This window comes from Triticum urartu, chromosome 5A (genome assembly GCF_056163025.1).
Source record: "Triticum urartu cultivar PI428250 chromosome 5A, HENAU_Tu73, whole genome shotgun sequence".
Taxonomy (NCBI): domain Eukaryota; kingdom Viridiplantae; phylum Streptophyta; class Magnoliopsida; order Poales; family Poaceae; genus Triticum; species Triticum urartu.
Genome location: NC_141877.1, coordinates 675,012,548 through 675,084,325, shown reverse-complemented (window position 1 = coordinate 675,084,325; position 71,778 = coordinate 675,012,548). Strand labels below are relative to the sequence as shown.

The window sequence follows — 71,778 nt, the reverse complement described above, 5'->3', positions numbered from 1 at the left end:
AACGCGCGCGAGCAACGCGCCCTATCGCACCTCTTGCAAGTCCGAGGCGAGGCGCACGATGCCGGTGCCGGCGTTTAGCGTGTACCACAGATGGCGACCGGCATCGTCTAGTTAGCTAAGAGTAAGTTAGTACTTGTACGCTACTAGACTATTAGTGGGAGTAGATAGTTAACTTGGCTATGATGGTTGTCAACATGGAAATTCAGTACTCTATATGTGTATCAGACCTGTTACTTTGCTCTGAATGTTGAACTTTCCGTTTGAATGTATGGAATGGGCTGTTATTTTTTTAAATGGGTTGTATTTGTCCTCCACGGGTTTAGAGGCTGACTTGTGGGCCTAGCAAGTTGACGCGTACACAATCAGGAGATGATTGTACGTGGAGAGGATGACAGCAGGGACCCGCCAAGGTCATGGCAGTATGCCAGCAAGTGCCTCCTTATTTCAAGCAAATAAAAAATGGCTCCTCCTAGAGGATTTAAAAAAATGGCTCCTCCTAGAGGATTTTTGACATCTGGGTCCCATGCCATTGTCAACGTAGTCAATAAACGAGAGAATTGCACAACGAGCGGCTGACACCAGGGACCCAGCAGCTCGCCCAGTTATTTTTGTTTTGGGTTAATTTGATAAATGCCACTCCAAATCTGGTGTATCCGAGAAATGCCACTGCAATTTCCAAACTTTGAAAAATGTCATTTCATGCCATTTCTAGTGGCATTTTTTCAAGTCTGGAGTGGCGTTTTTCAAAGTTTGCAGTGGCATTTTTCAAAGTTTGGAAATTGCAGTGGCATTTTTATGAATCGTCATAATTGCAGTGGCATTTATCTAATTTGTTTTTGAGACGGAAGCAGGGTGTCAACTGGGCTGTGCGGGACACTCTGGCCTATCTAGACAACCTTTTCTTTTATGTTTACCACAGACCAGCCCAGTAGTTTTTTTTCTTTCTGAAAATGGCTAGCCCAGTTCTTTTGTGATTTGTCAAGTAAGTCGCTTTATCAGGTCTGTTGGGCTGCAAATCTTTCAAGACGAGGAGAGCTTCATTCGGCTGGCCGAGAAAATGGCCTATCAGTAATGAGAAATGGGCTGCACATTTTTAAAACACATCAAACCGGCAATTAGTTTCAAATATCTTTTTTTCATTTCGAGATTTTAAATTGCATTGATTTTTATGCGTGGATAATTTATTGGATTTTATATTGATATACATTTATTTTTAAAATCAATCTGAATGTGACTCAAAATTTTGGGATTAAAAACAGTTCAGACCGCACCGACATATGCAAAATTTCGTATAATTTTTTAACTATGGCCACAATATGGGCTGTAATGCTAACAAAAAGAATATGGGCTCCAAAAAACCCGTAAGAATTAGCAAATGGGCTGTAAATTATTTGAAATAATGGCAGATGAGCTGTATGCTGTTTTCCACAGATTTGAGGCTTTCCACAGATGGCCTGTATACTTTCGCATGTCCATCCAACGGCCGTCATGCTTCTTCAGTCTCTGCTCTTCCTGCTCCAGCCGGTCAAACAAGCGCCGGCGGGACTGCCTGCTCCCTCCTCCCCGCGGCCGGCTGTCCTGCCGCGCAGGCCTCATCGCCCCACCGTACTCCCATCACTGGCCTAGCCATCCTCTACTCACCCACACCTGCGTTATTCTCCGGCGATGGCATACGAACCAGTAAACCCTCGTACAGTCGTACTCCCCTTCGCATGGGAAACAAAAACAACTGCTGAGTCTTCCTACCTCCATGTCGTTCCCTTCCTAGGCCTCGCCGTCGTCCACCGCCCTGGTGCTCTCGGCGTGGCCTGGTCAACGTGGTCAATGACCGACATGCATCTGAAGTGGACTGTACGTGGAGAGGCTGACAGCTGGGTCCATGGTCGCACGCAAGAAAATGCCTCCTTATTATGCGCAAAATAATGATTCCTCCACCTGACATCTGGGACCCATCGAAAGGGCCTCTGTATTTCACGAAAAAACGTTACCGCCGCTGACAGCTCAAACCCACCAGCTATATCTTCGCACGCAAGGAAGTGCCTCCTTATTACGCACAAAAAAATGAATACTCCCCCTGCTAGCTGGGACCCAGTATAGTGGGCCTACTAAGTTGACGGGGACGAAGGGCTTTGTCAACTTAGTCAATATGCACGATTCTAGCTCGACTGACCGTACGATGTCCATCCAACGGCCGTAGTGCTTTTTTAACCTCTGGTCTTCTTGATCCAGCCGCCCAAAGCAGCGCCGGTCGTGTCGCCTGCTCCTGCCTCCCGTGGTCGGCTGTGCTGCCACGGAGGCCTCACCGCCCCATACTACTCCCACCGCTGGCCGGGTCATCCCTCCACTCCACTCACCCACACCCTCTGTTATTCTGCGGCGGCGGCAGCGCAGCCGAACCAGTGAACCCTCGTACTCCTCTCCGCGTGGGCATCCACTGCCGCGTCTTCCCCGGCTCCGCGTCGTCCCCTTCCTAGGCCTCGTCGTCGTCCATCGCCGTGCTGCTCTCGGCGCGGCGTGGTCAATGTGGTCAACGACCGAATTCCATCAGAAGAATACTATACGTGGAGAGGCTGACAGCTGGGTCCATGGCAGCCGCAAGGAAGTGCCTCCTTATTACGCGGAAAATAATTATTCCTCCACCTGACAGCAGGGACCCACTGGACGCCCACCAGTATTTCGCAAAAAAAACGTTTGCCCCTGACTACTGGGACCCACCCGAGGGCCATCGTATTTCGTGAAAAAAACGTTCCCCCTGCTGTCAGCTCGGACCCACCGGAAGTGCCTCCTTATTACGCACAAAAAAATGAATACCCCCCTGCTAGCTGGGACCCACCTTGGTGGGAGGCTGACTTGTGGGCCTACTAAGTTGACGGGGACGGAGGGCTTTGTCAACTTAGTCAATATAAACAATTCTAGCTCCAGTGACCGTACGATGTCCATCCAACGGCCGTAGTGCTTCTTCAACCTCTGGTCTTCTTGCTCCAGCCGCCCAAAGCAGCGCCGGTCGTGCCGCATGCTCCTGTCTCCCATGGCCGGTTGTGCTGCCGTGGAGGCCTCACCGCCCCCTACTATTCCCACCGTTGGCCAGGCCCTGCGGCGACGGCAGCCTCACACCGCAGCCGAACCAATGAACCCTCGTACTCCTCTCCACGCGGGCTTCCACTGTCGTGTCTTCCCGGCTCCCCGTCGTCCCCTTCCTAGGCCTCGCCGTCATCCACCGCCCTGGTGCTCTCGGCGCGGCGTGGTCAAGGAACGACTTCCATCGGACGTGGACTGTACGTGGAGAGGCTGACAGATGGGTCCACGACCGCAGCAAGGAAGTTCCTCCTTATTACGCGGAAAATAATGATTCCTCCACCTGACAGCTGGGACCCACCGGACGGGCCACTGTATTTCGTGAAAAAAACATTTACCCCTGACTACTGGGACCCACCAGCTACATCTTCGCACGCAAGGAAGTGCGTTCGGGCAAAAAAATGATTGGCCCCCCTGACTGCTGGGACCCACCAGCTATATCTTCGCAGGCAAGGAAGTGCCTGACAGTCGGGACCCACCTGGTCGAAGCGTGCGTAGCGTTGTCATTCTGGTCGCGAACGTGTACGTACATATATACTGGTGGATGTAGAGGCACGCACGTGTCGTAGTAAAGGCGCGCATGTGTCGTAGTAGAGGCGCGCACGTAGCATGTACACGTACGTACAGCGGCCAGGGTGCAAGAAAGAAAATACAGCCACGTATGTGTACATACGGGCGGGGTCTCGAACGCCTACTCGCGCATACGTACGGCCAGAGCTCGTGTACATGGCTGGGTCGGAACGGAGAAACAATATCGTCGTCATGTTCATGGGGAGGCAACGGAATGCGTCGTGTTCATCGGGAGGCAACGGAACGCATGGGAGCCAACTGGCTGGGTCGGAACGGTATGCGTGGCCGTGTTCATCGGAAGGGCTTGGACGGAACATGCGATGGAAACGAGGCCTGGCGTACTGCACAACGGAGGAAACGGACCTCCTACATTCGGAATAGGGTCCTGTTGATCGGGAGGGGTCTGGCGTACCGCAAAACGGAGGAAACGGACCTCCTACGGTCGAAACGGGGGTCCTGTTGATCAGGAGGGGTCTGGCGTACCGCAAAACGGATGAAACAGACTTGTGTTGGAGCTCTACGGTCGAAACGGGGGTCCTGTTCATCGGGAGGGGTGCGGCGTAACGCAAAACGGGACTCCATGGGATACTGTTCATCTCCACCATCGACTTCCTCCAGCCTCCACGGGCTTCTGTTCATCCAGCCTCCACCGTGCGCTACTCCACCGGTTACTATTCAAGCACCCCTCCACGGGCACCCCTCCACCGTCTACTGTTCATCCAGCCCTCCACACCATGGGGTCCTGTTCAACCACCCCTCCACCGTCTACTGTTCATCCAGCCCTCCACCACACCACGGGGTCCTGTTCATCCAGAGGCAACGCCACCGCTCACTGTTCATCCAAACCCCCCGCAACGCTCAATGTTTATCCCACACTAGTGCAGAACCGGGCAATAGCACCGGTTCGTAAGGCCCTTTAGTGCCGGTTCCATAACCGGCACTAAAGTGTGGTCAGTAAAAGCCTCCCCCTTTAGTACCGGTTCAGCACGAACCGGTGCTAAAGGGCAACCACGTGGCACGAGCCAGCTCCGGGGGCCGGGATCCCTTTAGTACCGGTTGGTAACACCACCCGGTACTAAAATGTTTGGGGGGGTTTTGGTTTTATGATTTCTTTTTCATTTAATTTTGTGTTTTCCATTTTAATTCTTTTTCGTTTGCTGGTATTTTACGATACTACACATTGTACATGTTATGCATATATATATAAATAGAATTTCTAGTAGAACCAATCATATATATATCATCAATGTCTCACAAACCACCATATTAATTCACACATACACACATGTATAGCTATATACAATTTTTCCTACATATGCATGTTGCCTTCGGAGCCAGTGGCATTAGCCTAATTGGTGCCTTCGGAGCACGATGACAATTGGAAGTGGTTCATGACCTGGTCGATGGGGGCGGTAGGGGGTAATAGTATTCTCCCTTCGGATTTATGACCTGGTCGAGCAAAAATCTCGCTATTTCCTCTTGAAGTGCTTCTACGCGCTTCGTTTCTAGGAGCTTGTCTCGCACCTCTTTGAACTGTTAAGAAGGAGATCAATATGCATATGTATTAGTTGTGTGACTAGATATCGATAATGGTGTAAAAATTGTGAATAGTGTTCTGACAAGCGTACCCATTCCTGTCTTTGAGATCTGCTCCTTTCGGATGCCATCATGCGAATGTTCTCGCAAACGCAGAATGCACACAGATCAGTCCCCTGCGCCTGCTTCAGGGCCTTTATTACGAGAATGGAATTTAATTTGATCAGATAATAATTAATCAAGCATGATAATTAAAAAGATGGCAGCTAGCTAGCTAGCTAGTACTACTTAATTACTTACCTTGGGTCGAAACCATTTCAGCTATCGTTTCCATTCGCCTTCCGTGACGCTGATGAACCTTGCCCAAGCCCTGCCCGCCGACAAAGAAAATGAATAAAGGGGTTATTAAATAGTTCATATCATGAAATGACGAACTAAATAGGCCGAGATATATAGTTAATAATGATTGAAATTACCTGTTGACTATCCCAAACAAGATGTTATAGTCACTATTTGCTTTGAGTAGTGAGTCCAGTATTTGAACTGTTCTGGCGTCAACTTTAATGATACACAAGATCCAGTGAAATCTGCATGCACACACGTTTGCATGTCTTAATTAAGCGGGCATATGTAAGCAAAAACATGTAGCTAGCTAGTAGGCAAAAATAGAGAATTTGTAGTACAAGAAAGTGTGACTCACTAGAAGTTGTAAGGAAGTAGTATATCTTCATTGTATTTGAGGCGCTTCAAGAACTCTAGCATGCTGTCCTCTACCTGCTTTTCATGATGCTTGTTTATTTTCCATGTGTATTCATTAACGGGGTTTGGGTCAATGAACCCAATGCCATAGCGTCCACCTTTTCTCATTTCATACATCTTCATCCTGCATAATACCACAGAAAAGAATATAGTGAGGATAATTACAGGTAATGATTGATCAAAAGGATCATTACAGCTAGCTTGAGACTTAAATTATAGAAAGAAATCACTTACAGACAATAGCAACTGACGATAGATTTGTCGAGTGCGTCTTGATTGTATAACTGAAACAGTTCAGAATACTCAACGGTCACAGGTTTCTCATGGTAGTAATGATCCTTCTTGACTTGCACCATGAGGGACTCTCGATCGGATCTCTTGGTAATGTCCATGTACCATTGATGCAATTCATACATTCTCGTTGGGAGCTTCTTGACCTCTTCTGGCTTGACCAAAGGTTGGCCCCGGGCATATTTCCGTTTTATTTCCTCCTCTGTAAGCACAGGCATGTCCTCGATCTCGAGGAGTTGTCCAACAATGATGTTGAGAGTTTCAGCCTGCATTATATGCTCCTGGGTTATTACCACATCGCCCACCTCGGGAACGTAAACTGTTTGCCCACAATAATATTGGGCGTGCGTACTGTCACGTGTTGTTGGCGGCACAACAAGCGGGGGGTCGATTGCGCCGCCTGTTCTCCCAGCTGGGCAATGGTTTTCCCGCATTTTTTGACAGCTGCTTGTTGTTTGCTCAAGCTCGCCTCCTTCTGTAGACGTTGTCGATGTAACTTCCTGATGTGGCGCTCATAGTCTGTGTCAATAGGCTTAGGAGCTGGTGGTTGAGCCATACGAATGAAGTGGTCAACTACTTCCACAGGCACTTTCTCCCTTGGCGGCGGTGGCGGTTTCGGTCCAAAATGGGCATCGACTTCTGCCCGCACTATGGCATTGGTTTGCTCCTCGGTCCTGTCGTAAGCCCTCTCAGGAAGAGGAGTAGTGAGGTTTGGACCATATTTATATCGCTTGCCTCCGCCTGTACTTCCTGTACTATGACCTCGACTCGTACCGCTATGCACCATAGCTGCGGGGTGTCTCTTCTGCGATTGCTGAGGTGGCGGAGACGGCTGACGGGGCTGAGTTGGACGAGGAGGAGTGGCCTGAAGCTGTGCCGGACTTGCAGTGGCCTGAGGTTGTGCCGGACTTGGAGGAGGAGTGGACGTCTGACGCTGTGTCAGACTTGGAGGAGGAGTGGCCTGACACTTTGCCAGACTTGGAGGAGGAGGAGTGGCCTCACGCGTTGGTGGACTTGGAGGAGCGGGAGTCTACTGACTCGGTGGCGGACTTCGACGAGGAGTCGGGTGACGCGGTGTCGGTGGCCTTCGAAAGATGATGCAATCCTTTCTCCATAGGATGATATGATGTTTGGCATCTCTGAGTGTGTGTTCCTCGTCACCTCCAGGAATGTCAAGCTCTAGCCCCGAATATTGGTCCACCACCTCATCAACCATGACATGAGCATAGCCTGCTGGAATCGGGTTGCAATGGAAGGTTGCATCAGGGGAATTTGTATAAGCAACGCCGTCCGCCACCTTCAAGGATATGTTCTTAATTTTGAAGTGTAGCTCGCAATTAGTGTTCTCCGCGATGTCATCCACGGGGTATCTATCCAGCATTGCGTCAAACGGGGCGGAACCCATGCTGCTTCTCGGCATGGATGGGGCGGTGGTATCCAATGCTGGATCATCCGCTAGCTGCTGCAGCTGCTGAGACCCCCTTTGCTGGCTAAGTGAGTTGATCTGCTCCTGCTGCCGCTGGAATTTGATTGCCAAGTCCGCGTGCGCTGATTCTAGGCCTTGAAGGCGTTCATAGTCGAGCTTCCTCTGCTCCTCCTCCATCTTCCTCTTCTTCTCCTCCGCAATCTTCTTTCTCGCACGGGTTCTGTAGTCGGCGTTCCAGTCCGAAAACCCCTCATACCACGGAATAGCGCCCATGCCTCGTGTTCTTCCCGGGTGTTCAGGATTTCCCAGGGCACGCGTAAGCTCGTCGTTCTCTCTGTTGGGCTCGAACAACCCGGATCGAGCCTCTTCTATTGCAACAAGTAGCTTATCTTCGGCTCCGTCCAGACATGCCTTCTTGGAAACTTTGCCTGTCTTCGGGTCCAACTCCCCCCCATGCGCATAGAACCAAGTCCTGCACCTGGGGGGCCAGCTCAATGTTTCTGGAGTGACACTTGCATCCAGCATCTCTTTCTCAGACTTATCCCACTTAGGCATTCCCACCGCATAGCCACCTAGCCCCAGCTTATGGAACTTATCCTTTTTTGCGGCATTGGCCTTGTTTATTCTTGACCGTTCCTTAGATAATTCTGAATCCTTGAATTTCATGAAATCGTCCCAATGAGCACTTTGATTCTCTAGTGTTCCCTCGAATACTGGAGCCTTCCTTCCTCCCTTGACGTACTTGTCCCATTCACGATTCTTGTGGTTCTTGAATGCAACCGCCATCTTCCTAAGAGCAGCGTCCTTGACTTTCTGCACATCTGCTTCTGTGAAATGATCTGGTAGGGTGAAATGTTCCATGAGAGTATCCCAAAGCAGACTTTTTTGTCTGTCGTCGACAAAAGTAAGATCTGGACGTGGCTTTGCTGGCTCTGTCCATTCTTGAAGGGAGATCGGGAGTTGGTCCTTCACAAGAACTCCGCACTGACGAACGAACTTGTCCGCAATCTTCTTAGGCGCTAATGGTTCTCCATTAGGTTTGATTGCCTCGATATTATACTTTAGGCCCTCCTTCAACTTTTTGTTCGGGCCTCATTTCATCCTGTTGCCTGAAGATTTGCTCGATCCGGATGGCTGAAAGAAGAAAGATCGATTCGTTAATATATCTTCAACTCATTTAAAACATGTGATGATCACCAGATGCCTGCTTAACATTTTTTTAATGATTGGATTTTGATAACTAAAATTTCTAACATTTCTATATAACACTAATTATGCTATCATTGCATATGTCAAAATTTTATATGCTATTTCATACTAATTAAGCATCTAACACTAAAAACAGAAAACACAACTTTTATACATCCATTAAAAAACTGAAAAACAACATTATATAAAAAAATTCCATAATAATTAAACACTAATTATATCCATCTAACATGCATTCATACATATATACTAGTGAAAAAATAATAATCTAAAAAATCTAAACTAATTAAACATACAAAATACGTATATACTAATATATACATGCATTAATTCATACATATGTACATGTGTGTGTGTGTTCATCATGCTTGTGTGTGTGTGTATGGGCTCGGGGAGGGGTGGCGCCCATGGTGGCCACCGGGGGCGAGGGAGAGGGGTTAGAGGGGGGAGCTCACAGCGGGGCGACGGCGACGGTGAGGCGACGGCTGGGGGCGATGACGGGCCGGGGCGTGACGCGGGGGCTGCGACGCGGGGACGGCGCGACGGGGACGGGCCCGGGGCGGCGACGGAGACGAGGGCGGCGACGGGGACGGGGGCGGCGCGTCGATCGATCGGGGCACGCGAGCGGTGCTTCAATGGGGAAACAGAGGAAGAAACAGAGGGAGAATGAAATTTTCGTAAGTGTTGTATATATAGAAGGCACCTTTAGTACCGGTTGGAGCCACCAACCGGTACTAAAGGCCTGTTTTGGCCAGGCCAAGCGGCGGGAACCGCACCCCCTTTAGTACCGGTTGGTGGCTCCAACCGGTACTAAAGGCCCCCCTTTAGTACCGGTTGGTGCCACGAACCGGTACTAAAGGGGGTGCGCTGGCGCAGGTGCGGTGCACAAGTTTAGTCCCACCACGCTAGCCGACGGGCGACCGCACTGGTTTATAAACCCCCGTGCGGTAGCTCTCTCGAGCTCCTCTTCAAAGCAGGCCTACTGGGCCTACATGTTCTGTGCTGCCCTGTTGGCCTACTGAGCCTTTGCGGGCCTGCATCCTGGCCCAACAACAGGTTGGGTTTCTAGTCGTATGCAGGCCGCTCTGGCCTAGTAGGCGGGCTTTTTTATTTTTTTTGCTTTATTTATTTTTGAGTTGTTTTTTTGTGTATTTAGAGTTTCTTTGTGAATATTTTTGCTTTAGGTACAAAAAATTACAAACTTTCTGTTAGTGTCCTTAGTTTTCAAATTTGAATAGTTTAAATTTTGAATTATTTGAAATTAGTGTGAATCACTAGTTTGTGAATAACTTAACTTTAAAAATCAGTAAAGGCATGAAAGAATTTGTTTGCACATAAAATTCCTTCGCGTTTCAAATGCCAAAACACATAATTAACTACCCTAACTATTACAGAGATTCCCTTCTCGGTGTGAAACACAGAAGAAAGTGATGATAGTGAAGCCGATCACATCCCAGATCTTTGGGTGTGAAACTTTTTCTTCGCGTGTGTCCCTTTGCGCCGTAACCATGGAAAATCTTCATCATTTAACGGGATGCTCGGGTCAATATTCACTGTGAATGGAGCAATTTCATCAAACTTTTCATAATCTTCTGACTTGTCTGTCTTGTCATCCACTCCCACGATGTTTCTCTTCCCAGAAAGAACTATGTGCCGCTTTGGCTCATCGTACGATGCATTCGCTTCCTTATCTTTTCTTTTTCTTGGCTTGGTAGACATGTCCTTCACATAGAAAACCTGTGCCACATCATTGGCTAGGACGAATGGTTCGTCTGCATACGCAAGATTGTTGAGATCCACTGTTGTCATTCCGTACTGCGGGTCTTCCGTTACCCCGCCTCGTGTCATATTGACCCATTTGCACCGAAACAAAGGGACCTTCAAACCACGTCGATAGTCAAGTTCCCATATGTCTTGTATATAACCATAATATGTTTCCTTTCTCGTCTTGGTTTCTGCATCAAAGCGGACACCACTGTTTTGGTTGGTGCTCTTCTTATCTTGGGCGATCGTGTAAAATGTATTACCATTTATCTCGTACCCTTTGAAAGTCATTATATTCGAAGATGGTAACTGGGACAGCAAGTACAGGTCATCTTCAATAGAGGTGTCATGCATGGTACATGTCTGCAACCAGCTGGCGAAACTCCTGGTTTGTTCACGTGTAATCCAGTCATCAGACCGCTCCGGGTGTTTGGAGCGTAGCAAATTCTTGTGTTCATCCATATACGGAGCCACCAAGGCGGAATTCTGTAGAACTGTGTAGTGTGCTTCAGTGAGAGAATGTCCGTCCATACATATTATTTGTTCCCCTCCTAGCGTGCCTTTTCCATCCAGTCTGCCCTTATGCCGCGATTCAGGAACACCAATCGGCTTAAGGTCAGGAATAAAGTCAATACAAAACTCAATGACCTCCTCATTTTGACGGCCCTTGGAGATGCTTCCTTCTGTCCTAGCACGGTTATGAACATATTTCTTTAAGACTCCCATGAACCTCTCAAAGGGGAACATATTGTGTAGAAATACAGGACCCAAAACGTTAATCTCTTCGCATAGGTGAACTAGGACATGCGTCATGATGTTGAAGAAGGATGGTGGGAACACCAACTCGAAACTGACAAGACATTGCACCAAATCATTCTCTAACCTTGGTATGATTTCTGGATCGATTACCTTCTGAGAGATTGCATTGAGAAATGCACATAGCTTCACAATGGCTAATTGAACGTTTTCCGGTAGAAGCCCCCTCAATGCAACCGGAAGCAGTTGCGTCATAATCACCTGGCAGTCATGAGACTTTAGGTTCTGGAACTTTTTCTCTGCCATGTTTATTATTCCCTTTATATTCGACGAGAAGCCAGACGGTACCTTAATACTGAGCAGGCATTCAAAGAAGATTCCCTTCTCTTCTTTGGTAAGAGCGTAGCTTGCATGACCCTGATGTATGCCATCTTTTCCGTGCATATGTTGCTGGTCCTCTCGTGCCTCAGGTGTATCTTTTGTCTTCCCATACACGCCCAAGAAGCCAAGCAGGGTCACACAAAGATTCTTCGTCACGTGCATCACGTCGATTGCGGAGTGGACCTCTAGGTCTTTCCAATAGGGCAGGTCCCAAAATATAGATTTCTTCTTCCACATGGGTGCGCGTCCGTCAGTGTCATTCGGAACAGGTTGTCCACCAGGACCCTTTCCAAAGACCACCTTCAAATCCTTGACCATATCATGTGCATCAGCACCAGTACGGTGGCGAGGCTTCGTCCGGTGATCCGCCTCACCTTTGAAATGCTTGCCTTTCTTTCTTACGGGATGCCTGCTCGGAAGAAATCGATGATGTCCCAGGTACACATTCTTCTTACAATTAGCCAAATATATACTGTCGGTATCGTCCAAACAGTGCATGCATGCGCGGTATCCCTTGTTTGTCTGTCCTGAAAGGTTACTGAGAGCAGGCCAATCACTGATGGTCACGAACAGCAACACCTTTAGGTCAAATTCTTCCCCCATGTGCTCATCCCATGCACGTATGCCTGTTCCATTCCACAGTTGTAAGAGTTCTTCAACTAATGGCCTTAGGTACACATCAATGTCATTGTCGGGTTGCTTAGGGCCTTGGATGAGCACTGGCATCATAATGAACTTCCGCTTCATGCACAACCAAGGAGGAAGGTTATACAAACATAGAGTCACAGGCCAGGTGCTATGGTTGCTGCTCTGCTCCCCAAAAGGATTAATGCCATCTGCGCTTAGACCAAACCATACGCTCCTTGCGTCATCTGCAAACTCCTTTCCGTACTTTCTTTCAATTTTTCTCCACTGCGACCCATCAGCGGGTACTCTCAACTTTCCGTCTTTCTTACGGTCTTCTCTGTGCCATCGCATCGCCTTGGCATGCTCTTTGTTTTGGAACAAACATTTCAACCGTGGTATTATAGGAGCATACCACATCACCTTGGCAGGAATCTTCTTCCTGGGGCGCTCGCCCTCGACATCACCAGGGTCATCGCGGCTGATCTTATAGCGCAATGCACCACATACCGGGCAAGCGTTCAAATCCTCGTACTCACCGCGGTAGAGGATGCAATCATTAGGGCATGCATGTATCTTCTGCACCTCTAACCCTAGAGGGCAGACAACCTTCTTTGCTTCGTACGTACTCTCGGGCAATTCGTTGTCCTTTGGAAGCATATCCTTTATCATTACCAGCAACTTTCCAAATCCCTTGTCAGATACACCATTCTCTGCCTTCCATTGCAGCAATTCCAGTGTGGTGCCCAGCTTTTTCTTGTCACCTACGCAATTCGGGTACAACAATTTTTTGTGATCCTCTAACATGCGCTGCAACTTCTTCTTCTCCAAATCACTTGCACAGTTTCTCTTTGCATCGGTAATGGCCCGACCTAGATCATCAATGGGCTCATCTGATGCCTCTTCTTCAGCTTCTTCCCGCATTGCCGGCTCAGCTTCTTCCCGCATTACCGGCTCAGCTTCTTCCCCCATTGTTGTATCATCGTATTCAGGGAACCCATGGCCAGGATAGCTGTCGTCGTCCTCTTCTTCTTCATTGTCTTCCATCATAACCCCTCTTTCTCCGTGCTTGGTCCAAACATTATAGTGGGGCATGAAACCGGACTTAAACAGGTGGACGTGAATGGTTCTTGACGTAGAGTAATTGTGACCATTCTTACAGCGAGCACATGGACAAGGCATAAAACCATCCGCCCGCTTGTTTGCCTCAGCCGCAAGCAGAAAAGTATGCACGCCCTCAACGAACTGGGGAGAGCATCGGTCATCGTACATCCATTGCCGGCTCATCTTCATTACACAACACCGAATAGACCAAATTAATACAAGTTCATACAACACTTAAATGCAACAAACAAATAACTCTCTAGCTAAAGCATTTAAATGCAACAACAAATACGATCAAGATCGCAACTAAGGTAACAATGGATCCAACAGCATAATGATACCAAGCCTCACTATCGATGGCATATTTTCTAATCTTTCTAATCTTCAAGCGCATTTTCTCCATCTTGATCTTGTGATCATCGACGACATCGGCAACATGCAACTCCAATTCCATCTTCTCTCCCTCAATTCTTTTCAATTTTTCTTTCAAGTACTCGTTTTCTCTTTCAACTAAATTTAACCTCTCGACGATAGGGTCGGTTGGAATTTCCGGTTCACATACCTCCTAGAAAAAATTTCTATGTCAACTTGATGGGCATAATTTGTCATAAACACGAAATGCAACTAGTTTTAAAAGAGAATATATATACCACATCCGAATCATAACAAGGACGAGGGCCGACGGGGACGGATATCAAAACCATGGCACTATATGTATAACAAACAACGTACGGGTAAGATAATTATACGAGTAACTATATATCCAAATCACACAAACATCAATTTTTATATAAAATTTCATGAACAAGAGGCTCACCACAAGGTGGTGCCGGCGACGGGACGGTGCGGGCGATCGACGGTGGTTACGACGGAGATTTAGAAGGCACTAAGTAAACCACACCTACATATGCAAACTAAGTGTTATTTTTGACCTCAAATTGCATATAAATCAAATACTAGCACATATATATCCTCCCAAATTACTAAACTCACAAATTAATCACTATATAAAGCATTGCAAGAGCTAATCTAGCAATGAGAGATGAAAGGACAAAGTTGCTAACCTTTGTGATCATTTGAATGGATGGGGGCCTTCAAATCTTGACAAATTTTGGGCAAAATGTGTGATGAGCTCGAGAGGAAGAGGGGAAGAACAGAGAGGAGAGGGGAAAGGGGAAGAACAGAGCGAGCTCGAGTGGACGAAGGGTTTATGTAGGACGACCTTTAGTACCGGTTCGTGCCAAGAACCGGTACTAAAGGGGCTGGAGGGGCCCCAGTCTGACAACATCCTGCCACCACTCTCATTAGTACCGGTTCGTGGCACGAACCGGTGCTAAAGGTTCGCCACGAACCTGTACTAATGAAAGCGGCCTGGCTAGCCGTTGGAACCGGCACTAATGTATACATTAGTGCCGGCTCAAATACAATCCGGCACTAATGTGCTTCACGTTTGACCCTTTTTCTACTAGTGCCAGAGGCAGCATTGATCGGCTTCAGTTAGCAGCAGTAGCGAAGGAATCGCTCGATCGGGTTCAGTTAACAGCCATCGATCGATCGCTCGGGTTCAGTAACGTGTAGCCTGCAGTGCAATCGCCCGGTTTCAGTTAGAGCCCAACGCCTCGCTCGGGTTCAGTTAGAGCCAACGCCTCGCCCACACGCGCGTACGTGTATGAGAGAAACGCGCATCGCTCGGCCCCCCGACCTCCCACCGTAACCGGGAACTCCCCAAAATTTTCCTCCCCCTCGCTTCTACCATGGTTTTTTCCGTCATGGACGGCCCAAAGAATGTCATGCAGCTGCGTCTCCGGCCCGCCCAGGACGAAAAGCCCATTTTCTGTCATGATTTTTTGTCATAGAAGTAGGAGCCCACCACATCTATGATGATACCGGGTTTTGTCACAATTATCGTCATAGAAGTGTCATATGTATGACAGAAAAAAAATTCGTTCGGCCCAAAATGTCACGGATGTGTCTTTTTTGTAGTGAAGGCTCTTGTCGGTTGCCGATAACTTTTACAAAACATGATCATCTCATACAATAACGTATATCACATCATGTCTTGACCATATCACATCACAACATGCCCTGCAAAAACAAGTTAGACATCCTCTACTTTGTTGTTGCAAGTTTTACGTGGCTGCTACGGGCTTCTAGCAAGAACCGTTCTTACCTACGCACAAAACCACAACGGTGTTTCGTCAAGTTTGCTGTTTTAACCTTCTTCAAGGACCGGCAGCAGTCAAATTTGATTCAACTAAAGTAGGAGAAACAAACACCCGTCAGCCACCTTTATGCAAAACTAATTGCATATCAATCGGTGAAACCGGTCTCATGTATGTGGACATGTAAGGTTGGTCTGGGCCACTTCATCCCACAATACCGTCGAATCAAAATAAGACGTTGGTGGTAAGTAGTATGACTATCACCGCCCACAACTCTTTGTGTTCTACTCGTGTATAACATCTACGCATAGACCTGGCTCATGATGCCACTGATGGGAATCATTGCATGGAAAAACAAAAAATTCTACGCACACGCAATGATCTATCCATGGAGATGCATAGCAACGAGGGGGAGAGTATGTCTACGTACCCTCGTAGACTGTAAGCGGAAGCGTTTCACAACGTGGTTGATGTAGTCAAACTTTCTTCGCGCTCCAACCGATCTAGTACCGAACGCACGACACCTCCGTGTTCTGCACACGTTCAGCTTGGTGACGTCCTCGCCTTCTTGATCCAGTAAGACAGATGATGTAGTAGATGAGTTTCGTCAGCAGGACGACATGGTGACGGTAATGGTGAAGTGATCCTCGTAGGCTTCTCCTAAGCACTACAAAGATATGACCGAGGGTGTAAACGGTGGAGGGGGCACAGCACACGGCTAGGCAATTGTTTGGTGTGTGCTAGGCGCCCCCTGCCCACATATATGTAGGTGGGAGGGGGAGGGAGAGGCCAGGAGGCGCCCCAAGTAGGACCGAATCCTACTTAGCCTCCTCCCAAGCCGCGTGCCCCCCTGCATATTTATCGGAGGGGGAAGGAAAGAGAGGGGGGAGAGAAGGAAGTGGGAATCCTATTCCCTTTCTTTCCTTTCCTCCTCCTCATTTCCTTCTCCACCTTGGGGCGGCCGATATGGGAGGGGGGCGGGGGCGCACCAGCCCCTTGTGGCTGATGCGTTTCCCCTCTTGGCCCATAAGGCCCTTATCTTTTGCCAGGGGTGCCGGAACCCCTTCCGGTGATCCGATATGTACCCGGTACCCTCCAGAACACTTTAGGTGTCGGAATACCATCGTCCTATATATCAATCTTTACCTCTTGACCATTTCGAGACTCCTCGTCATGTCCGTGATCTCATCTGGGACTCCGAACAACATTCGGTCACCAAATCACATAACTCATATAATACTATATCGTCATGGAATGTTAAGCGTGCGGACCCTATGGGTTCAAGAACTATGTAGACATGACCGAGAAATTTCTCCGGTCAATAACCAATAACAGAACCTGGATGCCCATGTTGGCTCTTACATATTCTACGAAGATCTTTATTGGTCGAACCGTTATGACAACATACGTAATTCTCTTTGTCCATTGGTATGTTACTTGCCCAAGATTCGATCATCGGTATCTTTATACCTAGTTCCATCTCATTGCCGGCAAGTCTTTTTACTCGTTCCATAATACATCACCTCATGACTAACTCCTTAGTCGTTTGCTTGCAAGCTTATGATGTGTATTACCGAGAGGGCCAAGAGATACATTTCTAATACTCGGAATGACAAACCCTAATATCGATCTATGCCAACTCAACAAACACCTTCGGAGATACCTGTAGAGCATCTTTATGATCACCCAGTTACGTTGTGATATTTGATAGCACACAAGGTATTCCTTCGGTATCCGGGAGTTGCATAATCTCGTAGTCGAAGGAATATGTATTTGACATGAAGAAAGCAATAGCAATAAACTGAACGATTATTATGCTAAGCTAACGGATGGGTCTTGTCCATCACATCATTCTCCTAATGGTGTGATCCCATTATTAAATGACAACACATGTCTATGGTTATGAAACCTTAACCATCTTTGATCAACGAGCTAGTCTAGTAGAGGCTTACTAGGGATACGGTATTTGTTTATGTATTCACATATGTATTTAGGTTTCCGATCAATACAATTATAGCATGAAAAATAAACCTTTATCATGAATAGGGAAATATAAAATAACAACTTTATTATTGCCTCTAGAGCATATTTCTGTCAAGCCCCCTACTCAGCGAGAATGGATGTAGCTCGTCGGGGTGTGTTGCGCAAGTTTGTGACCTTCGGTTCGTGCTACTGGCGGAAGAGAGAGACAGAGAGAGAGAGAGAGAGAGAGAGAGAGAGAGAGAGATTACAGAGGAGAATGATGAAGGTCGGCGACCCGAGCGACGACCAGCGACCAGAGCGATTGATGTTGAATGATGGAGACGGAGGATAAGGAAGCGAGGAATGGCGGAGGTGAGTGAAACAGAGGACGTTCGTACGAGGTCGTTGTCGGAGGGAACGGCTCCACAAGCTGACATGGCGAGCACCCTGCACCGTGATCAGTGCAGCAACATCGGATAGGAAAATAGCCTTCGGGCTCAAAATTCTGACGTTCGGTCGTTATCTTTTTCGTTTTTGTTTTCATTTTTTTTAAACACAGTACAGACGCAAGCGCTTATATATACACGCATATGCTCACCCCTATGAACGCACACACACTCACAGCCTATCCTTATGAGCACCTCCAAGAGACTGAGCCGGCATGTCGTCTTGAGATTTCACGAAGCCACCGTAGACGCCTCGTAGTCGACGGAAACGTCTCCTCCCGCTAAATGCATATCGTCGGAAATTCTGAAATAAATTCAGGATAAATACGTGCACCAGGTTTTAGAACTCTGGATTTTGTGTGTCCACCTTGGGATTTTGGTCGCATTTCACTACTTTAGAGAATATTATACAGATAGAGATTTTTATATTCGTATAGGCGTGTGTCTGTGAAACCCCCCAAACCCAAAGCCAAAGCCAAAGACGCAAAGAGGAAGCGCGTCGTGTCCCCTCCCCGGTCAGGTCAGATCTGGCTGCCTCTCTTCGACTACTCTAGCAGTGTCCGCCGGGTCGCCGCCGCCGGCAAGCAATGGCGGAGGAGGGCCACCCGTCCCGCTACGTCAAGCTCACCAAGGACCAGGACGCCCCCGGCGAGGACATCCTCCCCGGCGAGCTCAACCAGCCCGTCCACGTCCCCCAGGTGCGCCTCTTCCCCCTCTCCTTCTCGTCCCGCGCTCCTGTCGTCTCACCCCGTTGCCCGATCCGATCTGCTGCAGCTCGAGGGCCGGAGGTGCGGCGAGTGCGGCCAGGTCCTCCCGGAGAGCTACGAGCCGCCCGCCGACGAGCCGTGGTCCACCGGGATCTTCGGGTGCACCGACGACCCCGAGAGCTGTACGTCTTCTCGCCACCCCCCTTTCCTTCCCCCTCCGCCCGTCCCATCCTTCACGGTTACTCTAGCGAGTCAACGACGCTGCTTTGATTCCTTGCGGCGCCGCGCCTCCCGTGCCAGATTCGTGGCCTCGCATGTTTAATTGGGTGCCAACATTTCGGTCAATAGTCTCGAGTTCTTATGATGGAATGGATCATGCTTGCCTGAGATCTCCTACAGTATGACTTCACTGAGACACCATATCCTCTATGGTATGAGTTCATTGATTTTGGCGCCCCGTGTTGGTTCCTTCCCCGTCCTTCGATTCATGCTGTTCAAGGCGACGGCGCGCATAATTCAGACAAGCTGTTAATAGAGAAAAAAACAGGGATCGGTGGATCTAATCGCTACGTTGTTAGTCTGGATAAATTTTTAGGGCTGAATTGGGGTTATGCCTGATTTTGTGCTGCGGTTAATGGTGCTGGAATTTATTACAGTAGGTCTTATACTCCTTGGGATCACGGAACTGTATCTGCATGTACCTGCTGCTTATGTGCATGCATGCAAGGGACAGGTTGACTGTTTAGCGATATAAAAGAGTCAAGTGATGCCAATTGTCGGTATCAGATATGCCAAAAATGGTTCACAGGTTCATGTGGACTTGCTGGTTGAATGTGGTGATTTCAGAGCAATACATTTGTATCTCAGTATATTTGGGATCAAAACATTGTCATAGCCATTGGGATACTTTTGTTGTGTTTGATATTGCCATTGGACTTTTACAGTCCTACTTCATGCTTTCCTTGTGTGGTGATAATGAATTGGAGTAAAAATACTGCTAGTTTCTGATAAACCACGGAACAAATTTTGGATTCCAGTATTCTCTTTTCTGAGTGGAATTATTTCTCACCAATACTGCAAGTCTGCAAGCAGTATATGGTTTTGCTTTTTTGTGAAGAGCTGTCCACCTACCTCTTCACCGATAGACCAAGTTACTCTGGTTTCAACTTTGTGCTATGATACGAGTTCCAGGTTAAACTCATGTCTAATGTTGAATAGTGTACTTTTGCTTAAATTCTTGCTACTTTTATGTTATGTCGCTTCGTTATTACTTGTTGTACTCTTGCTCTTGTATGCATATTCACAGCCCATCTTGAACATAAGAGAAGACTGCGAAGATTTCTCATACCTTTAGTGTCCTTTTTTATCATTTACTTCATTATTAACTGAGTTTATCCTCTTGCTGTCTAATATACTTTGCCATGATAGTAGTTCTCACTTTTCAGCAGTTTCATGTGCATCTTTCTTATTGGAACATTCAAAGCTGAACATATTGAGTAGTTAAACATAAGCTTAATATTTGTTGCTCTGCACTTCATTCTTGACTGTGTCCATTGACGATGGCCATATCTAGAATATTCTGTTCTGATAAAGCCTGCTGATAAAATAATATCTAACTGTTAGATTTTGCCTTCTCATCATGCCAGGTCGCACTGGATTGTTCTGTCCTTGCGTGCTGTTTGGGCGCAACGTTGAGGCCCTCAGAGAGGATATCCCTTGGACAACGCCTTGTGTTTGCCATGCTATCTTTGTGGAAGGAGGGATTACACTTGCAATCCTGACAGCAATATTTCATGGTGTTGACCCAAGATCATCGTTTCTTATTGGAGAAGGTCTGGTGTTTAGTTGGTGGCTGTGTGGTACCTATACTGGCATTTTCCGTCAAGAACTCCAGAAGAGATATCATCTCAAGGTTAGAATATTAAATCCCTACGCTGCTACCTTTGCTGTGTCACATACTCTTGCATCAATATGCATATCGAAGTACCATTCTTAAATAGTGATTACTGGACTGTGTAGGCAATTTGTGGCATCCTGAATTTATGTGCCCATATTTGGGGGCCCTCTGCGAGTCCTTAAAAAAAATGCTTGTAGATGCTGACTAGCTTTTAAGTTACATCATTGATATGGTCCCCAAAAGCTGGCTGTGTAGTTGATCTGATTTTTCTCTGTGATCTTTGTGGTGTAGTGTCGCACGTCAACCTTGCAACAATCGTTGGATAGAACTCTGTATGCAGTTTGCTCGATGTATAGATGTTATCTGTTGCCATTCTTGTCACCAGTCACCAGCATGCTAGCTCTGGGTACCTGTCCATGTAAACTGCATTCTGTCTGATCTTCTCATGCTAGTCTTTGAGTTCTCCACTTTGATCTGTAGCTGTATGCACCTCCTGTGATTTGTCCTTAATATAATCAGTGATGTAACGACCAGTGTGTTTCTTCCACCAGAACTCCCCATGCGACCCATGCATGGCCCACTGCTGCCTGCACTGGTGCGCCAACTGCCAGGAGCACCGCGAGAGGAGAGGCCGCCTGGCCGACCACCGCGCCATGCCCATGACCGTCGTCAACCCGCCCCCCGTGCAAGAGATGAGCATGTCAGAGAACCACGCCGCCCCCGCCCCTGCCCCTGCCAACCCGGAGACCAATGGAGCATCGAATAGGGCTGAGCTGGAAGCGCGCAAGAGCGACCACGACGACGTCGAGGTCATCCCTCTATAGACCAACCAAAGAAAGAAAAATAAAGCCAATGGAATTTTGATATACCGAAGAATGTTAGGATAGCAGATCGATGGAGTGAGCGAGGCATGAGAAAGGAAAGATTGACCCTCCGTGAATTTGTTAGTGGAATTGCTGATTGATGTTCTCGTCTCCAATCTTGAACCATTACTGTAACTCAACGATGTTGTTAGTTCGCATTATCTGCTGAAGGTGGTTTTTATGTGTACTTAAAAGAGGTATTTTGAGCAACTTTGCGTCGCTAATCGGAGAAGATCGTCGGAGCTAATTATGTTATTTTCATTCATGTGACCTGTCTGCTGAATCAACTACCTAAGATTCATTCACAAGTGCATGAATTTTACATGATGTTTTCATGCGATTTTTCTGAGTTTTTTTAATGATGTGATGTTTTCTGAGTAAATCATGTTTTTTAGAACATAATGATGTTTTTTACTAGTAAAATCTAAGGCCCGCTACATGCTAATGGGCTGGGCAGCTAAATATGCAAGGCCCAGGCCCAGGCCCGCCAGTCCAACAGAGCAGAGCTGCACTCTGATCTAAAAAAAACAGAGCAGAGCAGAGCTACACTCGACTCGACCAGGTCGGTCGTCTTCCATCCCCAAATCCGTCGCACCCAACGCCGGCCGTCCGCGCCGCCGCGTCCATCCCCAAGAAGCGAGGTCTCGCCGGATCTCCGCGCCGCCGGCAGGATGCCGCCGTCTCTCTCGGAGACGGCGGCGGGGGAGGAGGAGGAGGAGGAGGCCGACCGCCGGCGGCAGGAGGCGGAGGGGAGGATGATGGAGCTCGCGCGGGCGTGCGGCGAGCTGGGGACGCCCCCGTCCCCCCAGCGCCGTTCGAGCGCGCGCCTGCGGCCGCGGGAGCCGCCGGCGCCGGCGCCGGCCACCCAGGTACGCCATACCGCTACTCAGTCCGAACCTCTTCAGTCCAACATCCCTAGCTTGGTTGGAACCTTCGCGGATTCCTAATGGTGGACCGTCTCAACCTGGATCATGTGACAAGATACCATTTTTTCTCATCCAAAACAGATTTGGGGTTTTCATCTTCTGAACTTCCACATGTACAGGCCCTGAACTTCCTCTTCTGACCGCTTCAATGTTTTTGCAGTACGAGTTCGTCAAGAGATCCACCAAGAGGAAGAGACCTCGTAGCACCGCGTATGAAAACGAAGCCGATATGGAGCTCGATCGCCAGCGCCAGGAGGCGGAGGGGAGGATGATGGAGCTCGCACGCGCGTGCAGCAAGCTGGGGACGCCCCCGTCCTCGCAGCGCCGTGTGAGCATGCGCTTGCGGCGGCCGGAGGCCACCCCGGTATGCTATGCTGCTACTCTGAACCTCTTCAGTCCCTCATGGCTAGTTCAGTTGCAATCTTCGCGGATTCCTGACGGCGGACCGTCTCAACCTGGAGCATGTGTTTATGAAAGCACACTGATAAGAAGATACATTTCTCGTCAAAAATGATTGGGGCTAGAATGGTTGCATTGGTTTTTCCTCTTCTGAACTTCCACATGTTCAGGCCCTGAACTTCCCGTTCTGCTCTAATGTTTTTGCAGTACGAGTTCGTGAAGAGATCCGCCAAGAGGAAGAGAGCTCGTGGCACCACGTATGAAAATGAAACCGATGTTAAGCTTAAGCGGGGGTTCAACAAGGCCATCAGGTGCTCGCTCAAGGAGTTCTTCGAGTGCGCGGAGCTGCTCAAGGACCGCCACCTGGCGAGGGTCCGCAAAGCGGGGTTCGGCGCCATGTTGGACGGCAAGGTAAGGGGGCTCATTAGCCGGCCTCTAATCGGCTTCCTCATGGGCAAGATAGACCCAGCAACCATGACAATAAAGCTCGGGGAATCAAAGGTCATCGCTATCACCAGCGACGCCATTCACCATCTTTTCGGCCTGCCTCAAGGAGGGCACCCTGCCCCGAGACCTTCGGAAAACGGCCACGATAAGGCAGTGATGAAGCTGAAGCAAGAGCTCGGGTTTAAAAGGTCTGATAACATCATGACGAGGGATCTGCGGGGTCTGCTTAAGCGGCTGGTGGAGGACCAAGAGAAAGATGAGTTGGCCCTCAAGGTATTTTTCTTGGTTGTTTTCATGAAGGTGATCTGCCCGGGGGCCTCCGCGCGCGTCTCTAGGGAGGCGGCAATGCTGGAAGATCTGGATTTTGATAAGATGGTGGACATGGATTTCTGCCAGCTGCTTGTCGATGAGCTGCAGAAAGCTGTGGTGAGGTATCAAAGCGGCAAGGCTTTGTCGCAGGGTATCACGGGCTGCGCCATTGCGCCCCTCTTGATCTACCTTGATTGCTGCAACTTGAGGAAAGTTTCTGAGTTGGATACGCGGACCCCTCGAACCCATTTCATGACTGTTGATAACCTTAAGAAGATAGCCAGCGCTGACTTGATTCAGAAGGGGGTTCCTGATCCCCAGACCTGGCTTTACGGCAAATTACCGGTGAGTTTACTTGATATGCTTTTGGACTTCTATCATTAGCAGTCTTGTACTTCCCTTTTTGTTTTGTTTGGTTCTAAGTAACATTATGCTTTTTTTTTGCAGTGGAAGGCTCACAAGGACATAGTGTATTATGAATTAATTGTCGAACCAATTTGTTTGGTGCCACCAATTGCAAGAGGTGCTCAGCTCCGGCGTTCATCGTTGAAGAAGACCATTGGCCCCCAAGGGGCAGTGGCTGATGACGCTCCTGCTCCAGCCATGGCGGGCAGCAGTAATGGCATCGCTCCTGAGTCCGAGAAGAGCAATGATAATGTTGGAGCTACAGCCCTGAATCAGATCGACGTGCTGCTGGCAAGGGCATGCGATCTATCGCGCCAAGTGCCTACTTCAAGTGCCCGACTCAGCCACAGCGAGGGCATTCTTCCACCCGGGCACGGTTTTGATGCTGAAACCACGAAGGAGGGCCTCTCGAAGGAAGCCGCACTTCTCTACCCAGGCACCGAGGCCTTTCCGGATCCCCGCGCCGCCGAGAGCATGCCGTCTCTGGGCTCAGAGACGGCGGGGGAGGAGGGGGAGGTCGACCTTCGGCGACCGGAGGCGGAGGAGACGATGATGGAGCTCTCGCGCGCATGCGGCGAGCTGGGGACGCCCCCGTACCCCCAGCGCCGTTCGAGTGCGCGCCTGCGGCCGCAGCAGGCGCCGACGGCCACACAGGTATGCTACTACTCGAACGGTCATACCTCTCTACTCCCACATTGCTAGTTTAGTTGCAAATCTTCGCAGATTCCTGACGGTTGACCGTCTCTACCTGTAGCGTGTTTTCATGTTCAAAGCACATCACTAAGATACATTTCTCATAAAAACGTGATTTTCCTCTACTGTGTTGCATTGGTTTTCCTCTTGTGTACTTCCACATGTACAGGTCCTGAACTTCCTCTTCTGACCGCTCTAATGTTTTTGCAGTACGAGTTCGTGAAGAGATCCACCAAGAGGAAGCGAGCTCGTGGCACCGTGTATGAAAACGAAGCCAATATGAAGCTTAAGCGGGGATTCAACAAGACCATCAGGTGCTCGCTCAAGGAGTTCTTCGAGTGCGCGGAGCTGCTCAAGGACCGGCACCTGGCGAGGGTCCGCAAGGCAGGCTTCGGCGCCATGCTGGACGGCAAGGTCAGGGGGCTAATCAGCCGGCCTCTCATCGGCTTCCTCATGGGCAAGATAGACCCAGCAAGCATGATAATGAAGCTCGGGGAATCAAAGGTCGTTGCTATCACTAGCGATGCCATTCACCACCTTTTCGGCCTGCCTCAAGGAGGGCACACGGCCCCGAGGCCCGCAGAAAGCGGCTACGACAAGGCAGTGATGAAGCTGAAGCAAGAGCTCGGGTTTAAAAGGTCTGATATCATCATGACGAGGGATCTGCGGGGTCTGCTTAAGCGGCTGGTGGAGGACAAGGAGAAAGATGAGTTGGCGCTCAAGGTTTTTTTCTTGGTTGTTTTCATGAAGGTGATCTGCCCGGGGGCCTCCGCACGTGTCTCTAGGGAGGCGGCAATGCTGGAATATCTCGATTTTGATAAGATGGCGGACATGGATTTCTGCCAGCTGCTTGTCGATGAGCTGCAGAGAGCGGTGGTGAGGTATCAAAGCGGCAAGGCTTTGTGGCAGGCTATCACAGGCTGCGCCATCGCGCCTCTCTTGATCTACCTTGATTGCTGCAACTTGAGGAAAGTTTCTGAGTTTGATACACGGACCCCTCGAACCCATTTCATGACCGATGATAACCTTAAGAAGATATCCATCGCTGACTTGATTGAAAAGGGGGGTCCTGACCCCCAGACCTGGCTTTACGGCAAATTACCGGTGAGTTTACTTGATATGCTTTTGGACTTCTCTCATTAGCAGTCTCGTACTTCCCTTTTTGTTTTGTTTGGTCCTAAGTAACATTATTATTTATTTATTTATTTGCAGTGGAAGGCTCACAAGGACATAGTGTACTATGAATTAATTGTCAAACCAATTTGTTTGGTGCCGCCAATTGCAAGAGGTGCCCAGCTCCGACGTTCATCGTCGAAGAAGACCATTGACCCCCAAGGGGCAGTGGCTGATGACGCTCCAGCTCCAGCCGTCGAGGGCAGCAGTAATAGCGTCACTCCTGAGTCCGAGAAGAGCAATGATAATGTTTCAGCTACAGCGCTGAATCAGATCAACGTGCTGCTGGCAAGGGCATGCGATGTATCGCGCCAAGTGCCTACTTCAAGTGCCCGACTCGGCCACACCGAGGGAATTCTTCCACCCGGGCACGGTTTTGATGCTGAAGCCGCGAATGAGGGCCTCTCGAAGGAAGCCACACTTCTCTACCCAGGCACCGAGGCCTTCCCGGATCCCCGCGCCTCCGAGAGGGTGCCGTCCCTCGGCTCGGAGACGGCGGCGGAGGAGGAGGAAGTTGACCTCCAGCGACCAGAGGCGGAGGAGAGGATGGTGGAGCTCGCACGCGCATGCGGCGAGCTGGGAACGCCTCCGTACCCCCAGCGCCGTTCGAGTGCACGCCTGCGGCCGCCGGAGGCGCCGGCGGCCACACAGGTATGCTACTACTCGAACGGTCAAACCTTTCTACTCCCACATCGCTAGTTTAGTTGCAAATCTTCGCGGATTATTGACGGTGGACCGTATCCACCTGGAGCATGTTTTCATGTTCAAACCACATCGATAAGATACATTTCTCGTAAAAACATGATTGGGGCTGGCTACAGTGTTGCATTGGTTTTCCTCTTGTGTACTTCCACATGTTCAGGTCCTGAACTTCCTCTTCTGACCGCTCTAATGTTTTTGCAGTACGAGTTTGTGAAGAGATCCACCAAGAGGAAGCGAGCTCGTGGCACCGCGTATGAAAACGAAGCCAATATGAAGCTTAAGCGGGGATTCAACAAGACCATCAGGTGCTCGCTCAAGGAGTTATTCGAGTGCGCGGAGCTGCTCAAGGACCGGCACCTGTCGAGGGTCCGCAAGGCGGGGTTCGGCGCCATGTTGGACGGCAAGGTCAGGGGGCTCATCAGCCGGCCTCTCATCGGCTTCCTCATGGGCAGGATAGACCCAGCAACCATGACAATGAAGCTCGGGGAATCAAAGGTCATCGCTATCACCAGCGACGCCATTCACCACCTTTTCGGCCTGCCTCAAGGAGGGCACACGGCCCCAAGGCCCGCGGAAAGCGGCTACGACAAGGCAGTGATGAAGCTGAAGCAAGAGCTCGGGTTTAAAAGGTCTGATATCATCATGACGAGGGATCTCCGGGGTCTGCTTAAGCGGCTGGTGGAGGACGAGGAGAAAGATGAGTTGGCGCTCAAGGTTTTTTTCCTGGTTGTTTTCATGAAGGTGATCTGCCCGGGGGCCTCCACGCGCGTCTCTAGGGAGGCGGCAATGCTGGAAGATCTGGATTTTGATAAGATGGCGGACATGGATTTCTGCCAGCTGCTTGTCGATGAGCTGCAGAGAGCGGTGGTGAGGTATCAAAGCGGCAAGGCTCTGTGGCAGGCTATCACGGGCTGCGCCATCGCGCCCCTCTTGATCTACCTTGATTGCTGCAACTTGAGGAAAGTTTCTGAGTTGGATACGCGGACCCCGCGAACCCATTTCATGACCGATGATAACCTTAAGAAGATAGCCAGCGCTGACTTGATTCAAAAGGGGGGTCCTGACCCCCAGACCTGGCTTTACGGCAAATTACCCGTGAGTTTACCTACTTGATATGCTTTTGGACTTCTTCTCGTATTAGCAGTCTGTACTTCCCTTGTTCATCATCATCCTTTTGTTTTGTTTGCTTCTAAGTAACCTTATGTTGTTGTTGTTTGTTTTTTCAGTGGAAGGCTCATAAGGACATAGTGTACTATGAATTAATTGTCGAACCAATCTGTTCTGTCCCGCCAATTGCAAGAAGCTCCCGGCTCCGGCGTTCAACGCCAAAGAAGACCATGGACCCCCAAGGGGCAGTGACCGATGGTGATCCAGCCCCAGCCATGGCGGGCAGCAGCAACGGTGTCGCCCCCGAGTCTAAGAGGAGCAACGATAATGTTGCAACTGCAGCCTTGAGTCAGATCGACGTGCTGCTGGCAAGGGCATGCGACTTATCGCGCCAAGTGCCCACCACAAGCGCCCGGCTCAGCCACACCGAGGGTATCCTTCCACCAGGGCATGGTTTTGACGCTGAAGCCGCGAAGGAGGGCCTCGCGAAGGAAGCCGCGCTTCTTGACCATCTGCAGAAGGCCACGTTCCACCTCCGCTCTTCGTTCGCCCTTTTTAAGAGTGTGCAGGACGACCGGTGCAGGCCTTACGAAGACAAGGCGAAATCAGCCTCCAGGCAGATGGCAGAGGAAGAGGCTGCTGCTCAAGGAAGTGAAAGAGAAACAGAGGCGCCTTCCGATGAGGTCAGTTTGGTGGTGTATTATATATGAACGTTATCACTGCTCTTTCTTTCCTTGTATACGAAATGTGTCTAGTTCCTGATGCCTGGGTTTATGAATTTTGCTTGTTGCATTGGTTGTTTCTTCCTTTGTGCGCAGCAGTTTGAGGAGAATGCTGATCACTTCATGTCCTGCGACGAGGAGGACGCGGAGGAGGAGGAGGAGGAGGAGGAGGAGGAGGAGGAGGCCGCGTCCGCGGTGTCTAGTCCTCCGCAGGACGTGACGGATGATGACGATGAGGATCCCGACTATGCGGGGTAGGCCCCTGCGACGAGGCTTCTTCTGGTGGAGCATAGGAAGGGGAGAAAGCCGAGAATGCGCCCGCGGATCTTGCTCCGACCGACTGACGGAACCAGTGCAGATAACTGTAGGATCGAGTTGGTAAATCCGCTGTGTGTTCTGCGGCTGCAATGTACTGCTAGGCGTTAGTGTCACTGAATCGTGTGGTGGTCGCCGTTAACAGTCCGCCGAGCCGAGCCGAGCAGTGTGCCCAAAAGGCTTGCTGGCTGGCTGGCTGGCATCCTTCCTGTGCAAAGTTGCCGCTATGAGCATTTTCTGCGGGTGCTGTTTGTTGGCAAGCATCTTGGGCTGTCCATGGCCAGGTATACCTTGACCAATCCCCCGACGGGCGCTACCGCACACAGCATTGCCACCCCACCCTCCCCTCAACCTCTTTTTCCACCGCCGTTGCTGGCCACCACCCCGGTCATCCCTCTAAGCCCGGACCTACCAGAGAAAACCTCTCATGATTCGATGCAAGATGGATAATGGGGTTGTGACTCTCCCCTAGCGAGGTCATGGCTTCCCCCTAAGGGCATCTACAATGGTGAGCGCTTATGCAGGCACTTAGTCAGGAAAAGCCACCAAGCGATATCTGTTTCAACGCTAGCACTCAGCAGCGGCGCAATATCGTTGAAAATAGTGTTGTGTATCAAAGAAAAAAAGGCCAGCGCTCAGTGCCTTCTTTCGCGTCGCCGCGGTACCCGACGCAAGGAATTAAGGTTGCAACTGCCGATCGACTTGAAATTTTTTCCTAGCGCCTCCCATGGGAGTTGCCCTAAGGTAGATGGTGGGGCTATGGTTTTCTTCGGCGAGTTTAGGATGAACTAGAATAGGTGGCTGATGCGAATAAAATTTTCAGGCACCTGAGATATAGCAAAACCAAAGTTATTGTTATTTTTATTTTTCATGTGACCTGCCATGGATTTTTTTTATGTTTTATTACAAAGGGAAAAAATGGACGGATTTTTCAGTGGCCCGGCCCAGGGGATGAAAATGGATTTTTGTTTCACACCTGCGGACCTCCCCCTTTCTTCTTCTTCCTCTGCACGAAAGAAGAATCCACAGCAAGAAACGAGAGGGGAGGGAGGGAGGAGGAGCTCCTCCACGCAGGATGCGGAGGCTTAGGGTTCAGCTCCCATGCCCATGGCGGCTCCCTGACCCCCACCGCCTCTCCCGCCGCCTCCACGCCTCCGCCGGCTCCGGCGCCGGCGCCGCCCAAGGTATCCATCCGTCCATCCATCTGTCACTCCCCACCCACAACTTCTCGTACCCGCCGCGGATTCTGCACGGCCTCCGCCGCGGATTCTGCACGGCCTCCGCCGCCGACTGCGTTCCCCGTCGGGGCATCCGCGAATGCTACGCTGCTAGGTGTTCGGGCGGGCGGGCCCTGTAGTGAGCGACCATCGCAGAGTCTGCTCCACTGGACCGGGCCGGACGACTCCCGCGGACTCTGCGCTGCCGCTGCCGACCGCGGTTCCTGCTCCATCAGTCCTGCCCATTTTTAGCCTCTGCTTTTCCCTTTTGGGCTTCGATTTGAGCAGCAAGTTCCGTGATACAACTGAACCACACATGTTGCTTAATTAGTCACTCTACTACATCTCTGAAGCCTGTCAATTTTTTCGTCTGTTTTGTGTTTCCCGTCCATCATCTCAGGGTGTGTCACTGCTGACATTGTTTGTGCTTGCCCCTGTCGGTTTTCAGGCAAGTTCCTTCTGCCCGGCGCCTCGGCAGCAGTCCTTCTCATGCTTGGCGTTCTACACGCCAAGCGAATGTACGATGGCAAACAGGTAGGTAATCTGTGCAAGCTTTAACAATGTGTATGCAAAGCTTCAACATGGACATCTTGTTCAATGTGCGTGACACTTTCTTTCATGAGTTACTATAGCTTGTCGAAAGGAAGGAGCAAGGAATCGAGCCGGAATTCTCGCCAGACCTTAAGGTACTCTAGTTACTGCTGGAACCATTTGCTTTTGTCTGGAATTCATCACCGTGGCTGTGCAATGACGCCGTTTTCAATTACAGGCTTCGTTTCTGAGGCTTCTACCACTGCGTTCGATGTCGCGTGTCTGGGGATACTTGATGGAAGTGGTGTGTATTCTCTGTATTTACAGAAACTGTATGTATTCTTCCGCTGCTCGATTCATGATTTGATTTAATTTCTTGCAGGAGGTTCCGGTGTTCATGCGTCCTGCTATCTACAAAGCATGGGCCAGAGCATTCCACTCCAGTATGTATTCTTGTGTCATGATGAAATTCTTAATCTACAGGCTGTTAGGAAAATTTAGTTCTCCAGTCTCTGGTTGACTTGCCTTCCAAATCATATAATTCTTGCAATATGTCATCTAATATTAGTCTGTTCTCACCCGCAAAAATAAAATAATATATTAGTCTGTTCAAGTTTATAATGTACAAGAAGCCTGATGATATGTAGCAATACCAACAAAACAAGTTCTTCAGAAAATTTCAAGCAAGTACTAGTGCTTAGTGGCATATATCTGCTTTTCTTCTCTCGTCTGTACTGTGTTTGAACTCTTGATATTTATTATGCCTATATTTGGGAAACTTCATTTTTCATCTTTCAAACGAGATATTGACTGTTCCATACTGTAGATTTGCAAGAACCTGCTCTGCCCCTGGAAGAATATCCTTCTTTGCAGGCATTCTTCATCCGCAGTCTCAAAGAAGGGTCAAGGCCTATCGATCCAGATCCAAATTGCCTGGTAACTGGTAACTATATATTATTCCACTATATGTCTAATGTGGTGATGGTTATAGAGTCAAGACTTGTCTGATCTGTGTGTGGAATTCTATAATTAGGTGAGTCCTGTCGATGGGAAAGTTCTGCGGCTTGGACAGCTCAGGGGTCCAGGAACCATGATTGAGCAAGTCAAAGGCTTTTCTTATCCTGTTTCTTCTCTTCTTGGTGCTAGTTCATCGCTTCATGATGCCACAGAAAAAGATATTTCTGGAGAGCAAACAGAACAAAATGTGCCTGAGAGCTCGAATGCAAAATCATGGTGGCGAGTATCTGTGGCTTCACCTAAACTTCGGGATCGAACACTGCTGAGGTATTCATAATTAGATTTAGAAGTGACATATCTGAGATAATTGTATAAGCTGGTTTAGGAAAGACAAGCATCATAGAAACCCTTCGGTTTGTAGGGATGTTTTGGCCTTCTGAGTGTTGCAACTACCATGCCTGTAGAAGCCCTTTCACAAGTGCACTTTATATTTGAGATGTATATGCTGTCCTGTTAATTGATGCTTCCAAGTACATATATGCAGTCATGTTGATTTACTGTCATGTACTTATGTTCCAGTATACCCTTTTCACTTGAAATTTGCTTTAGTACATGCATTTGCCCATGACATCTGTGTTTTTTAACAGAAATCTGGCTGCATGTAATGCAATATACTGCTCTAAGCTGCAAGCCTAGTAGTAGCATTATTCTTCTCCAGATTCTCACTAACAAAAACTTTTTCTGTCATTGTTCAGAATTTTTTTACAAAACTTATTTTTCTTTTGTGTACTCTTTGTCTCTTCAAGTTGATGTATTACTTGTACTGTTAAATGCTTCTCAGCACATGTTACTGAAGGCGCTCATTTCAACTAATAGTGGATATTAACTTAAACTCCTGCTTGTCAGCCCAAAGAGAGGAATCTTTTATTGTGTCCTGTACTTGCACCCTGGTGATTATCATCGAGTTCACTCTCCTGTTGATTGGAATATTTTCAAACGTCGACATTTCTCAGGTTTGCGTTTATTCTGTTCTGCAGTATACCTGTGAAACTTTGAGGGAACTTGAGTATTACAAACATGTTGTGTTTTTAGGTAATCTTTTCCCAACAAATGAACGTGCTGTGCAGACCATCAGAAATCTATATATCGAGAATGAAAGGGTAATTTCACTATCTTACCTATTCTAGCATTCTGTGATAAACATTGATGAACTATAGCTGAGCTATTTATCGTCAATCTTTCATTGACACTGCCGTTCTTACTGAATCTGTCACTGTTAACGACAGGTAGTACTTGAGGGTCAATGGAAAGAAGGGTTTGTTGCAATTGCAGCTGTTGGTGCTACTAATGTTGGCTCCATCAAAGTATCTCTTCTGCACAAGACCGAATTATGCGCCAGATAGATTTCTACATATGTTACTGATGTTGTACTCTTTTCAGCTGCTCATTGAACCGGAGCTGAGGACAAACAGTCCAGGGTCCATGACACTTCACTCCCAACCTTACGATGAGCGTGTTTATGAACCCGAAGGCACCGGCATGATGGTTAAAAAGGGGCAAGAGGTAAACTCAGCCCCAGTTTTCATTTCACTGATAGCAGGATTTCCAGGTAGCAGAGTTCTGATGCCCGTCCCGCCATTTCCAGGTAGCAGGATTCCACATGGGGTCGACCGTGGTCGTCGTATTTGAAGCGCCCCTGTCCAAGGCGAGGGAGGACGGGACGGTCTCTTCGGATTTCGGCTTCTGCGTCAAGGCTGGCGATAGGATTAGGGTAGGAGAAGCCATTGGTCGATGGAGCCAATCCTAGCGCTGGTTTGGTTCCCCACCGTAGGAGTAGGCCCATTTTCCAGTTTGGAGTTTCATGAGAGCTGGAGAAAGATGTCATGATCTGAATTTTGAGAAACATTTTTACCGGTGACAGAATTTCTGTGAAACATGGAAGATTTGAATGCAAACTTTGTCTGAAACATCCAGGAATCATATTTTCTTATCAGTATATACCCACAAAAAAAAGGGTCTGCACCATAAGAGAACTTACAGTACCAAATTACTACTCTACATATTTGTGTCATGGGATCATACACTGTCATGAGTGGGCCTTATTAATTAATCTGACGCATAGTATTACCTCTGCACCTGGTAGGGAGGGAGGGAGTATTTTGTATTAGGGTGTGTCTATGGCACATCTAGATCTAAATGTGACATAATGACTTCAGCACATATCATCAAAAAACAAGCCCACCCAGACTTGTTGATTGTTTGTTCATTTGATTTTCGTTTTCTGTTACGACCATGCGTTCTATGTTGGCCTGCATCTCCAGCCCAGTTTTTGTCTTGTCTGGGCGCTGCACATTACACACACAACATAAGCCAATGCATCTCTACGAAACAGGGATTGTTTTCTTGTTTGGTAAAGCAGAATTAAAACAAATCAGGAAAAGAAAATTAAACAGCAGGCATACATGGGGTGTGCCTTTCCTTCACTCCTCTTGCCTCTCAGTTCACGCATTGTCATGGTTCGATCTACAAAATTAGTTTTGAATCTATAGTTTAGGAGTTACAACTTACAAATTTGGTTTTGAATGTATAGTTTAGGAGCTACAATTTTGTGTATTTTTTTTGCAGGACACTTTTTTTTTGGCGGGAGCACGGAATTTGTGCATTTAAATAAAGAATATGTGACGAACATTTTATAAACAATTTAAGATGATCATTGGGCGTTAAAAACAATTTAAAAAGGGAAAACTTTGTTTTTGCCACTTTAGTTTTTGCCCACTTTGCTTATGCCATTCTAGAATTTGACATCTCACTTTTGCCACTCCTACCTTTTGACAATACATCACAAATGCAATTGGATGGCAAAAGCAATAATTTTTTATATCACTTTTGCCACTCTTAGATTTTGAAATGTATCACAATTGCCACTCTGAAAATTTTATTTTTGCCATGGAATGGAAATTGTGATAATTGTCAAAAGCTAAGGGTGGCAAAAGTGATATGTCAAATTCTAGAATGGCATAAGCAAAGTGGGCAAAAACTAGAGTGGCAAAAACAAGGTTTTCCCATTTAAAAAATGTTCATGAATTTGAGAAAATACATTTTCCAGATACGATAGAAAGAAAAATCTAAGACCTGACGAAAATTTTGAAAATACATGATTATTTTTATGACATGTGGCAAACATTTTATAATTCGCACGGTGGAGAAAAAAACAAACAAATGATGGAGCAAAGCCATGGAGCCGTCCCCACATTGCGTGCATCTTCTTCCTCCCCTGCGGTCGTCGTGCATGGCCGCTCGATCCTCCACCACCGAGGCGTCCCCGTCTCTGTTGAGCCCTTCTCGTTGCACCCGGTGTAAGCTGCCACCCCTTCCCCCTTTCCTTCTCCTGATTCCGTCGCCATAGCCATCCAGATCCGGCAAGGCCGTCATGGCCGTGCCCCACGCCCACGTCCCACACGTCTTGCTGTTGGAAAACGTAGCATGCAATTTTAAAAAAATTCCTACGCTCACGCAAGATCGATCTAGGAGATGCATAGCAACAAGGGGAGAGTGTGTCTACGTACCCTCGTAGACCGAAAGCAGAAGCGTTTGACAACGCGGTTGATGTAGTCGAACTTCTTCTAGCTCCGACCGATCAAGCACCGAACGTACGACACCTCCGAGTTCTGCGCACGTTCAGCTCGGTGATGTCCCTCGCCTTCTTGATCCAGCAAGGTGTCGAGGTAGTAGATGAGTTCCGCCAGCATAACAGCGTGGTGACGGTGATGGTGAAGTGATTCTCGCAGGGTTTCGTCTAAGCACCGCAAAACTATGACCGGAGGTGTAAACTGTGGAGGGGGACGGCGCACACGGCTAACAATTGATGTTGAATGTTCTAGGCACCCCCTCCTCATATATATAGGTGGGAGAGGGGAGAGGCTAAGGGGCGCCCCAAGTGAGGCCGGATCCCACTTGGGCTCCTGCCCTGGTTCGCCCCCTTTCCTTATATAGGCGCCAGGGGAAGGAAGGGGGAGGTGGCGCCCCCCCCTTTCCTTTTCTCCCTTGAGGAGGGGAAGGAAGGAGGGACTTGCCCTCCCCCTTTCCTTTCCCTAGGGCTGTCCGGCTTGGTGGGAGGGAGCACCAGCCCCTTCTGGGCTGGTCTGTCCCTTCCTTGGCCCATTAAACCCATATCTTTGCCGGGGGTGCCCGGAACCCCTTCCAGTGACCCTATATGTACCCGATACCCTTTGGAACACTTTCGGTGTCCCAATACCATCATCCTATATATCAATCTTTACCTATCGCCCATTTCGAGACTCCTCGTCATGTCCGTGATCTCATCCGGGACTCCAAACAACATTCGGTCACCAAATCACATAACTCATACAATACTATATCGTCATGGAACGTTAAGTGTGCGGACCCTACGGGTTCGAGAACTATGTAGACATAACCGAGACACTTCTCCGGTCAATAACCAATAGCGGAACTTGGATGCTCATATTGGCTCCTACATATTCTACGAAGATATTTATCGGTAGAACCGTAATGACAACATACACAATTCCCTTTGTCCATCAGTATGTTACTAGCCCGAGATTCAATCGTTGGTATCTTCATACCTAGTTCAATCTTGTTACCGGCAAGTCTCTTTACTCGTTCCATAATACATCATCCTACAACTAAGTCATTAGTCACTTTGCTTGCAAGGCTTCTTATGATGTGTATTACCGAGAGGCCCAGAGATACCTCTCCGACACTCGGAGTGACAAATCCTAATCTCGATCTATGCCAACCCAACAAACACATTCGGAGATACCTCTAGAGCATCTTTATAATCACCCAGTTACGTTGTGACGTTTTATAGCACACAAGGTATTCCTCTGGTGTCCGGGAGTTGCATAATCTCATAGTTGAAGGAATATGTATTTGACATGAAGAAAGCAATAGCAATAAAACTGAACGATCATTATGATAAGATAACAGATGAGTCTTGTCCATCACATCATTCTTCTAATGATGTGATCCCGTTATCAAATGACAACTCATGTCCATGGTTAGGAAACCTTAACCATCTTTGATCAACGAGCTAGTCAAGTAGAGGCTCACTAGGGACACAGTGTTTGTCTATGTATTCACACATGTATTTGGGTTTCTGATCAATACAATTCTAGTATAAATAACAAACATTTATCATGAATAAGGAAATATAAAATAACAACTTTATTATTGCCTCTAGGGCATATTTCCTTCACATGCCACGCCCACCGTGGACTTCTGGCCGCGAATGGATATGCCCGCCCATGCCTTGCAGCGGCCCTCGCGCCCACCTTTGCTCACCCCTGCTGCCGCTGCCTACTGCCGCGCCGACGCCATCCCTTGCTGCTGCTGGCTGCTCCGATTGCGGCCGCCGCTGCTCGCCCTTTCTTGCCTTGCGCGCCGCCGGCTGCTCGCCTGCAGTCATGCCTGCCCCTACCGGCCGGCCTCACCGCGGTCCGCGCCCATCCCCGCTTGTTGCTCCCGCTGCTGCTGTCAAATTCTACAGCTGCTCTTTGTGCTGCTTCCCCTGCTGTTGTCGCACCCGTCCGCCTGCCCTGCTGCTCCTCTTCCTACCACCCAGCCCACTCCCTTCCTCGCTGCCCCTCCCCGCCGCGAGCCGGCGCTTTCCCCAGCGCCCGCCGGAGCTCCGCTCCCAGCGCCCGTCGCCGCCTTCAGCCGTCCGCTTTGCTCTGCCCGGCCGCTCGCCTCGCCTGCCTCTCCTCCTGGCCGCCGGCCTGCGCCCGCGGCTAGCCGCCGCACCCCACACTCGTCTCCCCTGTTGTTGGCGCTGCTGGTTCAGCCATCGACGACCATGTGTGCGTGCACACCAGCGCCCGGCTGGGCCATTGCCACTTGGGCCCCATCCCTTGATTAATTAGGATAGGCTAGTTAGCTTAGCCCAAATCCCCCACTTTTAAAAAAAGAGAAAAAACAGTTAACTTAAATTAACTAAACTAATAAGTGGGACCCCTGTTACTATGCCTTTGGATAAGATCTGTTGACTGTGCTCTGCTGACTTAGCACTAGGGTCCACTAGTCATCCTCTGCTGACTGGACCCTTGACCAGTCGATGTTGACCTAGTCAACTGCTGACTGGGCCCACATGTCAGCCTCTGTGCACTTTGTTGGGTACACTCTCTGTGTACCCGTAGCATTTTATTCTTTTATTTTGAAATAATATTAATTCCAGAAAATTCAGAATAATGATTTAGAACTTTGAAAATTAATATAAAATAATCTATAACTTGGATGAAAATACTTTATACATGAAAGTTGCTCAGAAAAACGTGGCGATTCCGAATAGGCGCTTCGTTCGTTTGTCACACACCCCTAGCACAGCGAACGTGGAACCGCTCCCCTCCGTTTCATTTGTCCAAAAATGCCTGCCACCGAGAATACTTTCCCGGATGTCTTCCCCCTTCACCAGTATCACCTAGTACTGCATTAGATCACACCTAGCACCGCCTTTTGTCATGCCATGCATCTGTTTGCATTGTATTCATTGTTTCTTCCCCCTCTTCTCTTCGGTAGACTTCGAGACCGACGCCACTGCTCCACACGTCGGCTACGGTCCTGACGACCCCTCCTTCTCGACAGAGCTTCCAGGCAAGCAAAATCCCCTTGATCATCCCGATATTGCCTACTTCTTCTCTCTATATACTGCTTGCATTAGAGTAGTGTTACTATTTCATCGGTTTGATCCTATATTGCTGCATAGCCTGTCCTTGTTACTATTGTTGTTACCTTACTTGCAATCCTAGATGCTTAGTATAGGTTGCTAGATTACCATCAGTGGCCCTACATACTTGTCCGTCTGCCATGCTATACTATTGGGACGTGATCACTTCAGGAGGTGATCACGTGTATATAGTATATACTATTATACTACTACATTACTTATGTTACTGTTCGGATGTGGGGGCTGAAGGGGTAGGTGGTTCCACCCACGTAGTGGTGGGCCTGGGTTCCCGACGGCCCCATAGTGTTATTACTTTGTTGCGGAGCGACAAGGCAGGTTGTGACCACCTAGGAGACAGGTGGGCCTGGCCCCTGATTGGCGTCCACGGTTATTCCATAATAACACGCTTAACGAGATTAGGTATTTGATCTGAGTTGGTCATTGGCCTTATACGCACTAACCGCCACATGAGACAAGATATGGGCAACCGGCGTTATAGTATCAGCCGAAGCTCTTCAAACGTCAGCGTTTGAGTGGCGCGCGCCGGGTTGGACTGGAAGCCCGCACTTGTATTAAGGGGGCTAGGTCTGCTCACCGGCCGTGTACGCAACATGCAGGAGTGCAACGGGCGATGGGCCCAAGACCCCTGCGCGCTTAGGATTTAGACCGGTGTGCTGACCTCTTTGTTGGGCCTAGGTAGGGCTGCAACGTGTTGATCTCCCAGGGCCGGGCATTGTTGGAAATATGCCCTAGAGGCAATAATAAAATGATTATTATATTTCCTTGTTCATGATAATTGTCTATTATTCATGATTTAATTGTATTATCCGGAAATCGTAATACATGTGTGTATACATAGACCACAATGTGTCCCTAGTAAGCCTCTAGTTGACTAGCTCGTTGATCAACAGATAGTCATGGTTTCCTGGCTATGGACATGGGGATGTCATTGATAACGGGATCACATCATTAGGAGAATGATGTGATGGACAAGACCCAATCCTAAACATAGCACAAGATCGTATAGTTCGTTTACTAGAGTTTTTCCAATGTCAAGTATCTTTTACTTAGACCATGAGATCGTGTAACTCCCGGATACCGTAGGAGTGCTTTGGGTGTACCAAACGTCACAACGTAACTGGGTGACTATAAAGGTATACTATGGGTATCTCCGAAAGTGTCTATTGGGTTGACACGGATCAAGACTGGGATTTGTCACTCCGTATGACGGAGAGGTATCTCTTGGCCCACTCGGTAATGCATCATCATAATGAGCTCAAAGTGACCAAGTGTCTGGTCACGGGATCATGCATTACGGTACGAGTAAAGTGACTTGCCGGTAACGAGATTGAACGAGGTATTGGGATACCGACGATCGAATCTCGGGCAAGTAACGTACCGATTGACAAAGGGAATTGTATACGGGGTTACTTGAATCCTCGACATCGTGGTTCATCCGATGAGATCATCGAGGAGCATGTGGGAGCCAACATGGGTATCCAGATCCCGCTGTTGGTTATTGACCGAAGAGCCATCTCGGTCATGTCTACATGTCTCCCGAACCCGTAGGGTCTACACACTTAAGGTTCGGTGACGCTAGGGTTGTAGAGATATGAATATGCAGTAACCCGAAAGTTGTTCGGAGTCCCGGATGAGATCCTGGACGTCACGAGGAGTTCCGGAATGGTCCGTAGGTGAAGAATTATATATAGGAAGTGCAGTTTCGGCCATCGGGAGAGTTTCGGGGGTCACCGGTATTGTACCGGGACCACCGGAAGGGTCCCGGGGGTCCACCGGGTGGGGCCACCCATCCCGGAGGGCCCCATGGGCCAAAGTGGGGAGGGGAACCAGCCCATAGTGGGCTGGTGCGCCCCCCTTGGCCCACCCCATGCGCCTAGGGTTGAGAACCCTAGGGTGGGGGGCGCCCCACCTGGCTTGGGGGGCACTCCACCCCTTGGCCACCGCCCCCCTAGGAGATCCCATCTCCTAGGGCCGGCGCACCCCCTAGGGGGCCTATATAAAGGGGGGAGGGAGGGGGCAGCCGCACCCTTGAGTCTTGGCGCCTCCCTCTCCCCTGCTACACCTCTCCCTCTCGCAGTATAACGGCGAAGCCCTGCTGCGGTGACCCCCTGCATCCACCACCACGCCGTCGTGCTGCTGGATCTTCATCAACCTCTCCTTCCCCCTTGCTGGATCAAGAAGGAGGAGACGTCACACTGACCGTACGTGTGTTGAACGCGGAGGTGCTGTCCGTTCGGCGCTAGGATCTCCGGTGATTTGGATCACGTCGAGTACGACTTCCTCATCCCCGTTCTTTGAACGCTTCCGCGCGTGATCTACAAAGGTATGTAGATGCAATCCGATCACTCGTTGCTAGATGAACTCATAGATGGATCTTGGTGAAACCGTAGGAAAATTTTTGTTTTCCACAACGTTCCCCAACAGGCATGACCCAGGAAAGTGTGCCCGACCAGAGGGATCGAGCATGTCGCGTAATGTGGTGCACCCCTGCAGGTAAGATTGATCTATTCGAATAGTTGTGTCCACGGTAACAGGACAACGTGGAGTTCTATTTCCAACCTCATGACAACTAGAACCGGATACTTAATAAAATACACCCAGATAAGTTCCAGATACAACCTAGTGATCGCTCTCTCACAGCGTGACAAGGAGATGATCGCCAGTTAGAATTATGCTATACGATGTTACTTGATGTTGTACTTGCTACTCTCTTCTATATGCTTCAAGATGGAGGCTGCCAGAAGCGTAGTCTTTGATAGGACTAGCTTCTAATAACCCACAAGTATAGGGAATCAGTTGTAGCCTCTTTCGATAAGTAAGAGTGTCGAACCCAACGAGGAGGTAAAGGTAGAACAAATATTCCCTCAAGTTCTATCGACCATCGATACAACTCTACGCACGCTTAATGTTTGCTTTACCTAGAACAAGTATGAAACTAGAAGTACTAGATAGGTTTGCAAGATAATAAAGAGCGCGTAAATAAAAAGTAGTGGTTTTTTAGATAAAGAAACAACTAAGTTAGTTTGAGTACAGAGATTTTTGTTACACAAGAAAGTTATTTGTCCCTAGGCAATCGATAACTAGACTGGTAATCATTATTGCAATTTTATATGAGGGCGAGGCATAAGCTAACATACTTTATCTTCTTGGATCATATGCACTTATGATTGGAACTCTAGCAAGCATCCGCAACTACTAAATATCATTAAGGTAAAACCCAACCATAGCATTAAAGTATCAAGTCCTCTTTATTCCCATCCGCAGACAACCTACTTACTCGGGTATGTGCTTCTATCACTCACGCCACCCACCATAAGCAAATCATGAACATATTGCAAACCCTACAGCGGGGATCCCTCATGCTTGCGCGACACAGAGAGCACCATATGACAACACCAATAATAAAACATGCAACTCAAACCAATCACGATCATCAATCAACCCATAGGAAAAAACGGATCTACTCAAACATCATAGGATAGCCATACATCATTCGGAAATAATATGTAGTGTTGAGAACCATGTTTAAGTAGAGATTACAGCGGGAAGAAGGGGTGTTACACTGCTGCATAGAGGGGGAGAGAGTTGGTGATGATGGCAGCGTAGTTGTTGGCGTTCCGGCGCCACCGGGAGAGAGGGGGAGAGAGCCCCCCTTCTTCTTCTTCTTCTTCCTTGACCTCCCCCCTATATGGGAGAAGTGTTTCCCATATGGTCCTTGGCTTCCGTGGCAGTGGAGGGGCGGGAGCCCCTCCGAGATTCGATCTCTCTGTGTGTGTGTGTGTGTGTGTGTGTGTTTCCTTCTGTTTCTATGCTCCCTATTTCTGGCCTTTCTGTTGGGGAATGCAGTATTTCAAAAAAAAAATCCTATGATCACGCAAGATCTATCTAGGAGATGCATATCAACGAGAGGGGAGAGTGTGTCCACGTACCCTCGTAGACCAAAAGCGGAAGCGTTTAGTAACACGGTTGATGTAGTCGAACGTCTTCGCGATCCAACCGATCCTAGCACCGAACGTATGGCACCTCCCGTTCAGCACACGTTCAGCTCAATGACGTCCCTCTATCTCTTTATCCAGTTGAGGATGAGGGAGAGTTCCGTCAGCACGACGGCGTGGCAACGGTGATGATGAAGTTACCGGCGCAGGGCTTCGCTTAAGCACTACGGCGATATGACCGAGGTGTGTAACTGTGGAGGGGGGCACCGCACACGGCTAAGAGAAGACTTGGTGTTCCTTTGGGGTGCCCCCCTCCCACGTATATAAAGGGGGGAGAGGTGGCCGGCCCAAGGGGGGAGTGTGCCATGGGGAGTCCAACTTGGATTCCCAATCCTAGTTGGAGTCCCCTTCCTTTCCAAGAGAGGGAGAGAGAGGGGAGGAGGAAGAGGGGAGAAGGAAAGAGGGGGCTCCGCCCCCCTCCCTAGTACAATTCGGACTGGCCATGGGGGGGGCGGCCTCCCTTGTGGCCCTTCTCTCCTTTCCACTAAGGCTCATGAAGGCCCATGAACTTCCAGGGGGGGTTCCAGCAACCCCCGGTACTCCGAAACTCATCTGAAATGACCCGAACCATTCTGGTGTCCGAATGTAACCTTCCAATATATGAATCTTTACCTCTTGACCATTTTGAGACTCCTCTTCATGTCCATGATCTCATCCGGGACTCCGAACAAACTTAGCTTCATCAAATCACATAACTTATAATACAAATCGTCATCGAACGTTAAGCGTGCGGACCCTATGGGTTCGAGAACTATGTAGACATGACCGAGACACATCTCCGGTCAATAACCAAGAGCGGAACCTGGATGCTCATATTGGCTCCTACATATTCTACGAAGATCTTTATCGGTTAAACAACATAACAACATACGTTGTTCCCTTTGTCATTGGTATGTTACTTGCCCAAGATTCGATCGTTGGTATCATCATACCTAGTCCAATCTCGTTACGGGCAAGTCTCTTTAATCGTTCTGTAATGCATCATCTCGCAACTAACTCATTATTCACATTGCTTGCAAGGCTTGTAGTGATGAGCATTACCGAGAGGGCCCATAGATACCTCTCCGATACACGGAGTGACAAATCCTAATCTCGAACTATGCCAACTCAACAAACACCATTGGAGACACCTGTAGAGCATCTTTATAATCACACAGTTACATTGTGACGTTTGATAGCACACAAGGTGTTCCTCAGGTATTCGGGAGTTGCATAATCTCATAGTTATAGGAACATGTATAAGTCATGAAGAAAGCAATAGCAATAAAACTTAACAATCATTATGCTAAGCTAACGGATGGGTCTTGTCCATCACATCATTCTCTAATGATGTGATCCCGTTCATCAAATGACAATACATGTCCATGGTCAGGAAACTTAACCATCTTTGATGAACGAGCTAGTCAAGTAGAGGCATACTAGGGACACTTTGTTTTGTCTATGTATTCACACATGTATCAAGTTTCCGGTTAATACAATTCTAGCATGAATGATAAACATTTATCATGATATAAGGAAATATAAACAACATATTTATTATTGCCTCTAGGGCATATTTCCTTCAGACTCCCACTTGCACTAGAGTCAATAATCTAGTTCACATCGCCATGTGATTTAACACCAATAGTTCATATCGCCATGTGACCAACACCCAAAGGGTTTACTAGAGTCAATAATCTAGTTCACATCGCCATGTGATTAACACCCAAAGAGTACTAAGTTGTGATCATGTTTTGCTTGTGAGAGAAGTTTAGTCAACGGGTCTGCCACATTCAGATCCATATGTATTTTGCAAATTTCTATGTCTACAATGCTCTGCACGGAGCTAATCTAGATAATTGCTCCCACTTTCAATATGTATCCAGATTGAGACTTAGAGTCATCCGGATCAGTGTCAAAGCTTGCATCAACGTAACCCTTTACGACGAACTTTTTATCACCTCCATAACCGAGAAACATATCCTTATTCCACTAAGGATAACTTTGACCATCGTCCAGTGATCCACTCCTGGATCACTATTGTACCCTCTTGCCAAACTCATGGTGAGGTACACAATAGGTCTGGTACACAACATAGCATACTTTATAGAACCTATGACTGAGGCATAGGGAATGACTTTTCATTCTCTTTCTATTTTCTGCCGTGGTCGTGTTTTGAGTCTTACTCAATTTTACACCTTGCAACAGAGGCAAGAACTCCTTCTTTGACTGTTCCATTTGAACTACTTCAAAATCTTGTCAAGGTATGTACTCATTGAAAAATCTTATCAAGCGTCTTGATCTATCTCTATAGATCTTGATGCCCAATATGTAAGCAGCTTTACCAAGGTCTTTCTTTGAAGAAATCCTTTCAAACACTCCTTTATGCTTTCCAGAAAATTCTACATCATTTCCGATCAACAATATGGTATTCACATATACTTATCAGAAAGGCTGTAGTGCTCCCACTCACTTTCTTGTAAATACAGAATTCACCGCAAGTCTGTATAAAACTATATGCTTTGATCAACTCATCAAAGTGTATATTCCAACTCCAGATGCTTGCACCAGTCCATAGTGTTGGGTTTTGTAGTAATTTCAAAAAAATTCCTACGCACACGCAAGATCATGGTGATGCATAGCAATGAGAGGGGAGAGTGCTGTACATCACAGATGACTTAAGCACCAACAGTGGATCAACCTGTAGTCATCTTGATACCATATGCATAGCATGATCTTGATGTTGCTATCGTAGCATGATCTTGTAACATAAATGATCCACTTCCTCTACGTTGTAACCTAAATGATCTTGTAGCCTTCCTTATGTCCGAAGGTTATTTAAGGAACCTGGCTCTGATACCACTGTTGGGTTTCGTAGTAATTTCAAAAAAATTCCTACGCACACGCAAGATCATGGTGATGCATAGCAACGAGAGGGGAGAGTGCTGTCTACGTACCCACGCAGACCGACTGCGGAAGCGTTGACACAACGTAGAGGAAGTAGTCGTACGTCTTCACGATCCAACCGATCAAGCACCGAAACTACGGCACCTTCGAGTTCGAGCACACGTTCAGCTCGATGACGATCCCCGGACTCCGATCCAGCAAAGTGTCGGGGAAGAGTTCCGTCAGCACGATGGTGTGGTGACGATCTTGATGTACTACAGCAGCAGGGCTTCGCCTAAACTCCGCTACAGTATTATCGAGGAATATGGTGGCTGGGGCACCGCACACGGCTAAGGAATAGATCATGTGGATCAACTTGTGTGTTCTAGGGTGCCTCTGCCTCAGTATATAAAGGACTAGAGGGGGGGAAGGCTGGCCGGCCAAGGTGTGGCGCGCCAGGAGAGTCCTACTCCCTCTGGGAGTAGGATTCCCCCCCAATCCTAGTTGGAATAGGATTCGCGCAGGGGGAAAAGAGAGAGAGGGGGCCGGCCACCTCTCCTAGTCCTAATAGGACTAGGGGAAGGGGGAGGCGCGCTGCCCATGTAGGGGTGCCTCTTCTCTTTTCCACTAAGGCCCATCATGGCCCATTTAGCTCCCGGGGGGTTCCGGTAACCTTCCCGGTACTCCGGTAAAATCCCGATTTCACCCGGAACACTTCCGATGTCCAAACATAGGCTTCCAATATATCAATCTTTACGTCTCGACCATTTCGAGACTCCTCGTCATGTCCGTGATCACATCCGGGACTCCGAACAAGCTTCGGTACATCAAAATGCATAAACTCATAATATAACTGTCATCGTAACCTTAAGCGTGCGGACCCTACGGGTTCGAGAACAATGTAGACATGACCGAGACACGTCTCCGGTCAATAACCAATAGCAGGACCTGGATGCCCATATTGGCTCCTACATATTCTACGAAGATCTTTATCGATCAGACCGCATAACAACATACGTTGTTCCCTTTGTCATCGGTATGTTACTTGCCCGAGATTCGATCGTCGGTATCCAATACCTAGTTCATTCTCGTTACCGGCAAGTCTCTTTACTCGTTCTGTAATACATCATCTCGCAACTAACTCATTAGTTGCAATGCTTGCAAGGCTTATGTGATGTGCATTACCGAGAGGGCCCAGAGATACCTCTCCGACAATCGGAGTGACAAAACCTAATCTCGAAATACGCCAACCCAACATGTACCTTTGGAGATACCTATAGTACTCCTTTATAATCACCCAGTTACGTTGTGACGTTTGGTAGTACCCAAAGTGTTCCTCCGGTAAACGGGAGTTGCATAATCTCATAGTTATAGGAACATGTATAAGTCATGAAGAAAGCAATAGCAACATACTAAACGATCGGGTGCTAAGCTAATGGAATGGGTCATGTCAATCAGATCATTCTCTTAATGATGTGATACCGTTAATCAAATAAGAACTCATTGTTCATGGTTAGGAAACATAACCATCTTTGATTAACGAGCTAGTCAAGTAGAGGCATACTAGTGACACTTTGTTTGTCTATGTATTCACACATGTATTATGTTTCCGGTTAATACAATTCTAGCATGAATAATAAACATTTATCATGATTATAAGGAAATAAATAATAACTTTATTATTGCGTCTTGGGCATATTTCCTTCAGTCTCCCACTTGCACTAGAGTCAATAATCTAGATTACACCATAATGATTCTAACACCCATGGAGCCTTGGTGCTGATCATGTTTTGCTCGTGGAAGAGGCTTAGTCAACGGGTCTGCAACATTCAGATCCGTATGTATCTTGCAAATCTCTATGTCTCCCACCTGGACTAGATCCCGGATGGAATTGAAGCGTCTCTTGATGTGCTTGGTTCTCTTGTGAAATCTGGATTCCTTTGCCAAGGCAATTGCACCAGTATTGTCACAAAAGATTTTCATTGGACCCGATGCACTATGTATGACACCTAGATCGGATATGAACTCCTTCATCCAGACTCCTTCGTTCGCTGCTTCCGAAGCAGCTATGTACTCCGCTTCACAGGTAGATCCCGCTACGACGCTTTGTTTAGAACTGCACCAACTGACAGCTCCACCGTTTAATGTAAACACGTATCCGGTTTGCGATTTAGAATCGTCCGGATCAGTGTCAAAGCTTGCATCAACGTAACCTTTTACGATGAGCTCTTTGTCACCTCCATATACGAGAAACATATCCTTAGTCCTTTTCAGGTATTTCAGGATGTTCTTGACCGCTGTCCAGTGATCCACTCCTGGATTACTTTGGTACCTCCCTGCTGGACTTATAGCAAGGCACACATCGGGTCTGGTACACAGCATTGCATACATGATAGATCCTATGGCTGATGCATAGGGAACATCTTTCATATTCTCTCTATCTTCTGTAGTGGTCGGGCATTGAGTCTTACTCAACTTCACACCTTGTAACACAGGCAAGAATCCTTTCTTTGCTTGATCCATTTTGAACTTCTTCAAAATCTTGTCAAGGTATGTGCTTTGTGAAAGTCCAATTAAGCGTCTTGATCTATCTCTATAGATCTTTATGCCTAATATGTAAGCAGCTTCACCGAGGTCTTTCATTGAAAAACTCCTTTTCAAGTATCCCTTTATGCTATCCAGAAATTCTATATCATTTCCAATTAGTAATATGTCATCCACATATAATAACAGAAATGCTACAGAGCTCCCACTCACTTTCTTGTAAATACAGGCTTCTCCGAAAGTCTGTATAAAACCAAATGCTTTGATCACACTATCAAAGCGTTTATTCCAACTCCGAGAGGCTTGCACCAGTCCATAAATGGATCGCTGGAGCTTGCACACTTTGTTAGCTCCTTTTGGATCGACAAAACCTTCTGGTTGCATCATATACAACTCTTCTTCCAGAAATCCATTCGGGAATGCAGTTTTGACATCCATTTGCCAAATTTCATAATCATAAAATGCGGCAATTGCTAACATGATTCGGACGGACTTAAGCATCGCTACGGGTGAGAAGGTCTCATCGTAGTCAATCCCTTGAACTTGCCGAAAACCTTTCGCGACAAGTCGAGCTTTGTAGACAGTAACATTACCATCAGCGTCAGTCTTCTTCTTAAAGATCCATTTATTCTCAATTGCTTGCCGATCATCGGGCAAGTCAACCAAAGTCCATACTTTGTTCTCATACATGGATCCCATCTCAGATTTCATGGCTTCAAGCCACTTTGCGGAATCTTGGCTCACCATCGCTTCTTCATAGTTCGTAGGTTCATCATGATCTAGTAGCATGATTTCCAGAACAGGATTACCGTACCACTCTGGCGCGGATCTTACTCTGGTTGATCTACGAGGTTCAGTAGTATCTTGATCTGAAGTTTCATGACCATCATCATTAGCTTCCTCACTTATTGGTGTAGGTGTCGCAGAAACAGTTTTCTATGATGTACTACTTTCGAATAAAGGAGCAGGTACAGTTACCTCGTCAAGTTATACTTTCCTCCCACTCACTTCTTTCGAGAGAAACTCCTTCTCTAGAAAGGATCCATTCTTAGCAACGAATGTCTTACCTTCGGATCTGTGATAGAAGGTGTACCCAACAGTCTCCTTTGGGTATCCTATGAAGACACATTTCTCCGATTTGGGTTCGAGCTTATCAGGTTGAAGCTTTTTCACATAAGCACCGCAGCCCCAAACTTTAAGAAACGACAACTTTGGTTTCTTGCCAAACCACAGTTCATAAGGCGTCGTCTCAACGGATTTTGATGGTGTCCTATTTAACGTGAATGTGGCCGTCTCTAAAGCGTATCCCCAAAACGAGAGCGGTAAATCAGTAAGAGACATCATAGATCGCACCATATCTAGTAAAGTACGATTACGACGTTCGGACACACCATTACGCTGTGGTGTTCCGGGTGGCGTGAGTTGCGAAACTATTCCACAATTTTTCAAATGTACACCAAACTCGTAACTCAAATATTCTCCTCCACGATCAGATCGTAGAAACTTTATTTTCTTGTTACGATGATTTTCAACTTCACTCTGAAATTCTTTGAACTTTTCAAATGTTTCAGACTTATGTTTCATTAAGTAGATATACCCATATCTGCTTAAGTCATCTGTGAAGGTGAGAAAATAACGATATCCGCCACGAGCCTCAATATTCATCGGACCACATACATCGGTATGTATAATTTCCAACAAATCTGTTGCTCTCTCCATAGTACCGGAGAACGGTGTTTTAGTCATCTTGCCCATGAGGCACGGTTCGCAAGTACCAAGTGATTCATAATCAAGTGGTTCCAAAAGTCCATCAGTATGGAGTTTCTTCATGCGCTTTACACCGATATGACCTGAACGACAGTGCCACAAATAAGTTGCACTTTCATTATTAACTCTGCATCTTTTGGCTTCAACATTATGAATATGTGTATCACTACTATCGAGATTCATCAAAAATAGACCACTTTTCAAAGGTGCATGACCATAAAATATATTACTCATATAAATAGAACAACCATTATTCTCTGATTTAAATGAATAACCGTCTCGCATCAAACAAGATCCAGATATAATGTTCATGCTCAACGCTGGCACCAAATAACAATTATTTAGGTCTAATATTAATCCCGAAGGTAGATGTAGAGGTAGCGTGCCGACCGCGATCACATCGACTTTGGAACCGTTTCCCACGCGCATCGTCACCTCGTCCTTTGCCAGTGCCCGCTTATTCCGTAGTCCTTGTTTCGAGTTGCAAATATTAGCAACAGAACCAGTATCAAATACCCAGGTGCTACTGCGAGCTCTAGTAAGGTACACATCAATAACATGTATATCACATATACCTTTGTTCACCTTGCCATCCTTCTTATCCGCCAAATACTTGGGGCAGTTCCGCTTCCAGTGACCAGTCTGCTTGTAGTAGAAGCACTCAGTTTCAGGCTTAGGTCCAGACTTGGGTTTCTTCTCCTGAGAAGCAACTTGTTTGCTGTTCTTCTTGAAGTTCCCCTTCTTCTTCCCTTTGCCCTTTTTCTTGAAACTAGTGGTCTTGTTGACCATCAACACTTGATGCTCCTTCTTGATTTCTACCTCCGCAGCTTTCAGCATTGCGAAGAGCTCGGGAATAGTCTTGTTCATCCCTTGCATATTATAGTTCATCACGAAGCTCTTGTAGCTTGGTGGCAGTGATTGGAGAATTCTGTCAATGATGAAATCATCGGGAAGATTAACTCCCAATTGAATCAAGTGATTATTATACCCAGACATTTTGAGTATATGCTCACTGACAGAACTGTTCTCCTCCATCTTGCAGCTATAGAACTTATTGGAGACTTCATATCTCTCAATCCGGGCATTTGCTTGAAATATTAACTTCAACTCCTGAAACATCTCATATGCTCCATGACGTTCAAAACATCGTTGAAGTCCCGATTCTAAGCCGTAAAGCATGGCACACTGAACTATCGAGTAGTCATCAACTTTGCTCTGCCAGACGTTCATAACATCTGGTGTTGCTCCAGCAGCAGGCCTGGCACCCAGCGGTGCTTCCAGGACGTAATTCTTCTATGCAGCAATGAGGATAATCCTCAAGTTACGGACCCAGTCCGTGTAATTGCTACCATCATCTTTCAACTTTGCTTTCTCAAGGAACGCATTAAAATTCAACGGAACAACAGCACGAGCCATCTATCTACAATCAACATAAACAAGCAAGATACTATCAGGGACTAAGTTCATGATAAATTTAAGTTCAATTAATCATATTACTTAAGAACTCCCACTTAGATAGACATCCCTCTAATCTTCTAAGTGATCACGTGATCCAAATCAACTAAACCATAACCGATCATCACGTGAGATGGAGTAGTTTTCAATGGTGAACATCGTTATGTTGATCATATCTACTATATGATTCACGCTCGACCTTTCGGTCTCCATGTTCCGAGGCCATATCTGCATATGCTAGGCTCGTCAAGTTTAACCTGAGTATTCTGCGTGTGCAAAAACTGGCTTGCACCCGTTGTAGATGGACGTAGAGCTTATCACACCCGATCATCACGTGCTGTCTGGGCACGACGAACTTTGGCAACGGTGCATACTCAGGGAGAACACTTCTTGATAATTTAGTGAGAGATCATCTTATAATGCTACCGTCAATCAAAGCAAGATAAGATGCATAAAAGATAAACATCACATGCAATCAATATAAGTGATATGATATGGCCATCATCATCTTGTGCTTGTGATCTCCATCTTCGAAGCACCATCGTGATCACCATCGTCACCGGCGCGACACCTTGATCTCCATCGTAGCATCGTTGTCGTCTCGCCAATCTTATGCTTCCACGACTATCACTACCGCTTAATAATAAAGTAAAGCATTACATCGCGATTGCATTGCATACAATAAAGCGACAACCATATGGCTCCTGCCAGTTGCCGATAACTTGGTTACAAAACATGATCATCTCATACAATAAAATTTAGCATCATGCCCTGACCATATCACATCACAACATGCCCTGCAAAAACAAGTTAGACGTCCTCTACTTTGTTGTTGCAAGTTTTACGTGGCTGCGGCGGGCTTAAGCAAGAACCAATCTCACCTACGCATCAAAACCACAACGATAGTTTGTCAAATAGACTCCGTTTTAACCTTCGCAAGGACCGGGCGTAGCCACACTTGGTTCAACTAAAGTTGGAGAGACAGTCGCCCGCAAGCCACCTGTGTGCAAAGCACGTCGGGGGAACCGGTCTCGCGTAAGCGTACGCGTAATGCTGGTCCGGGTCGTCTCGTCCAACAATGCCGCCGAACCAAAGTATGACATGCTGGTAGGCAGTATGACTTATATCGCCCACAACTCACTTGTGTTCTACTCGTGCATCCGAGCTAGGTTATTTATGTTGATGTTATATGCACGAGTAGAACACAAGTGAGTTGTGGACGATATAAGTCATACTTCCTACCAGCATGTCATACTTTGCTTCGGTGGCATTGTTGGACGAGACGACCCGGACCAGCATTACGCGTACGCTTACGCGAGACCGGTTCCCCTGACGTGCTTTGCACACAGGTGGCTTGCGAGCGACTGTCTCTCCAACTTTAGTTGAACCAAGTGTGGCTACGCCCGGTCCTTGCGAAGGTTAAAACGGAGTCTATTTGACAAACTATCGTTGTGGTTTTGATGCGTAGGTGAGATTGGTTCTTGCTTAAGCCCGAGCAGCCACATAAAACTTGCAACAACAAAGTAGAGGACGTCTAACTTGTTTTTGCAGGGCATGTTGTGATGTGATATGGTCAAGGCATGATGCTAAATTTTATTGTATGAGATGATCATGTTTTGTAACCAAGTTATCGGCAACTGGCAGGAGCCATATGGTTGTCGCTTTATTGTATGCAATGCAATCGCGATATAATGCTTTACTTTATTTCTAAGCGGTAGTGATAGTCGTGGAAGCATAAGATTGGCGAGACGACAACGATGCTACGATGGAGATCAAGGTGTCGCGCCGGTGACGATGGTGATCACGACGGTGCTTCGAAGATGGAGATCACAAGCACAAGATGATGATGGCCATATCATATCACTTATATTGATTGCATGTGATGTTTATCTTTTATGCATCTTATCTTGCTTTGATTGACGGTAGCACTATAAGATGATCTCTCACTAAATTATCAAGAAGTGTTCTCCCTGAGTATGCACCGTTGCCAAAGTTCGTCGTGCCTAGACAGCACGTGATGATCGGGTGTGATAAGCTCTACGTCCATCTACAACGGGTGCAAGCCAGTTTTTGCACACGCAGAATACTCAGGTTAAACTTGATGATCCTAGCATATGCAGATATGGCCTCGGAACATGGAGACCAAAATGTCGAGCGTGAATCATATAGTAGATATGATCAACATAACGATGTTCACCATTGAAAACTACTCCATCTCACGTGATGATCGGTTATGGTTTAGTTGATTTGGATCACGTGATCACTTAGAAGATTAGAGGGATGTCTATCTAAGTGGGAGTTCTTAAGTAATATGATTAATTGAACTTAAATTTATCATGAACTTAGTCCCTGATAGTATCTTGCTTGTTTATGTTGATTGTAGGTAGATGGCTCCTGTTGTTCTTCCGTTGAATTTTAATGCGTTCCTTGAGAAAGCAAAGTTGAAAGATGATGGTAGCAATTACACGGACTGGGTCCGTAACTTGAGGATTATCCTCATTGCTGCATAGAAGAATTACGTCCTGGAAGCACCGCTGGATGCCAGGCCTGCTGCTGGAGCAACACCAGATGTTATGAACGTTTGGCAGAGCAAAGTTGATGACTACTCGATAGTTCAGTGTGCCATGCTTTACGGCTTAGAATCGGGACTTCAACGATGTTTTGAACGTCATGGAGCATATGAGATGTTTCAGGAGTTGAAGTTAATATTTCAAGCAAATGCCCGGATTGAGAGATATGAAGTCTCCAATAAGTTCTATAGCTGCAAGATGGAGGAGAACAGTTCTGTCAGTGAGCATATACTCAAAATGTCTGGGTATAATAATCACTTGATTCAATTGGGAGTTAATCTTCCATATGATTGCGTCATTGACAGAATTCTCCAATCACTGCCACCAAGCTACAAGAGCTTCGTGATGAACTATAATATGCAAGGGATGAACAAGACTATTCCCGAGCTCTTCGCAATGCTGAAAGCTGCAGAGGTAGAAATCAAGAAGGAGCATCAAGTGTTGATGGTCAACAAGACCACTAGTTTCAAGAAAAAGGGCAAAGGGAAGAAGAAGGGGAACTTCAAGAAGAACAACAAACAAGTTGCTGCTCAGGAGAAGAAACCCAAGTTTGGACCTAAGCCTGAAACTGAGTGCTTCTACTGCAAGCAGACTGGTCACTGGAAGCGGAACTGCCCCAAGTATTTGGCGGATAAGAAGGATGGCAAGGTGAACAAAGGTATATGTGATATACATGTTATTGATGTGTACCTTACTAGAGCTCGCAGTAGCACCTGGGTATTTGATACTGGTTCTGTTGCTAATATTTGCAACTCGAAACAGGGACTATGGAATAAGCGGGCACTGGCAATGGACGAGGTGACGATGCGCGTGGGAAACGGTTCCAAAGTCGATGTGATCGCGGTCGGCACGCTACCTCTACATCTACCTTCGGGATTAATATTAGACCTAAATAATTGTTATTTGGTGCCAGCGTTGAGCATGAACATTATATCTGGATCTTGTTTGATGCGAGACGGTTATTCATTTAAATCAGAGAATAATGGTTGTTCTATTTATATGAGTAATATCTTTTATGGTCATGCACATTTGAAGAGTGGTCTATTTTTGATGAATCTCGATAGTAGTGATACACATATTCATAATGTTGAAGCCAAAAGATGCAGAGTTGATAATCAAAGTGCAACTTATTTGTGGCACTGTCGTTTAGGTCATATCGGTGTAAAGCACATGAAGAAACTCCATACTGATGGACTTTTGGAACCACTTGATTATGAATCACTTGGTACTTGCGAACCGTGCCTCATGGGCAAGATGACTAAAACACCGTTCTCCGGTACTATGGAGAGAGCAACAGATTTGTTGGAAATCATACATACCGATGTATGTGGTCCGATGAATATTGAGGCTCGTGGCGGATATCGTTATTTTCTCACCTTCACAGATGACTTAAGCAGATATGGGTATATCTACTTAATGAAACATAAGTCTGAAACATTTGAAAAGTTCAAAGAATTTCAGAGTGAAGTTGAAAATCATCGTAACAAGAAAATAAAGTTTCTACGATCTGATCGTGGAGGAGAATATTTGAGTTACGAGTTTGGTGTACATTTGAAAAATTGTGGAATAGTTTCGCAACTCACGCCACCCGGAACACCACAGCGTAATGGTGTGTCCGAACGTCGTAATCGTACTTTACTAGATATGGTGCGATCTATGATGTCTCTTACTGATTTACCGCTATCGTTTTGGGGTTATGCTTTAGAGACGGCCGCATTCACGTTAAATAGGACACCATCAAAATCCGTTGAGATGACGCCTTATGAACTGTGGTTTGGCAAGAAACCAAAGTTGTCGTTTCTTAAAGTTTGGGGCTGCGATGCTTATGTGAAAAAGCTTCAACCTGATAAGCTCGAACCCAAATCGGAGAAATGTGTCTTCATAGGATACCCAAAGGAGACTGTTGGGTACACCTTCTATCACAGATCCAAAGGCAAGACATTCGTTGCTAAGAATGGATCCTTTCTAGAGAAGGAGTTTCTCTCGAAAGAAGTGAGTGGGAGGAAAGTAGAACTTGACGAGGTAATTGTACCTGCTCCTTTATTGGATAGTAGTACATCACAGAAAACTGTTTCTGCGACACCTACACCAATAAGTGAGGAAGCTAATGATGATGGTCATGAAACTTCAGATCAAGATACTACTGAACCTCGTAGATCAACCAGAGTAAGATCCGCGCCAGAGTGGTACGGTAATCCTGTTCTGGAAATCATGCTACTAGATTATGATGAACCTACGAACTATGAAGAAGCGATGGTGAGCCCAGATTCCGCAAAGTGGCTTGAAGCCATGAAATCTGAGATGGGATCCATGTATGAGAACAAAGTATGGACTTTGGTTGACTTGCCCGATGATCGGCAAGCAATTGAGAAAAAATGGATCTTTAAGAAGAAGACTGACGCTGATGGTAATGTTACTGTCTACAAAGCTCGACTTGTCGCGAAAGGTTTTCGGCAAGTTCAAGGGATTGACTACGATGAGACCTTCTCACCCGTAGCGATGCTTAAGTCCGTCCGAATCATGTTAGCAATTGCCGCATTTTATGATTATGAAATTTGGCAAATGGATGTCAAAACTGCATTCCTGAATGGATTTCTGGAAGAAGAGTTGTATATGATGCAACCAGAAGGTTTTGTCGATCCAAAAGGAGCTAACAAAGTGTGCAAGCTCCAGCGATCCATTTATGGACTGGTGCAAGCCTCTCGGAGTTGGAATAAACGCTTTGATAGTGTGATCAAAGCATTTGGTTTTATACAGACTTTCGGAGAAGCCTGTATTTACAAGAAAGTGAGTGGGAGCTCTGTAGCATTTCTGTTATTATATGTGGATGACATATTACTAATTGGAAATGATATAGAATTTCTGGATAGCATAAAGGGATACTTGAAAAAGAGTTTTTCAATGAAAGACCTCGGTGAAGCTGCTTACATATTAGGCATAAAGATCTATAGAGATAGATCAAGACGCTTAATTGGACTTTCACAAAGCACATACCTTGACAAGATTTTGAAGAAGTTCAAAATGGATCAAGCAAAGAAAGGATTCTTGCCTGTGTTACAAGGTGTGAAGTTGAGTAAGACTCAATGCCCGACCACTACAGAAGATAGAGAGAATATGAAAGATGTTCCCTATGCATCAGCCATAGGATCTATCATGTATGCAATGCTGTGTACCAGACCCGATGTGTGCCTTGCTATAAGTCCAGCAGGGAGGTACCAAAGTAATCCAGGAGTGGATCACTGGACAGCGGTCAAGAACATCCTGAAATACCTGAAAAGGACTAAGGATATGTTTCTCGTATATGGAGGTGACAAAGAGCTCATTGTAAAAGGTTACGTTGATGCAAGCTTTGACACTGATCCGGACGATTCTAAATCGCAAACTGGATACATGTTTACATTAAACGGTGGAGCTGTCAGTTGGTGCAGTTCTAAACAAAGCGTCGTAGCGGGATCTACCTGTGAAGCGGAGTACATAGCTGCTTCGGAAGCAGCGAACGAAGGAGTCTGGATGAAGGAGTTCATATCCGATCTAGGTGTCATACCTAGTGCATCGGGTCCAACGAAAATCTTTTGTGACAATACTGGTGCAATTGCCTTGGCAAAGGAATCCAGATTTCACAAGAGAACCAAGCACATCAAGAGACGCTTCAATTCCATCCGGGATCTAGTCCAGGTGGGAGACATAGAGATTTGCAAGATACATACGGATCTGAATGTTGCAGACCCATTGACTAAGCCTCTTCCACGAGCAAAACATGATCAGCACCAAGGCTCCATGGGTGTTCGAATCATTACGGTGTAATCTAGATTATTGACTCTAGTGCAAGTGGGAGACTGAAGGAAATATGCCCTAGAGGCAATAATAAAGTTATTATTTATTTCCTTATAATCAAGATAAATGTTTATTATTCATGCTAGAATTGTATTAACTGGAAACATAATACATGTGTGAATACATAGACAAACAAAGTGTCACTAGTATGCCTCTACATGACTAGCTCGTTAATCAAAGATGGTTATGTTTCCTAACCATGAACAATGAGTTCTTATTTGATTAACGGTATCACATCATTAAGATAATGATCTGATTGACATGACCCATTCCATTAGCTTAGCACCCGATCGTTTAGTATGTTGCTATTGCTTTCTTCATGACTTATACATGTTCCTATAACTATGAGATTATGCAACTCCCGTTTACCGGAGGAACACTTTGGGTACTACCAAACGTCACAACGTAACTGGGTGATTATAAAGGAGTACTACAGGTGTCTCCAAAGGTACATGTTGGGTTGGCGTATTTCGAGATTAGGTTTAGTCACTCCGATTGTCGGAGAGGTATCTCTGGGCCCTCTCGGTAATGCACATCACATAAGCCTTGCAAGCATTGCAACTAATGAGTTAGTTGCGAGATGATGTATTACAGAACGAGTAAAGAGACTTGCCGGTAACGAGATTGAACTAGGTATTGGATACCGACGATCGAATCTCGGGCAAGTAACATACCGATGACAAAGGGAACAACGTATGTTGTTATGCGGTCTGACCGATAAAGATCTTTGTAGAATATGTAGGAGCCAATATGGGCATCCAAGTCCCGCTATTGGTTATTGACCAGAGACGTGTCTCGGTCATGTCTACATTGTTCTCGAACCCGTAGGGTCCGCACGCTTAAGGTTACGATGACAATTATATTATGAGTTTATGCATTTTTGATGTACCGAAGGTTGTTCGGAGTCCCGGATGTGATCACGGACATGACGAGGAGTATCGAAATGGTCGAGACGTAAAGATTGATATATTGGAAGCCTATGTTTGGATATCGGAAGTGTTCCGGGTGAAATCGGGATTTTACCGGAGTACCGGGAAGGTTACCGGAACCCCCCGGGAGCTAAATGGGCCATGATGGGCCTTAGTGGAAAAGAGAAGAGGCAGCCCTACATGGGCTGCGCGCCTCCCCCTTCCCCTAGTCCTATTAGGACTAGGAGAGGTGGCCGGCCCCCTCTCTCTCTTTTCCCCCTCCGCGAATCCTATTCCAACTAGGATTGGGGGGGGGGGATCCTACTCCCAGAGGGAGTAGGACTCTCCTGGCGCGCCACACCTTGGCCGGCCAACCTCCCCCCTCTAGTCCTTTATATACTGAGGCAGAGGCACCCTAGAACACACAAGTTGATCCAGGTGATCTATTCCTTAGCCGTGTGCGGTGCCCCCAGCCACCATATTCCTCAATAATACTGTAGCGGAGTTTAGGCGAAGCCCTGCTACTGTAGTACATCAAGATCGTCACCACACCGTCGTGCTGATGGAACTCTTCCCCGACACTTTGCTAGATCGGAGTCCGGGGATCGTCATCGAGCTGAACGTGTGCTCGAACTCGGAGGTGCCGTAGTTTCGGTGCTTGATCGGTTGGATCGTGAAGACGTACGACTACTTCCTCTACGTTGTGTCAACGCTTCCGCAGTCGGTCTGCGTGGGTACGTAGACATCACTCTCCCCTCTCGTTGCTATGCATCACCATGATCTTGCGTGTGCGTAGGAATTTTTTTGAAATTAGTACGAAACCCTACAGTGGCATCCGAGCCAGGTTATTTATGTTGATGTTATATGCACGAGTAGAACACAAGTGAGTTGTGGACGATATAAGTCATACTTCCTACCAGCATGTCATACTTTGGTTCGGTGGCATTGTTGGACGAGATGACCCGGACCAGCATTACGCGTACGCTTACGCGAGACCGGTTCCCCTGACGTGCTTTGCACACAGGTGGCTTGCGAGCGACTGTCTCTCCAACTTTAGTTGAACCAAGTGTGGCTACGCCCGGTCCTTGCGAAGGTTAAAACGGAGTCTATTTGACAAACTATCGTTGTGGTTTTGATGCGTAGGTGAGATTGGTTCTTGCTTAAGCCCGTAGCAGCCACGTAAAACTTGCAACAACAAAGTAGAGGACGTCTAACTTGTTTTTGCAGGGCATGTTGTGATGTGATATGGTCAAGGCATGATGCTAAATTTTATTGTATGAGATGATCATGTTTTGTAACCAAGTTATCGGCAACTGGCAGGAGCCATATGGTTGTCGCTTTATTGTATGCAATGCAATCGCGATATAATGCTTTACTTTATTACTAAGCGGTAGTGATAGTCGTGGAAGCATAAGATTGGCGAGACGACAACGATGCTACGATGGAGATCAAGGTGTCGCGCCGGTGACGATGGTGATCACGATGGTGCTTCGAAGATGGAGATCACAAGCACAAGATAATGATGGCCATATCATATCACTTATATTGATTGCATGTGATGTTTATCTTTTATGCATCTTATCTTGCTTTGATTGACGGTAGCATTATAAGATGATCTCTCACTAAATTATCAAGAAGTGTTCTCCCTGAGTATGCACCGTTGCCAAAGTTCGTCGTGCCCAGACAGCACGTGATGATCGGGTGTGATAAGCTCTACGTCCATCTACAACGGGTGCAAGCCAGTTTTTGCACACGCAGAATACTCAGGTTAAACTTGACGAGCCTAGCATATGCAAATATGGCCTCGGAACACGGAGACCAAAAGGTCGAGCGTGAATCATATAGTAGATATGATCAACATAACGATGTTCACCATTGAAAACTACTCCATCTCACGTGATGATCGGTTGTGGTTTAGTTGATTTGGATCACGTGATCACTTAGAAGATTAGAGGGATGTCTATCTAAGTGGGAGTTCTTATGTAATATGATTAATTGAACTTAAATTTATCATGAACTTAGTCCCTGATAGTATCTTGCTTGTTTATGTTGATTGTAGATAGATGGCTCATGCTGTTTTTCCGTTGAATTTTAATGCGTTCCTTGAGAAAGCAAAGTTGAAAGATGATGGTAGCAATTACACGGACTGGGTCCGTAACTTGAGGATTATCCTCATTGCTGCACAGAAGAATTACGTCCTGGAAGCACCGCTGGGTGCCAGGCCTGCTGCTGGAGCAACACCAGATGTTATGAACGTCCGGCAGAGCAAAGATGATGACTACTCGATAGTTCAGTGTGCCATGCTTTACGGCTTAGAATTGGGACTTCAACGACGTTTTGAACGTCATGGAGCATATGAGATATTTCAGGAGTTGAAGTTAATATTTCAAGCAAATGCCCGGATTGAGAGATATGAAGTCTCCAATAAGTTGTAACATCCCAAAATTCTAAATTTTGGAATGTTATAATAAATAGATAGATTTGATTGATTGTTTGATTGATTGACTGAAAGTGAGTGAATTCGAAACTCTTTGAAAGTTAAATGAGAGGGAATAAAAGGACTTTCCCAAACTTTCATATTTGCTTTCTGATCTCCATGAATTCAAATTCTTTTCAAACACAAAACCCCGGAGAGAAGATGACATGACTTCTTCCATTTAAAATGAAAAGGGTGTTTGAAAAATATTTGAATTCCATTGGGAAATATTTTCCACTTCAGAAACTTTATGCAACTCAATGATTTTCACGAGAGAAGATAAAATGACTTCTTCAAATTATGAAATATGAGTTGGGAGTTTCAAAGGATCAATTTCAAGTCCTTTTGGAATTAATTTTCAATTTGGATTTACTTGAATTTTATTCAAATTATTTTTCTCCAAAAATAAAATATATGGAAATTAGGGTAACATGATTCCGTAAAATAGAAACTTGGAGAAAAATTAATTTGAAATCATTTTGGTATTTTTAAAATGATTTTAGTTGGATTTTAATAGACCAGTAGCACTCTTTGAATTATTAAAATTTGTGTGTATTTTATTTAATGCTAGAAAAATGTTCATGTCGTAGAAAATCTTTTTCTGAAAATTTTGATATATAATATACCTATATAAAGTTTCATTTTTATTTTCGTTTTTTTTTGTTTATCGCATTCTGTAAAAAAAACCGCACGCGCGCCTGAAGCTAACTGTCGCCCACGTGCGCATCATAGTACCAGCGGGCGCCCTATTTTTTTATCCTATATGGGCCAGGCCCAGCCAGCCTTTTCAGTTTTTTTTCTTTTTTCTCTTAGGCCGAATTTTTCAAAAAAAAAAACTGCAGCGGCCGATGGGCTTTAGGCCCGTGCGAGGCGTTAGCCTTTTTCTCCTGTGTTTCGTTTAATTACATCTACGTTTAGTCCCACATTGCCTAGCCTTTGACCTCTAAACCTCTTTTCCACCAATAAATATAGATCCATAGAGCCTCCAAATATCATCTGATTCGCGTTAAATCAATATTTTGGTTTGACTAGATTCATTTAAGAAAAAATATATTTCTCCTCTCCGGCGCGACTTTTAGAAATTTTCTCTTCTCTCCAAAGTCATCTTTTGTCTGCCTTATAAAGGTATCTTTCTTTATTTATTTTTCTTCTTATACTTCCGTAGTTTATTATTTTTAGACTAATACGATAGAATAATTAGATTATCAATTAGTCTATGTATTTGTACATTAGACCCTAGCCCGTAGCTATTTTTTTTTTCTCTCTTCTGTAAAACAGCTTGGCCCTAATTTTTCAAATAGCCATAACTTTTTACTCGTTTACCCAAATCCAACGAAACCAACGCCCACGTCTTCGTTATGATCCCCTCTATCCAGTAATCCAACTCAAACATGTTTTTGAAAATTTTAAAATTTTAATTAAATCAGATTTGAATTCAAACTTCTTTTGATCATATCTTTTTATCCGTAACTCCGTTTGAGTTGATTCTTTTTGCAAATCGAAGCTCTTGACCTAAACATTCTAATAAGGCCAAATTCAAATAATTTTGGTACTGTTAGAAATTGTTTTATGTTGCAAGAGTTATTTGCTTGGTTTCGATGTTTTCCGAATTGTTTTCTTCGATCTTTCTGATCTTTTGAGTGATTGCTTATGTGTGGTTACTATTGCTTGCTTATGATAGATTGACTGGAGTGTGACGAGTAGAGCTATCAAGAGTTTTGAGTGCGAATCATCTTCATCAACATTGCAGGCAAGTTCACACTTTGATCATACTTTTTCTACAACCCAGTTTTATTGCATTAGATCAATCCTCACACATTGCATGAATAGGATCTAATTAAATTGTGGGATGGGAAGTAGATGAGGTAGTACCTATCACCTGTATTATTATGAAACCTTTGGGAGTTATTTCTACGTTTGCTTATTATGCCATGCTATGCTAGTAGACGTGGATTGGGTGAGTGATATCCATGACAGATGTGAGTTTGTTAATTTTAATGGTTTACTTAAGGTGGCAAATTAAATACACATCTGGGTGGATTGAGGCACCTGATGTCTATCGGGACTTGCCTGTTTTTATTTGGACCGCCACCCAGGCCCAAAGGGATCATGAGATTATTCATACTAGAAACTTCCGTGTGCAGCCACAAGCCATTATGGGCTCTGGCATAGTTGACTAAGTTGTGCGAACTCTTACAGTGGTAGACTAGCAGATGTAGGGGATGTAGGTGTACCGGTCTACCCGATCGTAAGGTGCTAGCGCTTCTGAAAGACTATGTCTCGGTCATCCGTCTTCTCAAACACCATGTAGTGCGAGAAACCAAACGGAGGCTGTAAGTGCATCTAGTGCCACCCCTAGTTGGTTTTGGAGTATTGACGACAAACCTAGTTGAGGGACTAATGTGTTTGTGAGAATTGTGGGAAAACATAGGTAGAAGTCCCTCATTGATTCGGTTTCACTACCAGAGATGACCCCTAAAAATGTATGAAGACATTGAAGACAAAGGTGGTATATGAAGATATTCACATTGAAGACTATGACAAAAGAAGACACGTTATGAAGCCTATGGAGCTCGAAGACTTAGATCTTTCGTAGTTCCTTTTATTTTTGTGTTGAGTCATAGGAACCACCGTACTGTTAAGTGGGGTCCAGGAGAACCAGTCAGAATGACTGAAGTGATGCCTAAATCAAAAACCTATGTCTTCAAGTGAAGACATGAGAGCGAATCTTGTCCAGAGCCGGACAAGTCAGCTTTGCTTGCAGCCCAAGTAAAGTTGCCATGAGAGTTCGAAATCTGACCGTTGAGACACGTGTCAGTTCCTTAGTGACCCAGGGTCATTTCGGACAAATCAGGTCGGGTTGCCAAGTGGCTATAAATAGCCCACCCCCACAACCATAAACGGTTGGCTGCTCAGATTTCAGTGCACGGCTTTTGTCGTTTAAGAGCAACCCACCTCGAAGCCTTTGAGAGAAAAATTCCCAGTGAGGAGAAAAGCCCTAACCACCCAGAGCCAGAGCAAATTGGGCATCACTTAGTTCTTCTTGTCTGTGTGATCTGAAGACTTATTACACTTGAGGACTGTGAATCCTCCAGACGGTTAGGCGTCGCGTTTAGAGCATCCAAGAGAAATTGTGGATTGCCAGTGAACGAAGTCTGTGAAGGTTTGGGAGTCTACCTTGAAGACTTACCAGAGTGATTGGGCGAGGACTAGGTGACCTTAGCTCAAGGAGAATACGGTGAGGACTTGGTGTCCTAAACTGTGTGTTCAGGACTGGGTGTCCGGGACTGTGTGTCCTAAGGTTTAAATACCTAGCCGCTCCAACCAGATGTACAGTTGTCACAGCAACTGGAACTGGTCCAACAAATCATTGTCTTCAACGAGTCACTGGTTTCATCTTCACTTCCCTTTTTCTTATTGTTATTCATTGTGAAGCCATTGCATGCTTGGTCTATCTTTTGTCTTCACAACATGAATGTATGATCTGTTTGGCTTCATAACTTCTTCCTACCTGATCCTTATTACATCTCAGCTATTTGTCATTGTACTTTCACTCTATTGAATACTTGACCATGGCTGGCCTAGTGTAATCTAATTTCCGCTGCATAGTGATAGGCATAATCTTCACTGTGTGTCTTCATAACTTCCACATTTTGAAGACTCTCATAAAAATCGCCTATTCACCCCCCCTCTAGTCGATATAACGCACTTTCAATTGGTATCAGAGCAAGGTGCTCCCTTGTTCTGTGTGATTCGGTTTAACCACCTAGAGTTTTAGCTATGTCGACTGCAGGGATAATCAAAGTCTCCGCTGCGTGCCCCGTCTTCGATGGAACTGAATATCCCTACTGGAAGAATAAGATGCGCATGCATCTTGAAGCCATTGACGTCGACCTATGGTATGTCATCGAGAACGGCGTTCCCAAGGCTGGAGAAGGTGTCACTGCTGCTGATGTCAAGAAGTTCACTCAACTGGACTCTACTGCCAAAAATATCATCTGTGGTCATCTGACAAAAGGACAGTATGGCCGTGTGAGTGCTTTGAAGACATCCAAGCTGGTCTGGGACTGGCTCTCCAAGGTCAATGAAGGCGTCTCAACCCAGAGAGATCAAAGGATCAGTGTTCTTCGCAACCTCTTCAACCGCTTCAAGCGAAATGACAATGAGAATGTCCAGCACACATTTGACCGGCTAACTGACATCACAAATGAGCTTCAAGCCCTCGGCTCCACTGAGATCACCAAACATGAAATCGTCAAGACGCTGCTGAGATCACTTGATAGTTCGTTTGACATCCTGGCCCTGATGATTCAAGAACGTCCTGATTTCAAGACACTCGATCCTTCTGACATACTTGAGAGGCTCAACACACATGAGTTTCAGCTTTCTGAGAAAAGAGATATCTACGGTCCAAACTATGGGCGAACTCGTGCCTTGAAGGCAAAAGTTGTTTCCTCATCTGAAGAAGAATCTGACTGCAGTTCTGATGATCCTGAAGACATTGGAAGAGAACTTGCAATGCTAGTGAAGAAGTTCCAAAAATTCACCAAGAAGAAAGGTTTCAGAAAATCTTCACGATCAAGCTCAAGGAATGATGAAGCTTCTGCTCATGACTACAAGAAGAAAACATGTCACAAGTGCAAGAAAACTGGACACTTCATCTCTGAGTGTCCACAGTGGGACAATGAGAACAGAAAGAAGAAGAAGAGCAAGGAATATGATTCGGATGACAAGAAGAAGAAGAAATACTCAAAGTCTTCCTCCAAGTCTTCCTCAAAGTCTTCATCACACAAAAAGGCTCATCTGGCAAGGCACGTGCGTTTGTTGGCAAGGAGATAGATTCAGAGGAGGAGTCCGCATCTGAGGAGGCAGAGGTGGAGTCTGAGGAAGAGTCTAATTCTGGCATTGCGAGTCTGGCTACAGCATACGTCGCCAAGTCCATCTTCAACACTGAAGACAATGACTGCATCACCGACACCGACGCAAATGACAATAACGACTCCACTCCTACCTACTGCTTCATGGCACGTGGTGCCAAGGTAAACACACGCACTACTCGCTATCAAACATCTAGTGACGATGACTCTGACTGTGATTCAAAGCCCAGCTACAAAACACTTGCTAAAATTGCAACTGAACAACAGAAAGCTATGGAACATATTGAAAAACTGTTAGACAGAAGCGATGATCTGTTGGGTGCTGAAATGACTCGATCTGAATCCTTAATTGAAGACATAAAAAACCTTCAAAGGAAGCAAGAACTTGAGAAATTGAGAGCGGCTCATGAAGATCTTCAAAAGGAAAACGATTCACTTCACACCGAACAGATCAGTCCCGCTCAGGAAGGATTTGAACCACCATGTCTTAAATGCATTGAGCGTGATAATGCTACTTCTGTTGCTGAATGTTCCACTGCTACTGCTGTTGCAATATCTTCAATTGTTGATGTGGTAACTAACCCCTCTGCTGAGGATACCACTGCTATTGCTGATGAGAATGCTAGGTTGAAGACATTGCTTGAAACAGGGATGTACAAAAGTCTTAAAGGACATCAGACATTATGTGATGTCCTCAAGAAGCAGATTCTGAACCGAAACCCCAGGAAAGAGGGTGTTGGGTTCGTGAGGAAAATAAACGCAGATGGCTCTTACTGGAAACCTGAGCAGTACCCCAAAACCACATGGGTTGCTGCAAAGGAACTTTCAGCAGATCCATCCAATTTATCTGGCTTCACTTGTGCTAACCCCATTATCATTGATGAATCCTTTGATGCAAACTATAAACTGTTTAAGAATCAGAATGGTGAAGTGTTTGCCAGGTACATTGGTACTAACTGCAGGAATGGACCGCCTATGAAGAAGATCTGGGTTCCAAAAAAGTGTCTTGAAAATCTTCCTGTGAATGTCTTCATGACACCTCACTTGAAGAAGACAAACCTCAGACCAAAGGCTTCATACAAACAGAGGACTCACCTGAGTCACACTAACGCAAATGTTTTGCAGGGAAACCATACTCAGGCATATGAATATGAGAGCGGTTCTTCGAATCGTCATGTTCATATGACCAAAAATTATTCTGCTTATTCCTATGAGTATTACTGTCCACCTGCTAGACTGTTTGCTAAGGCCTCAAAGCCAAAATTCTCAGATGCTGCACTTAGACTTATTGCTTCTAAGCCACCCTTGAAGATGTGGGTGGTTAAGAAAGCTTAACTCTCTTTTGCAGGGAAAGGTCTCCAGCAGAAAAACAAAATCTTCTGACGCTATTGCTGGGGACCTTAAAAATCTTGTAGGGCGCAAGATAAAATGCCCGAATGGCATCATTATGTACTTCATTCCTGAATCGCATGCCACTCTCCCTATTAGTCCTAATCTGGATCTAAGTTTTCATAACCCACTGGTTCGTCAAATGTTTTTGCTTCACAATTCTCTTCGTGAAGCCTATCCCCCTAACTGCACTATAGGGTACGACACCAACGACTTCAAAGTCTTCAGAATGGATTATTGACAGTGGGTGTACAAATCACATGACTGGCAAACGAAGCCTTCTTATGGACTCAACATTACGTCCATCCGACAAGAGCCACATCACATTTGCTGACACTGGTAAAAGTAAGGTATTGGGTCTAGGTAGAGTTGCAATCTCAAAGGATCAACACATGGATAAAGTCATGCTTGTTGAATCCCTTGGCTTCAACTTAATGTCTGTCTCAATGCTTTGCGATTTGAATATGATCGTAATGTTTGGAAAATATCGTTGCCTGGTACTAATGGAATCTGACAAGTCTCTAGTATTTGAAGGGTATCGGAAAGGTGATTTGTATGTGGTAGATTTCTCAGCAGGACCACAACTTGCAGTATGTCTTCTTGCAAAAGCTTCAGAATGCTGGCTTTGGCATCGGAGGCTTGGGCATGCTGGCATGAGGAACCTCCACACCCTTGTGAAGAAGAAGCATGTCATAGGCATCGAGGGTGTCAAGTTCAAGAAAGATCACTTATGCGGTGCCTGTGAAGCAGGGAAGATGACAAGGGCAAAACATCTTTCGAAGACAATCATGACTACTACTCAACCCTTCGAACTACTCCACATGGATCTTTTCGGTCCCACTCACTACTCAACCTTTGCTACTACTGCTTGCCTCTATGGCTTCGTGACTGTTGATGATTATTCTAGATATACTTGGGTGCATATAATCCTCTACAAGACTGAAGTGCAGGATGTCTTCAGACGCTTCGCCAATCGAGCAATGAAAAACTATGGCGCCAAGATAAAGCACATCAGAAGTGACAATGTCACTGAATTCAAGAACACTGGCCTTGATACATATCTTGATACTTTGGGCATCACACATGAATTCTCAGCTCCGTACACGCCACAGCAGAATGGCGTCGTCGAACGCAAGAACAGAACACTCATTGAGATGGCTCGAACAATGCTTGATGAATACAAGACTCCAAGAAAATTCTGGACTGAAGCCATTGACACTGCATGCCATACAATCAATCGTGTTTATCTTCACAAGCTTCTGAACAAGACATCTTATGAACTCCTAACTGGCAAGAAGCCAAATGTCAGTTACTTCAGAGTATTTGGTGCAAAGTGCTGGATCAAGGACCCACATCACACCTCAAAGTTTGCACCAAAAGCACATGAGGGCTTTATGCTAGGATATGGAAAGGATTCACACTCCTACAGAGTCTTCAATCTCTTCCATTACAAAGTGGTTGAAACAGTGGATGTGCGGTTTGATGAGACAAATGGTTCACAAAGAGAGCAACTGCCAAATGTGCTAGATGAAGTTCCAGCTAGTGAATCAATCAAGCTTATGGGAACTGGAGAGATTATGCCTTCTGAAGCTCATCCTGAAGAAGAAATTATCATCTCAGCACCTGATCAACATGAAGACAATGCTCAGCCTGAAGACATTCCTCCCAACAACAATGCAGATCAGCAAGAGCAAAGTCTTCGCCCTGTCCATCCTCGTGTTGCAAATGAAGTGCAAATTGGCAGAATAATTGACAACATCAATGCACCTGGTCCACTCACTCGTTCAAGGGCAACTCAACTGGAAAATTTCTGTGGGCACTTCGCATTCGTATCAATATCAGAACCCAAGAAAGTTAAAGAAGCCTTCATGGAACCTGAATGAATTCAAGCTATGCAAGAAGAGCTTCAACAGTTTGAACTGAATAATGTATGGGAACTGGTCAAGCGTCCTGATCCACGGAAGCACAACATTATAGGCACTAAATGGATATACCGCAACAAACAAGATGAGCATGGTCAAGTTGTCAGAAACAAAGCTTGGCTCGTTGCTCAAGGATATACTCAAGTGGAGGGCATTGACTTCGATGAAACATTTGCTCCTGTGGCTAGGCTTGAAGCCATACACATACTGCTAGCATATCCAAATCATCATAACATACTTCTATATCAAATGGATGTGAAAAGTGCCTTTCTCAATGGCAAGATTGAAGAAGAAGTGTATGTTGCACAACCACCTGGCTTTGAAAATCCAAAACATCCTGACATGGTATACAAGCTCAACAAGGCACTGTATGGTCTCAAACAAGCCCCTAGGGCCTGGTATGACACACTCAAGTGCTTCCTGAAGAGCAAAGGTTTCATACCTGGTTCCCTGGATCCCACTCTTTTCACGAAGACATATGATGGCGAACTGTTTGTGTGCCAAATATATGTGGATGACATTATCTTTGGCTGCACCAATCAGAAGTACAGTGAAGAGTTTGGATATATGATGCAAGAGCAATATCAGATGTCCATGACGGGGGAGCTGAAGTTCTTCCTTGGTCTTCAAATACGACAACAACGCAATGGCATCTTCATATCTCAAGAAAAGTATCTCAAAGATTGCCTGAAGAAGTTCGGTATGCAAGACTGCAAAGGCTTCACAACACCAATGCCAGCCAAACATCATCTAGGTCCTGACGATAATGGTAAAGAGTTCGATCAAAAGGTATACCGCTCCATGATTGGGTCTTTGCTTTATTTATGTGCATCTAGGCCAGATATTATGCTTAGTGTTTGCATGTGTGCTCGATTTCAAGCGGCACCAAAGGAGTCGCATCACTTAGCTGTGAAGCGAATCCTTCGATATTTGGCTCACACCCCAACTCTAGGATTGTGGTATCCAAAGGGCTCAGAGTTTGATTTGGTTGGATTTTCGGATGCTGATTATGCTGGTGACAAAGTTGATCGAAAGTCTACATCAGGCACATGTCACTTTCTGGGACGATCACTTGTATGTTGGTCTTCAAAGAAGCAGAACTGTGTATCTCTCTCCACTGCTGAATCTGAATACATTGCTGCTGGATCTTGCTGCGCTCAGCTTCTGTGGATGAAGCAAACACTCAAGGACTATGGCATTCATCTGAAGCAAGTGCCACTATACTGCGACAACGAAAGCGCCATCAAGATTGCCAACAACCCAGTTCAGCACTCGAAGACAAAGCACATTGAAATTCGTCATCACTTTCTCAGAGATCATGTTGTGAAAGAAGACATTGATATCATACACGTCAACACTGAAGAGCAATTGGCGGATATCTTCACAAAGCCCTTGGATGAGAAGAGATTTTGCAAGTTACGGTGTGAGCTAAATATCTTGGAATCCTCAAATGTCCTGTGATCAGGCACACACCCTAACACTTATGCATATTGATGACTTAGATGTACAACACACAAAGAAAAGTATATCTTCAATCAATGAAGACATACCTTCTAAGTGTGAATACATCAATGTGGAATTTGACTTCGGAGCGCCACGATAATTGTGCGCCGTGTCTGGGTCTAATACTTCCTATACGGTGGGTAACGCCACCACCAAACGTTCCATTTTGAAGTGTTTCACTCATGGTGTTACCTTGCAATATCTTCACATTTGGTTGTGCTTCGAACTAAACATGTCTTCATAATTATCTTCACTGCGTTGATTATATAGATATATACATACTAGTGTTCTGTCCTCTACAGCATTCACTTATAGCTATGTCTTCTTGGTTGAATCTTTTGAACTAAGTGAATGCGATCGGACCCTAATCTCTCTATGCTGTCTATCTCAAATTCTATCTCTCCAAGTCATATGCGTTCTATTGAAACTGTCGAATGTCTTCACTGTGTCCTTGTCAGCTGAAGATATAGAGACAACCATAAAGTCCGTTTTTAATGCTCATCCCTTCACATAAAATCCGGAGGAGCAGGAACGACCGCCCGACAATCTAGGCATGCGTGGGTCGTGGAACAAACCCCCCACATCCGCTAACTGGCCACGCGTTTCTCAAATACGAACCGCCAGGGGCACCTGTGTAATAGCACAGTGCCGCCCCTGAGCCTATAAATTCACACTTACCGCGGTCATTATCTCCTTCTTCCACCTCGCACGAACCCTAGCGCCACCGCTAGCACTCGACGACGCCGGAGACGAAGCGCTTCGCTGCCGCAACCTCTCCAACGCCGTCCTCACGCCGACCGCGGACATCGTCCTCTCCGCCGTCGCCGTAGGTGTTTTCCGTCGCCAAGTTAGGGCACGGAGGACCGAACTGCTCGGCATCAACTCACTTCCGTCTAGCAGTTCCAGTGTGAATTCCTACAACATCACATAAACTCTCCTGAAGCCAGTTCCTGTTGGCCGAGAAAAAGAAAGCCTTTGAAGCCTTTCAAGTTAAAGTTTATGGCTTCAGAAGCAGTAGCAAGAAAGGGGGGCAGGCGGAGACGTGAGGGAACTTCCAAGGATCTGCCTGAAGACTTGGCAGAAATGTACAAAACAGATCCAGAAGAGAGCTATGGGCAGCGCAAGACCCGAATCCAATGGATTCGACGCTATTGGGCAGAACAGTGGTTCAAATACCGCTTCGTCACCCAGGAGTATGCTGAAAAGAATGCTATCAAGAGTCCATGGGGGGATATCTTATACAAGAACCTTGTACCCAAGACCAAAGATGAAGCCATTGCTCAAGGCTTCTACCCATGCATGGTCCGAGGACCACAGCCTGATGATGCACATTCGTCGTCACTTCTCTGGTGTCGTGACGACAATCTCTTCAAGCGCAACTTTCAGTTTGCCCAACAATCAGCGAAGCTAAAAAAGAAGAAATTTGGGCTTGACTTCAACCCTGGTCCCTCCTCACCAAGGGCAGATGGCACACGCGACGCCGAACCCAATATCACCGGTCCGTTTGCCAATCTTGA

General features: G+C 46.4%; 3 protein-coding genes across 4 annotated transcripts; all 3 read left to right on the top strand.

The window, feature by feature from the left end:
* Positions 1-18,521: 18,521 nt before the first annotated feature.
* LOC125531019 (cell number regulator 6) lies at positions 18,522-21,797 on the top strand. The gene is made up of 4 exons (XM_048695420.2): positions 18,522-18,763; positions 18,840-18,954; positions 20,419-20,684; positions 21,221-21,797. Exons 1-4 carry the CDS (start codon positions 18,653-18,655, stop codon positions 21,491-21,493), a joined length of 765 nt encoding a protein of 254 aa, XP_048551377.2. The 5' UTR covers positions 18,522-18,652; the 3' UTR covers positions 21,494-21,797.
* Positions 21,798-22,003: 206 nt separating this feature from the next.
* LOC147973994 (uncharacterized) lies at positions 22,004-28,970 on the top strand. Its single transcript, XM_087522319.1, has 9 exons — positions 22,004-22,401; positions 22,619-22,822; positions 23,065-23,958; positions 24,061-24,672; positions 24,922-25,815; positions 25,924-26,535; positions 26,788-27,681; positions 27,813-28,376; positions 28,512-28,970. The coding sequence occupies exons 1-9, from the start codon at positions 22,204-22,206 to the stop codon at positions 28,671-28,673; spliced, it is 5,034 nt and encodes a 1,677-aa protein (XP_087378445.1). The 5' UTR covers positions 22,004-22,203; the 3' UTR covers positions 28,674-28,970.
* Positions 28,957-33,404, top strand: PSD1 (phosphatidylserine decarboxylase 1). 2 transcript variants are annotated; one of them, XM_087522321.1, is made up of 12 exons: positions 28,957-29,014; positions 30,396-30,481; positions 30,580-30,633; positions 30,717-30,782; positions 30,861-30,921; positions 31,305-31,414; positions 31,512-31,762; positions 32,342-32,448; positions 32,528-32,595; positions 32,722-32,799; positions 32,876-32,998; positions 33,081-33,404. In XM_087522321.1, exons 1-12 carry the CDS (start codon positions 28,957-28,959, stop codon positions 33,240-33,242), a joined length of 1,224 nt encoding a protein of 407 aa, XP_087378447.1. In that variant the 3' UTR covers positions 33,243-33,404. The 2 variants fall into 2 exon arrangements, with proteins under 2 accessions (XP_087378447.1, XP_087378446.1); XM_087522320.1 differs by lacking the exon at positions 28,957-29,014 and adding an exon at positions 29,468-29,914.
* The last annotated feature ends 38,374 nt before the right edge of the window (positions 33,405-71,778 follow it).

Excerpts from the sequence above, each read along its gene's own strand:
- LOC125531019 (XM_048695420.2), top strand. The coding sequence starts at position 18,653 with ATGGCGGAGGAGGGCCACCCGTCCCGCTACGTCAAGCTCACCAAGGAC. Across the intron at positions 18,764-18,839 it reads AGCCCGTCCACGTCCCCCAG|CTCGAGGGCCGGAGGTGCGG; the intron begins GTGCGCCTCTTC and ends GATCTGCTGCAG. Across the intron at positions 18,955-20,418 it reads CACCGACGACCCCGAGAGCT|GTCGCACTGGATTGTTCTGT; the intron begins GTACGTCTTCTC and ends TCATCATGCCAG.
- LOC147973994 (XM_087522319.1), top strand. The coding sequence starts at position 22,204 with ATGCCGCCGTCTCTCTCGGAGACGGCGGCGGGGGAGGAGGAGGAGGAG. Across the intron at positions 22,402-22,618 it reads CGCCGGCGCCGGCCACCCAG|TACGAGTTCGTCAAGAGATC; the intron begins GTACGCCATACC and ends ATGTTTTTGCAG. Across the intron at positions 24,673-24,921 it reads AGGCGCCGACGGCCACACAG|TACGAGTTCGTGAAGAGATC; the intron begins GTATGCTACTAC and ends ATGTTTTTGCAG.
- PSD1 (XM_087522320.1), top strand. The coding sequence starts at position 29,806 with ATGCGGAGGCTTAGGGTTCAGCTCCCATGCCCATGGCGGCTCCCTGAC. Across the intron at positions 32,596-32,721 it reads TATATATCGAGAATGAAAGG|GTAGTACTTGAGGGTCAATG; the intron begins GTAATTTCACTA and ends TGTTAACGACAG. Across the intron at positions 32,999-33,080 it reads TGGTTAAAAAGGGGCAAGAG|GTAGCAGGATTCCACATGGG; the intron begins GTAAACTCAGCC and ends CGCCATTTCCAG.